At 47.1% G+C, this 72089-nt stretch overlaps 1 protein-coding gene across 2 annotated transcripts; it reads left to right on the top strand.

Moving 5' to 3' along the window:
• The first annotated feature begins 28032 nt into the window (after positions 1 to 28032).
• KIF3B (kinesin family member 3B) lies at positions 28033 to 70010 on the top strand. 2 transcript variants are annotated; one of them, XM_056548278.1, is made up of 9 exons: positions 28033 to 28188; positions 45738 to 47186; positions 60681 to 60782; positions 60866 to 60988; positions 61070 to 61188; positions 63727 to 63840; positions 63929 to 64034; positions 67019 to 67197; positions 69033 to 70010. In XM_056548278.1, the coding sequence occupies exons 2-9, from the start codon at positions 45786 to 45788 to the stop codon at positions 69118 to 69120; spliced, it is 2232 nt and encodes a 743-aa protein (XP_056404253.1). In that variant the 5' UTR covers positions 28033 to 28188; positions 45738 to 45785; the 3' UTR covers positions 69121 to 70010. The 2 variants fall into 2 exon arrangements, with proteins under 2 accessions (XP_056404253.1, XP_056404254.1); XM_056548279.1 differs by lacking the exon at positions 28033 to 28188 and adding an exon at positions 28216 to 28462.
• The last annotated feature ends 2079 nt before the right edge of the window (positions 70011 to 72089 follow it).

The following is a 72089-nucleotide window of genomic DNA, read 5'->3' as shown; positions in this document are numbered from 1 at the left end:
CAATTTTTCATGTCTGCCGTTTTCTCCTGTTGCATTTTCTTGATCGCAGTAGTGGGGCATATTCTTTATATTCCATTTGGTGCACCCCTTACTTACCTCCATTACAGGTGGGCCAGAGACGTGTGCGAGTACTTGATGGACACTTCTGGCGTGGGCATCAAATAAAGGCCACCCTCAGTGACTAGGTTTTGGTGGGCAGGACTCCCCTATCCACATAGGGGTAGTCCCTTTCCTCCATTTGCATGTTGGGGATCCTTTCGGTAGGTCTCCCAACTCCCTAGAGAGGGTCCAGAGTGCAGTGTCCAGTATGCATGGTTCTGCTTGTGTGGCCCCGTTTACTTATTGCTGCCTGTGCAAGGCGATATATAAAAGATTTTTTTCGCCCTTACACAGTATAACTATCTTAATGTGCACCTTCATATATGACCCCGCTGCTCTGCCATTTTTTTATTTTGCCCTTTGAGTTGCCCTCAACAACAATGGCCAGACATGTTTTCTTTGCCCTTCCTAGTTCTCTGACAGACAGCGGGTTCTCTGCGCATGCGCGTGTGATATCTATCTACCGCGCGTGCGCGGCGTCCCCCCAAGTCCGAACTGGAGTTTCTTCTGTTCTCCCTCACTCATGTGACTTGGTGCGATCGCACCACTTCCGGTTGCGTTCCAACCTCATCTTCCGGTTGCGGTCCAAGTACTTCCTTGCTGTATTGAACATCGTGCGCCGCACCGCCATGTGACGGTGTGCCCGATGTACTCTTGTTACATCACGCAGGACCCGCCCAGTGATTCCGCCTCTGTAGGTTGAGTTTGTGAGTTTTTTTACTTTTCTTCACGTATATTACCACTGTACATTTGAATATGCACTTGTGGTTTACCACTGCCTGATATATAATGTTTATGATGCAATATACCGTATATTGACTGTTTGTTTTGATATGCTAATGATGTGATGTAATCGTGACGTCATGTCCTTCCACCATATATATACCGCACCATGTGCACTATGTAACTGCTTGACAAAGGCTGCCTGCGTGCAGCTGAAACGTTACCTTGATGTCTGAATTGGAATAAAGCCACATTCACTTTTCATCTTATTGGAGTGCTACAGTCTTCTCCTTTCTAGATAGATAGATAGATAGATAGATATGAGATAGATAGATAGATCAGTGTATCCCAACCAGGGGGCCTCTAGCTATTCCAAAACGACAACTCCCAGCATGTCTTTGGCTTTATGGGCATACTGGTTGGGAAACACTGCTCTATCTATCTATCAATCATCTATCTATCCATCTATCTCCTATCTATCTATCTATATCATATCTATCATCTATCTATCATCTATTAATCTATCTTTCTATCTATCTCATATGTATCTATATATCATCTATCTATCTCTCATATCTATCTATCTATCTTTCATCTATCTCTCATCTATCTGAGATAGATATGAGATAGATAGATAAATAGAAAGATAGATAGATACATAAATAGATGGATATAGATAGATGGATAGATAGATAGATAGATATGATATAGATAGATATGAGATAGATAGATATGAGATAGATAGATAGATAGATAGGAGATAGATGGATAGATAGATATGAGATAGAAAGATATGAGATAGATAGATATGAGATAGATAGATATGAGATAGATAGATAGGAGATAGATAGATAGATAGATATGAGATAGATATATATGAGATAGATAGATATGAGATAGATAGATATATAGGAGATAGATGGATGGATAGATATGAGATACATAGATATTGTTACGCCGAGCGCTCCGGGTCCCTGCTCCTCCCCGGAGCGCTCACGGCGTCTCTCTCCCTGCAGCGCCCCGGTCAGACCCGCTGACCGGGAGCGCTGCACTGACATTGCCGGCGGGGATGCGATTCGCACAGCGGGACGCGCCCGCTCGCGAATCGCATCCCAAGTCACTTACCCGTCCCGGTCCCCGGCTGTCATGTGCTGGCGCGCGCGGCTCCGCTCTCTAGGGCGTGCGCGCGCCAGCTCTCTGAGACTTAAAGGGCCAGTGCACCAATGATTGGTGCCTGGCCCAATTAGCTTAATTGGCTTCAACCTGCTCCCTGGCTATATCACATCACTTCCCCTGCACTCCCTTGCCGGATCGTGTTGCCTTGTGCCAGTGAAAGCGTTTAGTGTTGTCCAAAGCCTGTGTTACCTGAACTCCTGCTATCCATCTTGACTACGAACCTTGCCGCCTGCCCCGACCTTCTGCTACGTCTGACCTTGCCTCTGCCTAGTCCTTCTGTCCCACGCCTTCTCAGCAGTCAGCGAGGTTGAGCCGTTGCTAGTGGATACGACCTGGTTGCTACTGCCGCAGCAAGACCATCCCGCTTTGCGGCGGGCTCTGGTGAACACCAGTAGCCTCTTAGAACCGGTCCACCAGCACGGTCCACGCCAATCCCTCGCTGACACAGTGGATCCACAACCTGTAAGCCGAATCGTGACAGTAGATCCGGCCATGGATCCCGCGGAGGTGCCGCTGCCAAGTCTCGCTGACCTTACCACGGTGGTCGCTCAGCAATCGCAGCAAATTGCCCAACAAGGACAGCAGCTGTCGCAGTTGACCGCCACGTTACAGCAACTTCTGCCTCTGCTACAGCAGCAACCATCTCCTCCGCCAGCTCCTGCACCTCCTCTGCAGCGAGTGGCCGCTCCTAGCCTCTGCTTGTCCCTGCCGGACAAATTTGATGGGGACTCTAGACTCTGCCGTGGATTTCTGTCTCAATGTTCCCTGCATATGGAGATGTTGTCGGACTTGTTTACTACAGAACGGTCTAAGGTTGGCGTTCGTAGTGAGTCTTCTTTCAGGAAAGGCCTTGTCTTGGGCCACACCGCTCTGGGACCGCAATGATCCTGCCACAGCCCCAGTCCAGTCCTTCTTCGCTGAAGTCCGTAGTGTCTTCGAGGAACCAGCCCGAGCTTCTTCTGCCGAGACTGCCCTGCTGAACCTGGTCCAGGGTAATTCTTCAGTGGGCGAGTACGCCATCCAATTTCGTACTTTGCTTCCGAATTATCATGGAATAACGAGGCTCTCTGCGCGACCTTTAAAAAAGGCCTATCCAGTAGCATCAAGGATGTGCTGGCCGCACGAGAGATTCCTGCCTACCTGCAAGAACTTATCCATTTGGCCACCCGCATTGACATGCGTTTTTCTGAGAGACATCAGGAGCCCCGCCAGGAAAAAGACTTAGATCTCTGGGCACCTCTCCCACAGTATCCTTTGCCATCTACGCCTGGGCCTCCCGCCGAGGAGGCCATGCAAGTGGATCGGTCTCGCCTGACCCAGGAAGAGAGGAATCGCCGTAGGGAAGAAAATCTTTGTCTGTACTGTGCCAGTACCGAGCATTTCTTGGTGGATTGCCCTATTCGTCCTCCACGTCTAGGAAACGCACGCACGCACCCAGCTCACGTGGGTGTGGGGTCTCTTGGTTCAAAGTCTGCTTCTCCACGTCTCACGGTGCCCGTGCGGATTTCTCCTTCACCCAACTCCTCCCTCTCAGCCGTGGCCTGCTTGGACTCTGGTGCCTCTGGGAATTTTATTTTGGAGTCTTTGGTGAATAAATTCTGCATCCCGGTGACCCGTCTCGTCAAGCCGCTCTACATTTCCGCGGTCAACGGAGTTAGATTGGATTGCACCGTGCGTTACCGCACAAAACCCCTCTTAATGTGCATTGGACCCCATCACGAAATGATTGAATTCTTCGTCCTTCCCAACTGCACCTCTGAGGTCCTCCTCGGTCTGCCATGGCTCCAGCTTCATTCTCCCACCCTTGACTGGACCACCGGGGAGATCAAGAACTGGGACTTTCTTGCCATAAGAAATGCCTCTCCCCCCCTCCCAGTCCCGTCAGGCAAGCCTCAGTGCCTCCTCGTACACCTGGTCCCCCCAAGGCTTACCTGGACTGTGCCTTGCCTCCTCATGGCCCCCGTCCTGGTGACACCCTGTCCCGTGCCATGCTTCACCCCCTGCCCTCCCTCCTCATTCCCACTCCTGCTGTACGGCCTGCCTTTGAGGAAACCCTTCAATCACTCCCGGTGTCCTCATCCCATGGGAAGCAGTTGCCGGACAAAGAAAGGGGGAGACCTAAGGGGGGGGGTACTGTTACGCCGAGCGCTCCGGGTCCCTGCTCCTCCCCGGAGCGCTCACGGCGTCTCTCTCCCTGCAGCGCCCCGGTCAGACCCGCTGACCGGGAGCGCTGCACTGACATTGCCGGCGGGGATGCGATTCGCACAGCGGGACGCGCCCGCTCGCGAATCGCATCCCAAGTCACTTACCCGTCCCGGTCCCCGGCTGTCATGTGCTGGCGCACGCGGCTCCGCTCTCTAGGGCGCGCGCGCGCGCCAGCTCTCTGAGACTTAAAGGGCCAGTGCACCAATGATTGGTGCCTGGCCCAAATAGCTTAATTGGCTTCCACCTGCTCCCTGGCTATATCACATCACTTCCCCTGCACTCCCTTGCCGGATCGTGTTGCCTTGTGCCAGTGAAAGCGTTTAGTGTTGTCCAAAGCCTGTGTTACCTGAACTCCTGCTATCCATCTTGACTACGAACCTTGCCGCCTGCCCCGACCTTCTGCTACGTCTGACCTTGCCTCTGCCTAGTCCTTCTGTCCCACGCCTTCTCAGCAGTCAGCGAGGTTGAGCCGTTGCTAGTGGATACGACCTGGTTGCTACTGCCGCAGCAAGACCATCCCGCTTTGCGGCGGGCTCTGGTGAACACCAGTAGCCTCTTAGAACCGGTCCACCAGCACGGTCCACGCCAATCCCTCGCTGACACAGTGGATCCACAACCTGTAAGCCGAATCGTGACAGTTATGAGATAGATAGATAGATAGATAGATAGGAGATAGATGGATGGATAGATATGAGATAGATAGATATGAGATAGATAGATATGAGATAGATAGATAGGAGATAGATAGATAGATAGATAGATAGATATGAGATAGATAGATAGGAGATAGATAGATAGATAGATAGATAGATAGATATGAGATAGATAGATAGATATGAGATAGATAGATAGATAGATAGATAGATAGATAGGAGATAGATAGATATGATATAGATAGATAGATATGAGATAGATAGATATGAGATAGATAGATATGAGATAGATAGATAGATAGATAGATAGATAGATAGGAGATAGATGGATAGATAGATATGAGATAGATAGATATGAGATAGATAGATATGAGATAGATAGATAGATAGATAGGTAGATGGATAGATTAAAAAAAAACTCCAGAAGAGCAGCACAACAAAATTAAGAAAACCAATGCAATGGTGCACGCTGGGTGTGGACCTTGGTGAGAGGTTCACTTGTACTAGAAAAAAGCAAGAGACCAGCAGCACACAGAAAAATTAGTGCAAAAAAGGTGGAGATGTATTGCATTATCCCAGTGTACAAAAGAAGCGACGTTTCAGCCACCTCTTCAAACTCAAGAACGGCGACGAGAGGTCGCTGAAACGTCGCTTCTTTTGTACACTGGGATAATGCAATACATCTCCACCTTTTTTGCACTAATTTTTCTGTGTGCTGCTGGTCTCTTGCTTTTTTTTTTTTGATAGATAGATAGATAGATGATTGATATAGATCAGTGTTTCCCAACTAGGGGGGCCTCCAGCTGTTGCAAAACTACAACTCCCAGTATGCTCATAAAGCCAAAGGAATGCTGGGAGTTGTAGTTTTGCAACAGCTGGAGGCCCCCTGGTTGGGAAACTGATCTATATATCTATATCATATACATTTATCTATATCATATCTATGTATCTATCATCTATCTATCGATCTGTCTATCATCTATCTATCCATCTATTTATGTATCTTTCTATATATCATCTCTCTATCTATATATCATCTATTTATCTATCTTTCTATCTATCTCATATCTATATATATATATATATATATATATATATATTTATGTATCTATCTATATATCATCGATCTACCTATCTATCTCTCATATCTATCACTCATCTATCTGAGTTAGATAGATAGATATGAGATAGATAGATAGATATGAGATAGATAGATATGAGATAGATAGATAGATATGAGATAGATAGATATGAGATAGATATGAGGATAGATAGATAGATATGAGAAAGATAGATAGATTCATAAATAGATGGATATAGATAGATGGATAGATATGAGATAGATAGATAGGAGATAGATATATAATAGATTGATAGATAGATAGATCAGTGTTTCCCAACCTGGGGGCCTCCAGCTGTTGCAAAACTACAACTCCCAGTATGCTCATAAAGCCAAAGGAATGCTGGGAGTTGTAGTTTTGCAACAGCTGGAGGCCCCCTGGTTGGGAAACACTGAACTACCTCCCACTGTCTCCTACAACTTTCCCCCTCTCCCCCAAGCAAGTTACTTACTTTAAAAGGGCAGCATGAGCAGTGGGCACTGGGCAGGTAAGTCTTCCATACTGGTGGTGTCCGGGCCTGTATACACACAGCGGGCCTGCTCCACAAGTTCCAGTATACAGGGGAGTGAGAGAGGGGGAGGAGCTTCCTGTCTGCTCTTCCCAGTCTGCATAGTGCGGCCCCTGCATGGTGACAGGGCTGCAGGCTGAAGAGTTATTTAAAAAAAGGATGTCGGAGTAGATGGCTCTGGGGGGCGGGGGTGCAGAGGGGGCTCGGGCCTCTTACTGGTACCTACCTATGCCAACATTACGATAACAATCCTAAGGGGGACTGAAACCTATGTGTCCCAACACTTCAACAATGTTCTGAGCTGGTGGAGATACATAGATTATTTGGTGTGGCAATACAACTAAACTAAGATTTTTTTTTTCAACTTTCTGAATAATGTGGACAAGGATATCACTCTCACCATGACTTGTCGGTATAGATTTGAACCGGCTGCACAGGCGATATATCCGCCCGAGTAGTAGTAACATCCAGGTTTTAGACTGGATGCTAAATCTTGGAGTGGCCGAGGAAGAAAAAAAAGGTTGTGATTAGAGATTAAGGTGTTGGGGCTAGTGAGTATTGTTTTGAAGAACCTGAATTTATTAATTTAGAGTGATTTTATGCTGCCATTTAACTCTTCAGCCATGGACACACACATTGCCCTTGTTAAAAAAGATATTCAGACTTTCAAATCTATTTATTCATCCATCAGGGAGGGGGGAACGTGTCAATTTGTCTAAGAAGTAACGTGAGACGTTGCAATCGCTTGTCTATAATGGCAATATGGTTATTAGACCTGCCAGTGAGGAGGGATCTATCGCTGTTATGGACAGGCAAGCATATATTACAGAAATATAAATAGTCATGTGACTGATAGTGAGGTATATAAGTGTATTCCATATGATCTTATATTTAAAAATAAATACCGGTAAATAAAGTCTGACAAAGATTCACGCAAATTTTTATTACCAGAATTTACACATTGCCCAAATTCATAAACGTCTTGAAGCCCCTCTGGGCAGACATTGGCCCAGATTCATCAAACTGTGTGAGAGAAAAATTAGAGCGATTTTAGCAGAGCGACCAATCACAGCTCAGCTAACAAGCTCTGGTAAAGTACAACATGAGCTGTGATTGGTTGCTGTGGGAAAATCACTATTTTTTCCCTCACACAGTTTGATAAATTCGAGCCATTGTGTCTGTGTCAATCAATACTCCTGTAGCTTTATTTGTTGGAAAAAAATTGCATAGACATGCCATGGAGGCTAAACCCTACTTACGGGATACCTCGAATATTCTGGTAAAAAAAAAAAAAAAAAAAAAGCATTGACATTCCTTTATGTAGTTCTTTTTGTGACGTAAAAAGCCTATCTATACGTCTAATGATCATGAAAGAGAAATGTATACTGTAGTTTCAAAGGTTTTGCATGACAGTGATTAGAGATGAGCGAACTTACAGTAAATTCGATTCGTCACGAACTTCTCAGCTCGGCAGTTGATGCCTTTTCCTGCGTAAATTAGTTCAGCCTTCAGGTGCTCCGGTGGGCTGGAAAAGGTGGATACATTCCTAGGAAAGAGTCTCCTAGGACTATATCCACCTTTTCCAGCCCACTGGAGCACCGGAAAGCTGAACTAATTTATGTCATCAACTGCCGAGCCGAGAAGTTTGTGACGAATCGAATTTACTGTAAGTTCGCTCATCTCTAACAGTGATTTTTCCAAGGACTGTAGGGAATTTATTCTAGGACTGGTGGAGATCATACTTTCTTGTAACTATTTTTTATTTGAGGACATGTTTTATAAACAATGAAAGGAGGCTGCTATGGTGTGAAACATGGTACCTACCTATGCCAACATTACGATAACAATCCTAAGGGGGACTGAAACCTATGTGTCCCAACACTTCAACAATGTTCTGAGCTGGTGGAGATACATAGATTATTTGGTGTGGCAATACAACTAAACTAAGATTTTTTTTTTCAACTTTCTGAATAATGTGGACAAGGATATCACCCTCACCATGACTTGTCGGTATAGATTTTCTTGACACATGGGTCCTTGTGGACAATGGTAGACTAAAGATAGAGGTCTTTGTGAAACCCACTGATAGGAACAACTTCAGGTTTGAAAGTGCACATCCCAAAAATATGTTGTATTCACTCCCATATAGTCAACTAATGAGGGTGAAAAGAATTGTTTAGGACCCTGAAACCATAAAGTTGTGTTTAAATGAAATGCAGCACAAATTCTTTAGCAGGGGTTATTACACAAATTTGGTTAAACAACAAAAAAAAACAGGATGAGGTCTCTCAACAGGGAGACGTTACAGTGGTCCCTCAAGTTACAGTAATAATTGGTTCCAGGACGACCATTGTATGTTGAAACCATTGTATGTTGAGACCAGAACTCTATGGAAACTTGGTAATTGGTTCTAAAGCCACCAAAATGTCATCCAAAAATAGGAAAAAGTGAGAATTAAACAAAATTAAGTAGATAACTAATATAGATAAAGCAAATTCTTACATATAAAAGTAAGAAAGATCTGCTGGAAGCTGTAAATTACTGTCTATGTCAGTGTTCCCCATCCAGGGTGCCTCCACCTGTTGCAAAACTACAACTCCCAGCATGCTGGGAGTTGTAGTTTTGCAACAGCTGGCAGCACCCTGGTTGGGAAAGACTGGTCTATATAGAGGACAGGAGCTTCTTCAGGGTCCTGTACAAAACACGCAAAATGTGGCCGCCTTTACCTGTGTCCAAAGGAGCAGCTAACCGTGGCACAGTTAAAGAGTAATACGGTACATGTAATACCTCCCTGTACTGTAGGGAGGCGTTACCAGACAGTCAGTGCACGCACTTCAGTAGTACAGGTGTAAATGTCCATTATAATTGGTCAGTTCTTCCAGCCATTGACAAGTTTCACTGATCTGGACAGTCTGTACATTGTATGTTGAGTCTGGTTTCAAGTTACAATGGTCCAGAAAAGACCATTGTATGTTGAAACTATTGTATGAATTCGGGTAGAAAAACAGACATGGTGCACATCTACAATCTTGTATAATGATCTGATTGCTTCTCAGCATAATATCAAAAACTAACAGGTTGTTAGTATACATTTTTGATCAAAAAGTACAAGCCCACTCGCCACGTCAAGGCCACCTATCCAGAGTGGGTCCCTAACGTCCCTAGCATAAAATGGCGCAGCACCGGGCGGCGACCACCACCGCCGCGACGCCAATGCCCACAGGGGGGGAACGACCCACCGGCAGAGCGGCCCCAATGCCACTCAAACCAGTCTATGGGCCGCACCCCCCCGCAGACACGGCGCCACGGCAGCAACGGACACCGCACAGCACCACACCAGTGTGAACAAGGTGTAATGGCTCACTTACCATGCTCTCCCAGTCAGACTGGGAGGCTGCTAGGAAAGAAATGGCCCATGTGCAGCTAACTACTACTTATATAGGGTTGGGCTGAGGGGGTGGGGAAGAGTGCAGCACATGTTAAAACAAAGAAAAAGGAGGGGATAGAAATCACAGTGTGAATTCGGGTAGAAAAACAGACATGGTGCACATCTACAATCTTGTATAATGATCTGATTGCTTCTCAGCATAATATCAAAAACTAACAGGTTGTTAGTATACATTTTTGATCAAAAAGTACAAGCCCACTCGCCACGTCAAGGCCACCTATCCAGAGTGGGTCCCTAACGTCCCTAGCATAAAATGGCGCAGCACCGGGCTACCCGAATTGAAACTATTGTATGTTGAGGCCATTGTAAGTTGAGGGATCACTGTACTATGACCAAGTGTAAAGATGTATAGAGCAGATCAGGCACTGCTGTCCATGAGTATCCACTTATAGGACACCACTGCACAGTATAGGATTCGACTGCACTGGGGAGGGAGGTGCTAACTTCAAAAACAGTGCAAAGATAATCCAACAAAGCAGTAGAGGAAAAAGTAGCACCCAGTACAGTAGATGTCTTGAAAAGAAAGTCCTTAAAGGGGTTCTCCGGTGCTTACACATCTTATCCCTTATCCAAAGGATAGGGGATAAGATGCCTGATCGCGGGAGTCCCGCCGCTGGGGATGCCTGTGATCATGCAAGCGGCACCCCGTTTGTAATGAGTCCCCGGAGCGTGTTCGCTCTGGGTCTGATTACGGGCAACCACTGGGCCGGCGGCGTGTGACGTCACGCCTCCGCACCTCAATGCAAGCCTATGGGAGGGGGCGTGACAGCTATCACGCCCCCTCCCGTAGGCTTGCATTGAGGGGCGGAGCGTGACGTCACACGGGGGCGGAGGCATGACGTCACACACCGCCGGCCCAGTGGTCGTCCGTAATCAGACCCAGAGCGAACACGCTCCGGGGACTGATTACAAACGGGGTGCCGCGTGCATGATCACGGGCGTCCCCAGTGGCGGGACTCCCGCGATCAGGCATCTTATAAGATGTGTAAGCACCGGAGAACCCCTTTAATTTCGGCATCACAAGGAATAAACAGGGACAACTTCCAAGTGGGAAGTAAAAGCTGCCATACACAGCTCTCAGGTGTGGGGGCATACCACAAGAGGCAATTAGTTTTACGTCCTATCTATGTTCTATTGGTCTATGTTCGATTCTGTCCTTGTGATAAAATGTATGTGGGTGAAACAACCACAGAGGTCATATGATTATTTATTTTTTTATATATATATATATAAATATATTTGATAGTTTTCATATATGATTTCAATTTTTTTATATCCATAGAGACTCCCTGGGGATGGACTTTGACACACCAAGAACATCCTTCGTTCTTGATTTTTGAAGTTTATAGAAACCTGACTTGAAGCCATGGAAATCTAACTGTCTACAAATAGATTAACTGTCTGTGCCCCAGTTAGTATTACTGTGCCAGTGGACTTTAGAGCGAAAAAATTTTTGGGACCCTGTTATGTTTTCTATATGAATTAGTGTAGCGGATATACTAGCCCAGTATGAATGACAATGGCCCTGATTTACTAAGAGTGGAGTGTAGTTTCCTTTGTGGGTTTGAATTTCCTACAAGTATTTTTCCACGGTATTAACTAATGTTTCCCTACGTTTTGCACTTTTCCCTTTTTTTACACATGCTCTGAACTGTGGGGTTTTCCTCAGTTCAAATCCTCCACATTTTCTAGTAAATATGTTGGGATTTTTTTGAAAAATGTGGGGGACACTTCCCCCTTTTCGGCAGCCACGCCCCTTTTTCGGGTTTTCTGAGTAAAATGGAGAGTTGTTGGGTTTTTACATTTTAGAAAGTTAAAATTTCTTATCTAGACGGTTAACATTGGGGTAGTTATTTGGGCTGGGGTCTATGGAGTACACACCTCGTGACATCTATCCTACACCCTATAAACATGCCTCTGGGCACTGGCAAATTGAATGTTGTCATGCCAAGATGTGGGCTGCAATTGGTCATATGATAATACGCCCCATAAAATACTGACGCTCTTCTAAGTTTTAATAGTCATACTATGTATTCATGCATTACTGAATGTTTTTTTTTGTTTTTTTTCTCCGGCTTAACACTTAAACTTATGAAACTCTTTGAAAGCTATCTTTAGCTATATTAGTGTTTGCTATCATCATGGCAGCTGTAGTATTACTTACGCTGACATGGTGACTGTGTCCACAGAATATTCTTCTGCCTACGTGCGCTAACAAACGTCAGTGCTGTGGTTTGACCTTTACTAAGATGGCCACTGTAGTGTAGAAATCTTCTGTGCTCATGTGTGCTCTCTCTCCTCCTCCTGCATGATGCACTGTGAATGTCAGGACTGACGGAGCTTTTATGGCTTTCGGTCTTGCGCAGTTCATTTACTTACAAACAGACTTCTTATGAGTATGTTCTAAGTGTGTTGACCACCAGCCCATTGCTCATCAGTGTATCTAATGTCCATTTTGATATGTGCTTTTTTTATATATGTATATTTATTAAACAAATTTTCAATAAATAAAACAGAACAAGTGGTCATAATGAGGAAAATAGAAGGTAAAAAAAGTGACATTCCACAAGACACATCAGGGATCCTGACCAGGAACACAAAATCAATCCGACACAGTCAACAAAGAAAAAGAAACAATAGCCCAGGAGACGGTACTGTTGGTCACCACAAAACAGTCAGTCCGAGGTAAGTAAGCGGAATCAACTAGGGCAGGGGTTGGCATCCCGCGGCTCCGGAGCCGCATGCGGCTCTTTTACTCCTTTGCCGTGGCTTCACGAGTCTGTCCCGGGTCCCGGTCACCCTCATTCCGGGACGATGCAGTGTCCCGGAATGATCTGAGCCCGTGAGCCGCCGTCACGGCGTCGTCAGTTTACTTACCTGCCCTGGTGCCATCGGAGCAGAGTCTCTTCTTCCAGGGCCGCGCGGATCCTCACTGTCATGTGACAACGTAACGTCACATGACAGTGACGTTGCCGGCCTGCGCCTCAGTCGAGGAGCGCCGCCGGGAGAGGAAGACGCCACGCGAGGAGCTGGTGAGTATGTAAAGTACATTACTCACTTGACAGCGGGGCGTTAACGCCTGACCCCGCGGCAGCGTTAATGCTGCCGTGGGGTGAGGGGTTAACGCTACCGCTGCCATGGGGTGAGGGCTAACTTAACCCCTCGCCCCATGGCAGCGGCAGCGTTATCGCTGCCGCGGGGTGAGAGGTTAACGCTGCCGCTGCCATGGGGTGAGGGGTTAAGTTACCCCTCACCCCATGGCAGCGGTAGCGTTAACCCCTCACCCCGCGGTAGCATTAACCCCCCTCTCCCCAGTGCATTAACCCCCCTATCCCCAGCCCACCCCAGGCCTGGGCCTAAAAAAAAAGCCCACCCCAGGCCTGGGCCTAAAAAAAAAGCCCACCCCAGGCCTGGGCGCAAAAAAAGCCCACCCCAGGCCTGGGCCCAAAAAAAGCCCACCCCAGGCCTCGGCCCAAAAAAAGCCCACCCCAGCAAAAATATATTTTACATTGTTAAGTGAAAGTCCTTTTTTTCTTCAGATTGACAGCTGACTGCACGATCCTGTATATATAGCATTAAGGTAAGAAACAATATATGCAGTGTTATATTTGTTTTAAATGTCGCAATGGTTTGGCGGCTCCCAGTTTTCTTTTTCTTCGGAAACAGGTCCAAGTGGCTCTTTTTGTCTTAAAGGTTGCAGACCCCTGAACTAGGGGAAGGAATCCCAACACAAGTTCTTATCCCCCATAAATGACAAATGCGCGCCCCATGCCAAGGGAACTGCACTCAAGCCCAGCAATAGCTCCTGGGACTCCCAGGGGATCAAAACAGAAGCAAAAGCGCCAACGTAGAGTGGGTAGATAAAATCAAGCATCAGGTAAGCGTAGCACTCCTAAAGAACCTCTCAGAGATTCCACACTATACCAGGTGGTGAATCTAAACGGCCGTACAATCTCAGCGATTCCCTGAGAGTCAGAAGTGAGTAACAATGAAAGATTTCCACTTCTGGAAAAAACATTTGGCTCCCGTGTCAGAGTGCCGTTCAGCATCCAATCGGGCCACAGCTAGAAAAGACCTCAGTTGGGCTATCAGCATGGGGAAATCTGGAGTAATAGGGTCTAACCATTTGGCGAAAAGGCACCATAGTACCACTAAAAGAACAATATGAAGAAATTGTGGTAGCCTCTCCTCCCCCTCCCCTCCCCCCTTTGCGGGGCGTAACTGATGAAACATTAATGACTGTGGTGTAAACAAGGTTTGCACCCTCCAATGGTCCCAAATATATGACTCTATTAAACACCAGTAATCAGCTGTGTGAGAACACTCCCAGACCCCATGGTACATGTTAGTGAGCGGGCCTTGCACTGGACAGTGAGTGATCCTATCCGGGAAGGAAGTAGAGGGCAAGATATTTAAGCCATATAAGGCGGCATGAGCAACCTGGAAATAAGTCTCCCTCCATCTTTCATTAAAGAGTACCTGTCATCAACAAAAACTTTTAATATGTTGTTCATAATCATTAATGAAGACAAATTGTAATATATCTTCATTAAAAATATTAATATTTATACCAGTTTTTTCATTTTATACTTTTGGCCACTAGGGGTCTCCCTTCTATGCCTGGTCATAGTAAGTGTACAGCTTTTAGGACTAATGCTGAAAGGGCGCTAGTCCTTCCACAGGAAGTTCAGTACTCTCAGCTCACTGTGAGCTACAAGCCTGCACATGCCTCTCATATAACAGAGGCCAGTCACCTCCCCCTCCCCCCTGCTCTGTGTTCTCCCTGCTCCTCACCACACGTTATCTTATACATTGTATTATCTCACTGCACTCCCTGCTCTGTTGGCTGTCTGGGCATGTTGGGAGTTGTAGTTTTGCAACAGCTGGAGGTTCCCTGGTTGGGAAACACTGCTGCAGAGGGAGAGCAGCATACAGGAAGACTGGCAGAAGCAGAGTCTCGGCCAGGCTTCATGTGACATCATGCCTGCCGGGACCCGCCTCCTTCCACCCCTCAGAAAGACAGTGCTCCTGAGCTAATGAAGAGGGTAATACACTGTTATCACTATGCTTGAGAAAGAACTCTTGGTAAGGTCAAACTGTTGCATCCTTGTATTTCATGCCTGAATAAAACTACAAGTTCACTGGATATCCTTCTCAAAGTGACGCCTTCCATTTTGTTTCTTCCTTCTACGTACTAAAACCTATATCGCACATTCAGCAATAGCAGACATACTGTGCATTAAGAAATCATTTAAGCGGATTTATTTACAGACGACCAGTTTTTGTTAATGATAAATTACACTTTAATTCTTTTGCAATTTTTTGCTTTTGCTGATGCCACTTCTGCAGACAAGAATTATAACCTTGGCCAGGTAAATACAGTATCTCGTATAAGTGAGTCCACCCCTCAAATTTTTTAAAATATTTAATTCTATCTTTTCAAGTGACAACACTAAAGGCTTTAGTTTATGAATAATATAGGAGAGTCCAGTTATGCCCCAGTGACACAGGCAGATTCTAAAATGACCACCTTCCAACGTGTTAGCTGAAGTGGTAAATGTTCATCATTCTCATCATGTACATCATGTGTTAGGTCAATGAAAGTATTTTTCAAGGGGGAGAATGTTACACCTGGGATTATTGTTGTGTATCCAGCAATCACATGATGTGTCCAGAAGATGGCAGACTGCACAAACAAATAAAGTGAGCAGTGACTAAAGAGGAGAACATATGCTTGTGGCCATCTTAGATTTTTCAGTACCAGCAGAGCCAGAAAAGAGAGAGACGACACAGTTGAAGCACAGTACTAGGATCTGACCCCAAGAGTGCTGCAGCAGCTGAAAAGAATCTGCTAGCAAGTTGGAGAGATTCAGAGGTGGTTACAGGAAAGCTCTCTTAGCAGTAAAGTGAAACTAAAGTTGGACTGATCTAATCACAGCCTGCGTAAGAGTAAACCTGAAGCCCGCTCCATAATAGGTCATCTTTAATTCACATACCGATAAAATAAGATCATACTCCAAGTAACAAGTCCAAATTCTAGTACAAGAAGAGGGTTAAGCTGGCAGCACCACCTATTGTCTCAGGGGTTGGCTCTGTGACCAAGGGTCTTTTAAAGTATGTAGATTGGCTTATCCGTCCATTATTAAAACATCTTCCCACGTACCTGCAGGACACCAGGGATTTTTGAGAACCTTGTATAACATTTCGTGGTAGGAGGGCTGTCATTTGGCTTCTGTGGACATGGATGATCTCTACACCCGGATCCCACAAGACGAGTGGGTCCGGGTGTTGAGGGATTTCCTCCACGACATTGGAAAGCCAAAGGAAGTAGTGGTTTTTGTAGGAGAGGCTACAAAGTTTATTTTGTCACACAATGCCTTCAAGTTCCAGGATAAATGGTATCGCCAGGACTCTGGAACTGCAATGGGGACCCCAGTAGCATGTTCAATTGCTAATATATTTTTAGCAGCATCTGAAAAGAGGTATATTTTTTCAGCTATTAACCCATTTCCAGCTTACATTGTCACATTTCTTCATTATATTGATGACATTTTTATAATTTGAATAATAAAGAACAGAAATAAAGCTGCACTCACTAACTCTTCTTTGCATTGCTTTTTTATTTTTCGTCTCTGAACGATGCAGGGTAACAGGTAAAGGTGCAGGTGCGTGTAAGAGCAACACATGTTTCACGCTAGTTGCGCATCTTCTGGCTCTCAGTTTTCGCTTGCAGCTTCCATCCTATATACAGACCTCCCCCCTACTCATATGAACTATGATTAATTACCTGCCATAGCTAACCTGTTCAATCGGAGCACCATACGTTTGCAATTGTGAATAGCGTTCCTTCTCAGCCACTCCTCCACATCACATGGGACAGCCCAACCCACGGATCAGAAAGAAGCATTCCGAGTAATGGGCAGCACCGGCGTCACTAAGGTGCTGTCCACGTGATCAGGAGTCATGGTAACCAGGACACCATCCCTCTTGCTAGGTTACGGTAATGCTTCCGCGTCAGAATACAGGAGCACACAGGTGAAAGGGGCTGTTTTAAGGGATACAAAAAATAGAAGGGTAGAAGAAAGGGTAATTTAGACCCGCTATTAATCTATCTATCTACTACCATTAAGGACGGTGACTGCGAGACAAAAAAGAGGCAAAACATTTTTAAATATAAAAAACTGCTAAAAGCTACAGTTACACTTGAGTAAATAAAAGGCAGAACATAATGGAAAATTAATACAATTCATAAGAAGACAGACATGTCAGTTTTTTCATTCAGACCTAGTGGGCCTTCTGCGTTTGTCCACAGTATCCATTTGGCCTCTTGCTGTAATAACATTATAGGGACTTTACACTAGTTCTAAACCAGAGAATCTTAGTACTTTAGGGTCACTATTATGCCGGGTTTTCACATGCTCTATTAACCGCGGTGATCCAATGCCCGTGCGGATAGAGCGAAAATGTTCGCGTATTCTAATATATAAGCAACGAATCGTTTTACCGATATAAAAATATCCACAGGGGCATTGGATCATATAAACAATGAATTTGCTCTTACGTGTGATTCAACTATTTACTCTGCACTCTATGTCTCCTACTTTTAAGTATTTTTCTTGCATATTGAACTCGCAAAAAGAACATTGTCCACAACGAAAATGACCTTTTAAAGATGTTTTTGTGAGCCAATTACTTTTTATTTTTCCTCTGTATTGATTGGAGCCTAGTTCACTAGCTAAAGTTTTATTTCGTCTGTAAGAGAATAATGGACCATTTTTTGCTGTCTCTGCTAGGTCTGGGTCGGCTTCCATAATTCCCCAATATTTTCGGATGGCATTTTGAATCTTATGATCCATATCAGAATGCTTGAAAGAGAAGACAAATCTTTTCTTTGACTGTTTTTGTCTATTTTTCTTGAACAGATCAAATCTATTTATGTTTTTGGCTCTTTCATAGGCAGTGAGTATGGATGTTTTGGGGTACCCCCTTGCTTCCAATCTAGATTTTAAATCATCGGCTTGTTGAACGAATTTCTCCTCTATATTATTAATCCTGCATAGCCTAATAAATTGGCCATAAGGTATTGCGTTCTTGACGTGCTGGGGGGGGGGGGGGGGGGGACTTTTCTGAAATTCGATGTAATGATTTCTCAATTTTTTACCTCCACCCGTACGTCAAGAACATTTAGTTCAGTGCCTCCATAAATAGAAGTGAATAGCATGTTGAACTTGTTGTCATTTAAATATGTAACAAAGGACTCAAACTGTTGGAGATCTCCTCCCCAGACTATGAATATGTCATCCATATACCTTCGAATATTGTTGGTAAATTTAATGAAAGGATTTTTTGCAGAAAAAATGTGTACCTTTTCAAATGCTGTGAGAAACAGGTTTGCAAAAGTACATGCAACGGGCGTGCCCATTGCAGTACTGGATATTTGCTGATACCATTTATTATTAAATCTGAATGCGTTTTTATAATTTGGTCAGGGTCCCCATTGCAGTTCACACAGTTTGTGGAATACTTAAATAAAGATCTCAAAATGAACATGAGGTTTACATCAGTGTTTGGTGGCCAAGTTCTGGACTTTCTTGACATGAGGGTGGAGATTGGAGATGGTAACTTAGTCACAACTGGATTTAGAAAAAAAAACAGCAACTAATGAGTTACTTCATCACAACAGTTACCATCCCCCTCACGTCAAAAAGGCCATCCCATATGGCCAGTTCTCACAATGATGATGGGAATTTTGAAAACCAGGCAGAAAAGTTAACTGTCCGTTTGATTGAGAAAGGCTATCCATTGGGAGAAGTAAGGACAGCATTAGAAAAAGCGAGAATTAAACAATAATACCAGCTTCTCACAGAAAAAAAAAAAAGATGTCACTAATGAAAAGCGGTTTATTTTTTCTTTCCAACATTCTTCCACTGGCACTTGTTGGAGAATGATGATGACTTAAAGGAGGTGGCACTCAGGCAACCGTTGTTCTCCTATAGACGCACATGCACATTGGGCAACCAGTTGAGCTGCACAAGATTAGTTGAGGACAATGAGAATTGGTTAGAGAAAATGCCTCCCAGAGGTCATTTTAATTGCAGGCATTGTTCGATGTGCAAGTTTAATGGCAAACTTAAGTACTTGTTACGCCGAGCGCTCCGGGTCCCCGCTCCTCCCCGGAGTGCTCGCTTCACTCTCGCTACCGCAGCGCTCCGAGCAGCTCCACTGACCCGGTGCGCTGCGATACCGTCTCCAGCCGGGATGCGATTCGCGATGCGGGTGGCGCCCGCTCGCGATGCGCATCCCGGCTCCCGTACCTGACTCGCTCTCCGTCTGTCCTGTCCCGGCGCGCGCGGCCCCGCTCCCTAGGGCGCGCGCGCGCCGGGTCTCTGCGATTTAAAGGGCCACTGCGCCGCTGATTGGCGCAGTGGTTCCAATTAGTGTGTTCACCTGTGCACTCCCTATTTATACCTCACTTCCCCTTCACTCCCTCGCCGGATCTTGTTGCCATTGTGCCAGTGAAAGCGTTCCCTTGTGTGTTCCTAGCCTGTGTTCCAGACCTTCTGCCGTTGCCCCTGACTACGATCCTTGCTGCCTGCCCCGACCTTCTGCTACGTCCGACCTTGCTTCTGTCTACTCCCTTGTACCGCGCCTATCTTCAGCAGCCAGAGAGGTTGAGCCGTTGCTAGTGGATACGACCTGGTCACTACCGCCGCAGCAAGACCATCCCGCTTTGCGGCGGGCTCTGGTGAAAACCAGTAGTGACTTAGAACCGGTCCACTAGCACGGTCCACGCCAATCCCTCTCTGGCACAGAGGATCCACCTTCTGCCAGCCGGCATCGTGACAGTAGATCCGGCCATGGATCCCGCTGAAGTACCTCTGCCAGATGTCGCTGACCTCACTACGGTGGTCGCCCAGCACTCACAACAGATAGCGCAACAAGGCCACGAGCTGTCTCAACTGACCGTGATGCTACAGCAGCTACTACCACAGCTTCAGCAATCATCTCCTCCGCCAGCTCCTGCACCTCCTCCGCAGCTGTTACGCCGAGCGCTCCGGGTTCCCGCTCCTCCCCGGAGCGCTCGCTTCACCTCCTCCGCTGCAGCGCCCCGGTCACGTCCTCTGACCCGGGGCGCTGCGATCCTGCTGCTAGCCGGGATGCGATTCGCGATGCGGGTAGCGCCCGCTCGCGATGCGCACCCCGGCTCTCCTACCTGACTCGCTCCCCGTCTGTTCTGTCCCGGCGCGCGCGGCCCCGCTCCCTAGGGCGCGCGCGCGCCGGGTCTCTGCGATTTAAAGGGCCACTGCGCCGCTGATTGGCGCAGTGGTTCCAATTAGAGTTATCACCTGTGCACTCCCTATATTACCTCACTTCCCTTGCACTCCCTTGCCGGATCTTGTTGCCTTAGTGCCAGTGAAAGCGTTCCTTGTGTGTCCCTTGCCAGTGTTTCCAGACCTTCTGCCGTTGCCCCTGACTACGATCCTTGCTGCCTGCCCCGACCTTCTGCTACGTCCGACCTTGCTTCTGCCTACTCCCTTGTACCGCGCCTATCTTCAGCAGCCAGAGAGGTGAGCCGTTGCTAGTGGATACGACCTGGTCACTACCGCCGCAGCAAGACCATCCCGCTTTGCGGCGGGCTCTGGTGAAAACCAGTAGTGGCTTAGAACCGGTCCACTAGCACGGTCCACGCCAATCCCTCTCTGGCACAGAGGGTCCACTACCTGCCAGCCGGCATCGTGACAGCAGCGAGTGGCCGCCTCAGTCCTACGACTATCCTTGCTGGATAAATTTGATGGGGACTCTAAGTTTTGCCGTGGCTTTCTTTCACAATGTTCCCTGCACTTGGAGATGATGTCGGACCAGTTTCCTACTGAAAGGTCTAAGGTGGCTTTCGTAGTCAGCCTTCTGTCTGGAAAAGCTCTGTCATGGGCCACACCGCTCTGGGACCGCAATGACCCTGTCACTGCCTCTGTACACTCCTTCTTCTCGGAATTTCGTAGTGTCTTTGAGGAACCTGCCCGAGCCTCTTCTGCTGAGACTGCCCTGTTGAACCTGGTCCAGGGTAATTCTTCCGTTGGCGAGTACGCCGTACAATTCCGTACTCTTGCTTCAGAACTATCCTGGAATAATGAGGCCCTCTGCGCGACCTTTAAAAAAGGCCTATCCAGCAACATTAAAGATGTTCTGGCCGCACGAGAAATCCCTGCTAATCTACATGAACTCATTCATCTTGCCACTCGCATTGACATGCGTTTTTCCGAAAGGCGTCAGGAGCTCCGCCAGGATATGGACTTTGTTCGCACGAGGCGTTTTTTCTCCCCGGCTCCTCTCTCCTCTGGTCCTCTGCAATCCGTTCCTGGGCCTCCCGCCGTGGAGGCTATGCAAGTTGACCGGTCTCGCCTGACACCTCAAGAGAGGACACGACGCCGCATGGAGAATCTCTGCCTGTACTGTGCCAGTACCGAACACTTCCTGAAGGATTGTCCTATCCATCCTCCCCGCCTGGAAAGACGTACGCTGACTCCGCACAAAGGTGAAACAGTCCTTGAAGTCAACTCCGCTTCTCCACGTCTTACTGTACCTGTGCGGATATCTGCCTCTACCTTCTCCTTCTCCACTAAGGCCTTCTTGGACTCCGGATCTGCAGGAAACTTTATTTTGGCCTCTCTCATCAACAGGTTCAACATCCCAGTGACCAGTCTCGCCAGACCTCTCTACATCAATTGCGTTAACAATGAAAGATTGGACTGTGCCGTGCGTTACCGCACGGAACCCCTCCTAATGTGCATTGGACCTCACCACGAAAAAATTGAGTTTTTGGTCCTCTCCAATTGCACTTCCGAAATTCTCCTTGGACTACCCTGGCTTCAACACCACTCCCCTACCCTGGATTGGTCCACTGGGGAGATCAAGAGTTGGGGTCCCTCTTGTTCCAAGGACTGTCTTAAACCGGTTCCCAGTACTCCCTGCCGTGACCCTGTGGTGCCTCCTGTAACCGGTCTCCCTAAGGCCTATATGGACTTTGCGGATGTTTTTTGCAAAAAACAAGCTGAGACTTTACCTCCTCACAGGCCTTATGACTGTCCCATTGACCTCCTCCCGGGTACTACTCCACCCCGGGGCAGAATTTATCCTCTCTCTGTCCCAGAGACTCTTGCTATGTCTGAGTATATCCAGGAAAATTTAAAGAAGGGCTTTATCCGCAAATCTTCCTCTCCTGCCGGAACCGGATTTTTCTTTGTGTCCAAAAAAGATGGCTCTCTACGTCCTTGCATTGACTACCGCGGTCTTAATAAAATCACTGTAAAAAACCGCTACCCTCTACCTCTCATCTCTGAACTCTTTGATCGCCTCCAAGGTGCCCACATCTTTACCAAACTGGACTTAAGAGGTGCCTATAATCTCATTCGCATCAGAGAGGGGGATGAATGGAAAACGGCATTTAACACTAGAGATGGACACTTTGAGTATCTGGTCATGCCCTTTGGCCTGTGCAACGCCCCTGCCGTCTTCCAAGACTTTGTTAATGAAATCTTTCGTGATCTCTTATATTCCTGTGTTGTTGTATATCTGGACGATATCCTGATTTTTTCTGCCAACCTAGAAGAACACCGCCAGCATGTCCGCATGGTTCTTCAGAAACTTCGTGACAATCAACTGTATGCCAAAATGGAGAAATGTCTGTTTGAATGTCAATCTCTTCCTTTCCTAGGATACTTGGTCTCTGGCCAGGGACTACAAATGGATCCAGACAAACTCTCTGCCGTCTTAGATTGGCCACGCCCCTCCGGACTTCGTGCTATCCAACGTTTTTTGGGGTTCGCCAATTATTACAGACAATTCATTCCACATTTTTCCACCATTGTGGCTCCTATCGTGGCTTTAACCAAAAAGAATGCCAATCCTAAGTCATGGCCTCCTCAAGCGGAAGACGCCTTTAAACAGCTCAAGTCTGCCTTTTCTTCGGCTCCCGTGCTCTCCAGACCTGACCATCTAAACCCTTCCTATTGGAGGTTGATGCCTCCTCTGTAGGAGCTGGAGCGGTCCTTCTACAGAAAAATTCTTCCGGGCATGCTGTTACTTGTGTTTTTTTTTCTAGGACCTTCTCTCCGGCTGAGAGGAACTACTCCATCGGGGACCGAGAGCTTCTAGCCATTAAATTAGCACTTGAGGAATGGAGGCATCTGTTGGAGGGATCAAGATTTCCAGTTATTATTTACACCGATCACAAGAACCTCTCCTATCTCCAGTCTGCCCAACGGCTGAATCCTCGCCAGGCCAGGTGGTCTCTGTTCTTTGCCCGATTTAATTTTGAAATTCACTTTCGGCCTGCCGATAAGAACATTAGGGCCGATGCTCTCTCTCGTTCCTCGGATGCCTCGGAAGTAGAGCTCTCTCCGCAACACATCATCCCCCCTGACTGCCTGATCTCCACTTCTCCAGCCTCCATCAGGCTAACTCCTCCAGGGAAGACCTTCGTTTCTCCACGCCAACGCCTCGGAATCCTCAAATGGGGTCACTCCTCCCATCTCGCAGGTCATGCGGGTATCAAGAAATCCGTGCAACTCATCTCTCGTTTCTATTGGTGGCCGACTCTGGAGACGGATGTTGTGGATTTTGTACGAGCCTGCACTGTTTGTGCCCGGGATAAGACTCCTCGCCAGAAGCCCGCTGGTCTTCTTCATCCTCTGCCTGTCCCCGAACAGCCTTGGTCTCTGATTGGTATGGACTTTATTACAGACTTACCCCCATCCCGTGGCAACACTGTTGTTTGGGTGGTCGTTGATCGATTCTCCAAGATGGCACATTTCATCCCTCTTCCTGGTCTTCCTTCAGCGCCTCAGTTGGCAAAACAATTTTTTGTACACATTTTTCGTCTTCACGGGTTGCCCACGCAGATCGTCTCGGATAGAGGCGTCCAATTCGTGTCAAAATTCTGGAGGGCTCTCTGTAAACAACTCAAGATTAAATTAAACTTTTCCTCTGCATATCATCCTCAATCCAATGGGCAAGTAGAAAGAATTAACCAGGTCCTGGGTGATTATTTACGCCATTTTGTTTCCTCCCGCCAGGATGACTGGGCAGATCTTCTACCATGGGCCGAATTTTCGTATAACTTCAGAGTCTCTGAATCCTCCTCCAAATCCCCATTTTTTGTGGTGTACGGCCGTCACCCTCTTCCCCCCCTCCCTACTCCCTTGCCCTCTGGTTTGCCCGCTGTGGATGAAATATCTCGTGATCTTTCCACCATATGGAAAGAGACCCAAAATTCTCTTTTACAGGCCTCATCACGCATGAAGAAGTTTGCTGATAGAAAAAGAAGAGCTCCTCCCATTTTTTCTCCTGGAGACAAGGTATGGCTCTCCGCTAAATATGTCCGCTTCCGTGTCCCTAGCTACAAATTGGGACCACGCTATCTTGGTCCTTTCAAAATCTTGTGCCAGATTAATCCTGTCTCTTACAAACTTCTTCTTCCTCCTTCTCTTCGAATTCCTAATGCCTTTCACGTTTCTCTTCTTAAACCACTTATCATCAACCGTTTCTCTCCTAAGTTTGTTTCTCCCACTCCTGTTTCCGGCTCCTCGGACATCTTCTCCGTTAAAGAGATACTGGCCTCCAAGAAGGTCAGAGGGAAAACCTTTTTCCTGGTCGATTGGGAGGGTTGTGGTCCTGAAGAGAGATCCTGGGAACCTGAGGACAATATCCTAGACAAAAGTCTGCTCCTCAGGTTCTCAGGCTCTAAGAAGAGGGGGAGACCCAAGGGGGGGGGTTCTGTTACGCCGAGCGCTCCGGGTCCCCGCTCCTCCCCGGAGCGCTCGCTTCACTCTCGCTACCGCAGCGCTCCGAGCAGCTCCACTGACCCGGTGCGCTGCGATACCGTCTCCAGCCGGGATGCGATTCGCGATGCGGGTGGCGCCCGCTCGCTCTCCGTCTGTCCTGACTCGCTCTCCGTCTGTCCTGTCCCGGCGCGCGCGGCCCCGCTCCCTAGGGCGCGCGCGCGCCGGGTCTCTGCGATTTAAAGGGCCACTGCGCCGCTGATTGGCGCAGTGGTTCCAATTAGTGTGTTCACCTGTGCACTCCCTATTTATACCTCACTTCCCCTTCACTCCCTCGCCGGATCTTGTTGCCATTGTGCCAGTGAAAGCGTTCCCTTGTGTGTTCCTAGCCTGTGTTCCAGACCTTCTGCCGTTGCCCCTGACTACGATCCTTGCTGCCTGCCCCGACCTTCTGCTACGTCCGACCTTGCTTCTGTCTACTCCCTTGTACCGCGCCTATCTTCAGCAGCCAGAGAGGTTGAGCCGTTGCTAGTGGATACGACCTGGTCACTACCGCCGCAGCAAGACCATCCCGCTTTGCGGCGGGCTCTGGTGAAAACCAGTAGTGACTTAGAACCGGTCCACTAGCACGGTCCACGCCAATCCCTCTCTGGCACAGAGGATCCACCTTCTGCCAGCCGGCATCGTGACAGTACTGTAATATAGGAGGAGTAAACTGGAAGATACCTCATTTCATTACCTGCAAAACGAAATATGTAGGCTATGTGTATACTGGATGCCGCGGTGACGACGCTGTGCTGACGTATTTTAGCTGCGCCGGCACCGTGTCACAACCAGTGAGCCGGAAGAAGAGTATAACGCGAAACGTCGCTCTGTACATTGTGCCTGTTTGTTATTGCACCAATCCTTGCTAAATAAAGAAGCCGTGGATCTAAATGAGTTGCCGTCCATTCTATTTCTACTGGTTGGACATACTCCAAGTAACACTGTGAAGCAGGACTTTGTATGGGCCCCATCTATTCAATGTGCACCAACTGAAGAAACCCAACAGCCGCTAGGGCCTTGATTAGGGTTGTTCAAAGGTGTGCTTTGGGGTGGGTGAGACCTAATTTTGTGCTATGCTATACCTTACTGTTTTGTTATGTTATGCATGGATGTTTTCCTTTATTAAATACAAAGTGAGTTCCAAGTTAGTTTTTTGTCATTTTCATTAATCTCTAAGGGTGGGTTCTCACTACGATTTCACTGTACGGCTGCCGAATCCGGTTGGGGGGAGGGAAAACCGGGTGCTCCCGTATCCCAGCCGGACCCGGCCCATATCTAATGCCTTTCAATGAGCCAATCGGAGTGAAAGGGTGACTCCGGTTGGCTCTTTTTTGCCCTGTATCCGGTTTTCTGAGCGGACCTAAAACCGTGGTATGCTGCGGTTTTAGGTCCGGTCACAAAACTGGATATGGGGCAAAAAAAGCCCACCCTTAGAGATGTTCCCTGGATGCTATATTGGGTGGAGGAACTGCCGCAGATAAGTACCCCAGCTTCCAGATAGCAGAGGCTCAGGATTGGCCTTCCAAGTGCAAACAAGGGAAGTGACCACAGGGATATAGGTGGACACCCACAAAATCCTATTGATATATATATATATATATATATATATATATACACACACACACCTACATACACTGCTCAAAAAAATAAAGGGAACACATAAACAACATAATGTAACTCCAAGTCAATGACACTTCTGTGAAATCACACTGTCCACTCAGGAAGCAACACTGATTGACAATCAATTTCACATGCTGTTGTGCAAATGGTACAGACAACAGGTGGAAATTATAGGCATTTAGCAATACACCCCCAATAAAGGAGTGGTTCTGCAGGTGGTGACCACAGACCACTTCTCAGTTCCTATGCTTCCTGGCTGATGTTTTGGTCACTTTTGAATGCTGGCAGTGCTTTCACTCTAGTGGTAGCATGAGACGGAGTTTCCAACCCACACAAGTGGCTCAGGTAAAGCAGCTCATCCAGGATGGCACATCAATGCGAGCTGTGGCACGAAGGTTTGCTGTGTCTGTCAGCGTAGTGTCCAGAACATGGAGGTGCTACCAGGAGACAGGCCAGTACATGAGGAGACGTGGAGGAGGGCTTAGGAGGGCAACAACCCAGCAGCAGGACTGCTACCTTGGCCTTTGTGCAAGGAAGAGCAGGAGGAGCACTGCCAGAGTCCTGCAAAATGACCTCCAGCAGGCCACTGATGCGTATGTGTCCACTCAAACGGTCAGAATCAGACTACATGAGGGTGGTATGAGGGCCCATTGTCCAAAGGTGGGGGTTGTGCTTACAGCCCAACACTGTGCAGGACGTTTGGCATTTGCCAGAGAACACCAAGATTGGCAAATTCGCCACTGGTGCCATGTGCTCTTCAGAGCAGGTTCACACTGAGCACATGTGACAGAGTCTGGAGATGCCGTGGTGAACGTTCTGCTGCCTGCAACATCCTCCAGCATGACCTGTTTGGCAGTGGGTCAGTAATGGTGTGGGGTGGCATTCCTTTGGGGGGGGGGGGGGGCCGCACAGCCCTCCATGTACTTGCCAGAGGTTGCACCACAGACTGTCCAGGAGTTGGCGGATGCTTTAGTCCAGGTCTGGGAGGACATCCCTCAGGAGACCATCCGCCACCTCATCAGGAGCATGCCCAGGCATTGTAGGGAGGTCATACGGGCACGTGGAGGCCACACACACTACTGAGCCTCATTGTGACTTGTTTTAAGGACATTACATCAAAGTTGGATCAGCCTGTAGTGTGGTTTTGCACTTTGATTTTGAGTGTGACTCCATATCCAGACCTCCATGGGTTGATTTGATTTTCATTGATAATTTTTGTGTGATTTTGTGGTCAGTACATTCAACTATGTAAAGACGAAAGTATTTCATACGATTAGTTCATTCATTCAGATCTAGGATGTGTTATCTTAGTGTTCCCTTTATATATACCCATCCCATAGAGATAACATCAGCAGTGTACAGATAGAGCTGGGGGGGGGGGGGGGGTGTATAACCGTATACCGCAGCCCATAACCAAAACACACCACTGGAACCACAGGTTAGTATACACTGCCCTAGCATCTCATAGGAACTTTCTGTGATGTTCTGTAGAAGCTGGAATTACATTGTATTTATAAGCACAGACAGGGAACTACAACTCCCAGCATGCAAAAAGCTCAGCAGGGCAACTCTGGGACTAGTTACTACAAGTGGTCCCCAGTCTAAACGACTGCAGTGTGTAGGCGTGGTTCTAGTCTATGGGCGTGGTCACCCTGCGGTTGCCAAGGAAGTACAAGCCAAGGCCTGTTGACCGTTGCTAAGGAAGTGAGCGCGTCGTCGCCGGGCCTGTTGCTAAGGAAGTGAGAGCCGGCGGTCAGTCGGTATCCGGCGCCTGGACAGAGGGACGGAGTGACCGGCCGCGGGGACATGGCAGGTGAGGGGCATCACCTGGGATCACAGGGGTCACTGGAGGGGAGGATCCTAACCCAACGGGGCGGCGCCCGGACACAGAGCGGGCCCAGCGGGCTGCAGTATGGCCTCGGTGCCGGGAGGCGGCCGGAGGCGTGGGGCTAGTGAATAGCGGCTTAGGCTCAGCTATGTGATCTCCGGGACACGAACAGTAATCGTGAAGGACCCTGGGTGTGGCCCGGAATACCCACCCATATGTGCCAGCCTAAGCTTTGCCTGACATGGTGATGCCATACCGGGTAACGGAACAGATGATAACTGATACCTTCCTAATGACATCTAGTTCCTGATGTCATGTCTGGTACCTGTCTCTGTAGTTCCTGATGTCATGTCTGGTACCTGTCTCTGTAGTTCCTGATGTCATGTCTGGTACCTGTCCCTGTAGTTCCTGATGTCATGTCTGGTACCTGTCTCTGTAGTTCCTGATGTCATGTCTGGTACCTGTCTCTGTAGTTCCTGATGTCATGTCGGGTACCTGTCCCTGTAGTTCCTGATGTCATGTCTGGTACCTGTCTCTGTAGTTCCTGATGTCATGTCTGGTACCTGTCTCTGTAGTTCCTGATGTCATGTCGGGTACCTGTCCCTGTAGTTCCTGATGTCATGTCTGGTACCTGTCCCTGTAGTTCCTGATGTCATGTCTGGTACCTGTCCCTGTAGTTCCTGATGTCATGTCTGGTACCTGTCTCTGTAGTTCCTGATGTCATGTCTGGTACCTGTCTCTGTAGTTCCTGATGTCATGTCTGGTACCTGTCTCTGTAGTTCCTGATGTCATGTCTGGTACCTGTCCCTGTAGTTCCTGATGTCATGTCGGGTACCTGTCCCTGTAGTTCCTGATGTCATGTCTGGTACCTGTCCCTGTAGTTCCTGATGTCATGTCTGGTACCTGTCTCTGTAGTTCCTGATGTCATGTCTGGTACCTGTCTCTGTAGTTCCTGATGTCATGTCGGGTACCTGTCTCTGTAGTTCCTGATGTCATGTCTGGTACCTGTCCCTGTAGTTCCTGATGTAATGTCTGGTACCTGTCCCTGTAGTTCCTGATGTAATGTCTGGTACCTGTCTCTGTAGTTCCTGATGTCATGTCTGGTACCTGTCTCTGTAGTTCCTGATGTCATGTCTGGTACCTGTCCCTGTAGTTCCTGATGTCATGTCGGGTACCTGTCCCTGTAGTTCCTGATGTCATGTCTGGTACCTGTCCCTGTAGTTCCTGATGTCATGTCTGGTACCTGTCTCTGTAGTTCCTGATGTCATGTCTGGTACCTGTCTCTGTAGTTCCTGATGTCATGTCGGGTACCTGTCTCTGTAGTTCCTGATGTCATGTCTGGTACCTGTCCCTGTAGTTCCTGATGTAATGTCTGGTACCTGTCCCTGTAGTTCCTGATGTCATGTCTGGTACCTGTCCCTGTAGTTCCTGATGTAATGTCTGGTACCTGTCTCTGTAGTTCCTGATGTCATGTCGGGTACCTGTCTCTGTAGTTCCTGATGTAATGTCTGGTACCTGTCCCTGTAGTTCCTGATGTCATGTCTGGTACCTGTCCCTGTAGTTCCTGATGTCATGTCTGGTACCTGTCCCTGTAGTTCCTGATGTCATGTCTGGTACCTGTCTCTGTAGTTCCTGATGTCATGTCGGGTACCTGTCTCTGTAGTTCCTGATGTCATGTCGGGTACCTGTCTCTGTAGTTCCTGATGTCATGTCGGGTACCTGTCTCTGTAGTTCCTGATGTCATGTCGGGTACCTGTCTCTGTAGTTCCTGATGTCATGTCTGGTACCTGTCCCTGTAGTTCCTGATGTCATGTCTGGTACCTGTCTCTGTAGTTCCTGATGTAATGTCGGGTACCTGTCTCTGTAGTTCCTGATGTCATGTCTGGTACCTGTCTCTGTAGTTCCTGATGTCATGTCTGGTACCTGTCTCTGTAGTTCCTGATGTCATGTCTGGTACCTGTCTCTGTAGTTCCTGATGTCATGTCTGGTACCTGTCTCTGTAGTTCCTGATGTCATGTCGGGTACCTGTCTCTGTAGTTCCTGATGTCATGTCGGGTACCTGTCTCTGTAGTTCCTGATGTCATGTCGGGTACCTGTCTCTGTAGTTCCTGATGTCATGTCTGGTACCTGTCTCTGTAGTTCCTGATGTCATGTCTGGTACCTGTCTCTGTAGTTCCTGATGTCATGTCTGGTACCTGTCTCTGTAGTTCCTGATGTCATGTCTGGTACCTGTCTCTGTAGTTCCTGATGTCATGTCGGGTACCTGTCTCTGTAGTTCCTGATGTCATGTCGGGTACCTGTCTCTGTAGTTCCTGATGTCATGTCTGGTACCTGTCTCTGTAGTTCCTGATGTCATGTCGGGTACCTGTCTCTGTAGTTCCTGATGTCATGTCGGGTACCTGTCCCTGTAGTTCCTGATGTCATGTCTGGTACCTGTCCCTGTAGTTCCTGATGTCATGTCTGGTACCTGTCCCTGTAGTTCCTGATGTCATGTCTGGTACCTGTCTCTGTAGTTCCTGATGTCATGTCGGGTACCTGTCTCTGTAGTTCCTGATGTCATGTCGGGTACCTGTCTCTGTAGTTCCTGATGTCATGTCTGGTACCTGTCCCTGTAGTTCCTGATGTCATGTCTGGTACCTGTCTCTGTAGTTCCTGATGTAATGTCTGGTACCTGTCTCTGTAGTTCCTGATGTCATGTCGGGTACCTGTCTCTGTAGTTCCTGATGTCATGTCGGGTACCTGTCTCTGTAGTTCCTGATGTCATGTCTGGTACCTGTCCCTGTAGTTCCTGATGTCATGTCTGGTACCTGTCTCTGTAGTTCCTGATGTAATGTCTGGTACCTGTCCCTGTAGTTCCTGATGTCATGTCTGGTACCTGTCTCTGTAGTTCCTGATGTCATGTCGGGTACCTGTCTCTGTAGTTCCTGATGTCATGTCGGGTACCTGTCTCTGTAGTTCCTGATGTCATGTCTGGTACCTGTCTCTGTAGTTCCTGATGTAATGTCTGGTACCTGTCCCTGTAGTTCCTGATGTCATGTCTGGTACCTGTCTCTGTAGTTCCTGATGTAATGTCTGGTACCTGTCTCTGTAGTTCCTGATGTCATGTCGGGTACCTGTCTCTGTAGTTCCTGATGTCATGTCGGGTACCTGTCTCTGTAGTTCCTGATGTCATGTCGGGTACCTGTCTCTGTAGTTCCTGATGTCATGTCTAGTACCTAGTACCCGAGGCAGTGAGGCCGTACCTAGTACCCGAGGCAGTGAGGCCGTACCTAGTACCCGAGGCAGTGAGGCCGTACCTAGTACCCGAGGCAGTGAGGCCGTACCTAGTACCCGAGGCAGTGAGGCCGTACCTAGTACCCGAGGCAGTGAGGCCGTACCTAGTACCCGAGGCAGTGAGGCCGTACCTAGTACCCAAGATCTTGGGTAGTTCGTGCATCAGTGGTGTCGTGCCTAGTGCCTGTCTTGGTGATATATCTTCTAGCTCCTAATGGATAATGCAATGATGTCTTGTATAGTACCTGAACTAATGATGTCATATCTAGCTGACTTAGTTATACGATCTCTGGGACATGTACAATAATTATGAATGACCCTCCATGTAGCCCCAATATAACAGCCCATATCTGCCAGTCCTGCTTGATGTAATAAATTCATAACTTGGACCACATGAAATATAAATGCTTGGTGACCTCTTACCTAGTGCCTGATGTGACTTGGTGCCTTCTCTAATACTTGACACAGTGACAGCTTATCTACACTGCTCAAAAAAATTAAGGGAAAAATTAACACACCCTAGATCTGAATGAATGAACTAATTGTATGAAATACTTTCATCTTTACATAGCTGAATGTGTTGACAACAAAATCACACAAATTATCAATGGAAATCACATGTATCAACCCATGGAGGTCTGGATATGGAGTCACACTCAAAATCAAAGTGGAAAACCACACTACAGGCTGATCCAACTTTATGTAATGTCCTTAAAACAAGTCACAATGAGGCTCAGTAGTGTGTGGCCTCCACGTGCCCGTATGACCTCCCTACAATGCCTGGGCATGCTCCTGATGAGGTGGTGGATGGTCTCCTGAGGGATGTCCTCCCAGACCTGGACTAAAGCATCCGCCAACTCCTGGACAGTCTGTGGTGCAACGTGGCGTTTGTGGATGGAGCGAGACATGATGTCCCAGATGTGCTCAATCGGATTCAGGTCTGGGGAACGGGTGGGCCAGTCCATAGCATCAATGCCTTCCTCTTGCAGGAACTGCTGACACACTACAGCCACATGATGTCTAGCATTGTCTTGCATTAGGAGGAACCCAGGGCCAACTGTACCAGCATATGGTCTCACAAGGGGTCTGAGGATCTCATCTCGGTACCTAATTGCAGTCAGGCTACCTCTGGCAAGCACGTGGAGGGCTGTGCGGCCCCCCAAAGAAATGCCACCCCACACCATTACTGACCCACTGCCAAACCGTTCATGTTGCAGGCAGTAGAACGTTCTTCACTGCGTCTCCAGACTCTGTCACATGTGCTCAGTGTGAACTAGGGCTGTACAATATATCGCAAAAGCAATGGAATCGCGATTTTTCCTTTTTGTGATATGGCGATACGGCCCCCGGGAAAACATGCGATTATCTGCTCGGGCTGGCTCCCGTGGCGGGGGCCGGCCAGAGCAGGTAAAAACTAATTTAAATACTAAAAGTCAGTATTTCTCAACCAGGGTAACTCCAGTTGTTGCAAAACTACAACTCTTAGCATGCCCGGATCGGCAAAGGCTGTCCGGGCATGCTGGGAATAGTAGTTTCACAACAGCTGGAGGCACCCTGCTAGAAAAACACTGAGCTAAGGGCGCAGGGAGAAAAATAAAAAACCTTATGCTCACATGTCCCGGTCCCTGCAGATTCGTCTCCGTGCACTACGGAGTTTCCTCTCTTCTTAGTACAGTAGGACCTTTCCCATTTCAGCCAATCACTGGCCGCAGTGGTGTCACCTGTCAAGCCAGTGATTGACTGATGGGGAAAGGTCTTGTACTGCAGTAATACACTTGGTTTCCCGGGTCCCGCGGAAGATTTGAAATCCGCCTGGGAAACGAAACGGAGGGGAGGGGAGGGTGGGGATTTGGGGTGGAGAGAATGTGACAAGGGGGGAGGAGAATGTGACAGGGGGGGTTGTGACAAGAGGGAGGAAAATGTGACAAGGGGGGGAGAATGTGAAATAGGCGGTGGGCGTAAAATGGGTAGGTAGATGTGAAATGGAGGCGATTGGACATGAAATGGGGGGGATTTTACCTTTTTTTTATTTTTTTATTATATCGCATCGCATATCGCAATATTTAGGCCCAAAATCGCAATCGCACATTTTTCCCATATCGTGCAGCCCTAGTTTGAACCTGCTTTCATCTGTGAAGAGCACAGGGCGCCCGTGGCGAATTTGCCAATCTTGGTGTTCTCTGGCAAATGCCAAACGTCCTGCACGGTGTTGGGCTGTAAGCACAACCCCCACCTGTTGAAGTCAGGGCCTCGTACCACCCTCATGGAGTCTGTTTATCACCGTTTGAGTGGACACATGCACATTTGTGGCCTGCTGGAGGTCATTTTGCGGATCTCTGGCAGTGCTCCTCCTGCTCCTCCTTGCACAAAGACGGAGGTAGTGGTCCTGCTGCTGGGTTGTTGGCCTCCTCCACATCTCCTGACGTACTGGTCTGTCTCCTGGTAGCGCCTCCATGCTCTGGACACTATGCTGACAGACACAGCAAACCTTGTTACAGCTCCCATTGATGTGCCATCCTGGATGAGCTGCACTACCTGAGCCACTTGTGTGGGTTGTAGACTCCATCTCATGCTACCACTAGAGTGAAAGCACCGCCAGCATTCAAAAGTAACCAAAACATCAGCCAGGAAGCATAGGAACTGAGAAGTGGTCTGTGGTCACCACCTGGAGAACCACTCCTTTATTGGGGGTGTTTTGCTAATTACCCATAATTTCCACCTGTTGACATCTTTGCTATGTGATCTGAGACATGTAAAGTATTCATGAGTGAACCTGGATATGGCTCCAATATACCAGCCCATGTTCTCCAGCCCGAGCTTTGCCTGACGTGATTGACATATTTAACCCCTTAAAGGGGTACTCTGCCCCTAGACATCTTATCCCCTATCCAAAGGATAGGGGATAAGATGTCAGATCGCCGCGGTCCCGCTGCTGGGGAGCCCCGGGATCCCCGCTGCGGCACTGCACTATCATTAAAGCACAGAGCGAGTTCGCTCTGCACGTAATGACGCGCAATACAGGGGGCAGAGCATCATTACGTCATGGCCCTGCCCCTCGTGACGTCACGGCCCGCCCCTTTCAATACATGTCTATGGGAGGGGGCACGGCGGTCGTCACGCCCCGTGCCATAGACTTGCATTAAGAGGACGGGCCGTGATGTCACGAGGGGCGGAGCCATGACATCACGCGGCTCCGTCCCCTGTATCGCCCGTCATTACGCACAGAGCAAACTCGCTCTTTGCTGTAATGATAGCGCAGTGCCGCAGCGGGGATCCCGGGGATCCCCAGCAGCGGCACCACGGCGATCTGACATCTTATCCCCTATCCTTTTGGATAGGGGATAAGATGTCTAGGGGCGGAGTAGTACCCCTTTAAGGACCAAGGACGTACCGGTACCTCCTGAGTCCTCTCCCTTTCGATAACAAAGGGGCCAAGGCGTGCCCCCGCGCCATAGCGGGTTGGGCCCGACACCTAGCAACGGCCGGGACCCATGGCTAATAGCGCACGGCACTGATCGCGGTACTGTGCGCTATTAACCCTTTAGACGTGGTGTTCAAAGTTGATCGCCATGTCTAAAGTGAAACGAAACTGCTGCCGGTTAGCTCAGGGGGTTGTTCGGCATCACTGTGGCGAAATCGTGGCATCCTGAACAGCTGTAGGACACGAGGAGGGTCCCCATACCTGCCTCCTGGTGTCTGATCGCCGAATGACTGCTCAGTGCCTGAGATCCAGGCATGAGCAGTAAAGCGGCAGAATCATCGATCAATGTTTCCTATTGATCAATGTGCAGTGTTATAGGTCCCTATGGGAGCTATAACACTGCAAAAAAAAGTGAAAAAAAGATAATTTAACCCCTTCCCTAATAATACTAGTTTAAAAATAGTTTTCCCATAAAAAAAATAAAAAAATTGTAAATAAAAATAAACATGTGATATCGCTGCATGCAGAAATGTCCGAATGATAAAAAATATATAATTAATTAAACCGCACGGTCAATGGGGTATGCGCAAAAAAATTCCAAAGTCCTAAATAGTGTATTTTTGGTCACTTTTTAGATCATGAAAAAATGAATAAAAAGCAATCAAAAGTCCGATCAATACAAAAATGGTACCACTAAAAACCGCTCATACTGCCCCATACGCGGAAAAATTAAAAAGTTATATGGGTCAGAATTGGACAATTTTAAACATATAAATTTTCCTGCATGTAATTATGATTTTTTTCCAGAAGTGCGACAAACTCAAACCTATATAAGTAGGGTATCATTTTAACCATATGGACCTACAGAATAATAAGGAGTCATTTTTACCGAAAAATGTACTTTGTAGAAACGAGAGCCCCCAAAATTAACAAAATGGCGTTTTTTCTTCAATTTTGTCGCACAATTATTTTTTTTTCCATTTCACCGTAGATTTTTTGGATAAAATGACTGATGTCATTACAAAGTAGAATTGATGGCGCAAAAAATAAGCAATCATATGGATTTTTTGGTGCAAAATTGAAAGGGTTATGATTTTTAAAAGGTAGGGAGGAAAAAACGGAAGTGGAAAAACGATTGGTCCTTAAGGGGTTAATACCTTACCTGGTTCCTTGTGTGATGTCATACCTAATATAAAGAAATCTTATCTAGTTTCTGACCTCATATCTGATGCAATGTCATCATGTCTAGTGCCTGATGATGTAATGTGATCTAGCTAAGGGTGCGTTCACACGGCCGTCTGTCCACGGTTTGTTATCCCCGTTTCGGTTCCGTTCTTGCAGGCTGTAAACGGATTAAAAACTGTTTTGAAAAAAATCCCATTCATGTCAATTGGATTTTTTTACTATCCGTTTACATCCGTTTGTACCCATCTGCACTCCTTTCCGCTTACATCAAAGAAAGTAAGAAAAAACAGAATAAAAAACGGATACAGTAAATTTATCATTGAAGTCTATGGAAAACGGATGAGCTTTTAATGTCATCCGTTTCCATCTGTTTTTTCAATCGGTTTTTTGAACCGTTTTTATTTCGGATCGTGCTCAGAAGCCAAAACATTTTTTTTATTAACTGATCAATAATGAATCCAAACAGATAACATCCTTTTGCATCCGTTATTGTCCATTTTATCTGTTTTTTTTTTTATTATTTATTTTTAAAGTCCGTTTTTAGTTTTGACGGGAGAAGAACGGGACGGGTCTAGCCGGCCGTGTGAATGCAGCCTAACTGAATGACATGTCTGTTGCCAAGTTTGGTGAGGTCATATCTAGTACGTGACATGGTGAAGTCATCTCTTAGCTGCCAGGGGTAAAACGTCTGGTATCTGACCTGTATACCTGGTGGTGACTTGCTATAAAATTTCCCTCTACCTGATGATGTCATATCATCATTATGTCACTTCTCCTATACACATCCTGACCAATATTCTAGGATAATCTCTTGGTGTATCTCTAATCTGCCTGTTTTTTTAAATTATTGGAGCATTTGGCATTTCTGTGATTGAACTATAGAATTGTTTTTAACTCCTCGTACAAGCGATATCTGTCCAGTAGTGGAACAAATCTTGGGAATTATAGGGCTGCCAATGTTATGTTAATAGTTGTGTTAATGCAATGGGACGTTTCCATTCCAAGCCTGTAAATAATATTTGTATAATCGTCATAATCTGATGTCAGAAGCTGACAATTTAGAGATGAGCGGCACTCCAAACACCACTTTGTATCTCTTCCTGCAGAAACATCTGTCATAGTTCCTTCTGCTATGTTAAAGGGGTATTCCAGGAATTTTTTTTTTCAATATCTGCTCCATTGGGGGACACAGACCGTGGGTGTATGCTGCTGTCTCTAGGAGGTGTGACACTGTGGTAATAAAAAAAAGTCTGCTCCTCCCAGCAGGATATACCCGCCTTCAGGCTCTGAGCTAATCCGTTTAAGCTTAGTGTCTGAAGGAGGTGGACATGGTCTGGAATTCTCCAGACCAGGTCTTCTGATTTTTTTATTTTCCTAGTATAGGGACGTGTTATTTTTTTTAAATTCCCTTTTCTTTTCTGTTTTCAGGTGAGGACTCAGGGACTCCGGTTCCCTGTTTCCCCATTGCGAGTAAGGGGGCACAGACATTGCGTATATGCGCTGTTCACCCCCCCTCACCAACGGTCAGCGCCTGGGTTGGTACCTCCTGGGTCCGGGTCCCCCTATTTCTCTGCTCGCCTCGTTCGCACACAGCAGCCAGGCGTGATGCAGGCAACTAAGCTGACTGAAGACTTCACTGAAGACTTAATTTGGTAAGTTCTTCTGACTGAGGTAAGTACTTTCCCCCTTTTCTCCTCAGGTGTGGACTTGCAACTTCTGGAGACCCCCTGTTTTGGCCCACCTTTTAAGGTTATGAGGCTGGCTTACTGGGGATGGGCTTTTATTGTGGTCCTTTGGGCATATGTTTTTCACTGGGTGTGTGTGTGGCACGGTGTTTAAACTGCAGCGCCTTATATGCGGCTGACAGCCGCGGCGCTGGTACGGGCCGGGCGCTCTCCGTGCCGGCTTACTTTCGTTTTCTCCGCCAGCGTCTTATATGCGGCTGACAGCCGCGGCGCTGCCTCGGGCCGGGCGCTCTCAGCGCCGGCTCACTTTCGCTTTCGCCGACAGAGACTGTATCGGCCGCCTGCTCTGTTCTCCCGAGCGCATATGCGGCTGTCGGGTGCGCTCGGGACAAGGAGCGGGCGCCATTACTGTTTCTTCTCGGCCTCCCTTAGCTCCGCTCACAGGGCTGTCGGAGCTCTTCTGAGGCGCCAAATAGCCTCCAATCAGCGCCGTGGCCGTGATTTTTTGTCAGAAGTAGGCCAATTAGTTAGTGCTTCTGCTTCAGGCACGCCCCCCACTGCTATTGGCTGACCTGTTTTCTCACACTAGCTGCACGGAGCCATTCTCCTCACTGCAGCTGCCAGGGGACACAGACTAGGGTGAGAAAGTTCCTGTCCTTTTTTCTCATGATGTCCGTACCCAGAGCCCCCCCCCCCCCCCCCTAAACAGAAACCTGGAACCTCAGTGACTTATTTTGTCTGTAAGCACTGTAGTACAAAAATGCCTGGCTCTACCGAGCCCACTTGCCCTGCCTGCTCCACTGCTCCCCCTGGTACCCCCTGATGCCCTTTCGGTTCCGGTGGGTTCAGCCGCTCCGCCAGCCTGGGTTTCTTCCCTGACCCAATATATAGCTGACTTGACCCAAGTCTCCCGTTCGGTGGCTGAGGCCTCCCGGGAAGTGGTGTCCGCCTTGAAGGGGTCTTCCCTGCTCAGGGCCTCTGAGAGGGCCCGCTCCTCATCTCCACATACTTTACACTCTCACAAGCGTACTAGGGGTGCCTCGTCTGACTCTTCCATTGAGTCTTCAGATAGACGTGAGCGTTCCCCTCGTGGGTCCCGCCCTCCCCCTGTCATCTGGGCACAAACGTCGCTCCTCCAGAGGACGTTCTCGGAGTCGCCGCTCTGCTACGCCAGAGCCGCGTACCCGGTCAGGATCGCACCCCTCCAGGACTGCCTCTACTCATTCACATTCTCCTGGTGAACTGGTGGACGAGGCTTCCGAGCCGGGATCTGACTCAGAGGACCGCTCGGACTCAATTGCAACGGTGAACTCATTGGTAACAGCCATAAGAGACACATTTCACTTAGAGGACCCAGGATCTTCGGATGTCAATCCAGGAGTATCCTTTCATCGTGCTAAGCCAGCAACTCAAAGTTTCAGCTCTCACGCTGACTTTGATGACATTCTGGAATCTGCATGGAAACATCCAGACAAGATTACCGGGAAATTCCCGGGACAATTCAAGAACGTTATCCATTTGACAAGGACTTTGTCACTAAGGTGGTTTCCCCTCCCTCAGTGGATCCACCAATCTCCCGGATCTCTAAGGCGACTACACTGTCTCTGGCAGATGCCGCTGCCTTCAAGGATCCCACGAACAAGAAGTTAGAATCCTTAGCGAAGTTTGCCTCTGAAGCAGCTGGCTCTTCTCTTCTTCCCATCTTCGCCTCGACATGGGTGTCCAAGGTTCTGTCGGAGTGGTGCCAAAAGCTCCATCAGGATATCTTAGCGGGATCCCCCCCAGAGGATCTATCTGCTCTGGCTCTCAAATGCTCTAAAGCTGGGGACTTCCTGTGCGCAGCTTCCATGCAGTCAGCCGTTGTTCTGCCTTTGCTGTGGGTCACCTAGCGGCTCTCTGCCGCTCTATGTGGCTTAAAGCTTGGAATGCGGATGCCGCTTCCAAAAGATCTCTCACTGAGCTTCCCTTTATGGGTGGCCGTCTTTTTGGCAAACGCCTTGATGAGATTATCTCTGAGGCAACGGGAGGTAAGAGTTCCTTGTTACCTCAAAATAAGGCACGCCCTACTTCCCAAAGGAAGTCCTTTTCCTTTCGGACCTCTGGCTCCAGCAAAGGGTCCGGGCAGGCGCCCTCGCGGGACAAGAGGGCTCCCTGGTTCCGGGCACGCCTGTCTTGGAAGTCAGACTCCAATCGGTCCGGCCGTTTTGCGCCCAAATCAGGCAATCGCAAACCCACTTCTGCATGAAGTGAGGCCCTCACCCGCGGTTTCTTCTCGGGTGGGAGGTCGTCTCTTGCTTTTTCGAGACATCTGGACCTCACACATTCAGGACTCTTGGGTCAGGGACGTGGTGTCCAACGGTTAACGTATTGAATTCGCCTCCCTTCTGAGGGATCGCTTTTTTCGATCCCGGGCCCCCCCCGGTCTCCTCCTCCTGGCGAAGCAATTTCGAGCGGCTCTCCGGTCTCTGCTTCTCCAGGGGGTTATCGTTCCCGTTCCTCCAGGGGAACGGTTTCAGGGTTTCTATTAAAATCTTTTTGTGGTCCCCAAGAAGGACGGTTTTGTGCGACCAATCTTAGACCTCAAGCATCTAAACCGTCACCTTCTTATCCGCCACTTCCGAATGGAATCTCTCCGTTCGGTGGTGGCATCCCTGGAACAAGGGGAGTTCCCTTAATCGGTGGACATCAAGGATGCCTACCTCCATGTGCCAATATTTCCAGGCCATCATCGGTACCTCCGCTTTGCGGTTCCGGAGGGGCACTTTCAATTCATAGCCCTCCCCTTTGGTCTAGCCACGGCTCCTTGGGTCTTTACAAAGATCCTTGCGCCAGTGATGGGCCTGTTACGGTCGAGGGGAATCTCGGTTACACCCTATCTGGATGACCTTCTCATCAAGGCTCCAACCAGAGCCCAGACTCTGGAGGATCGGGATGTCACTCTCCACACTCTGGATTGCTTCGGGTGGATGGTCAACCGGGACAAGTCAGTCCTCCGTCCTATTCAGTCTATAACCTTCCTGGGACTTCAATTCGACACGGCCTCTGCCCAAATTTGTCTCCCGCCGGACAATCGTCTGGCGCTTCGGTCGGGGGTCCGCTCCCTTCGGACCCAGGTCTCAGTCCCCATCCGCACTTGTATGGAAGTCCTTGGTCGGATGGTGGCAACTATGGAGGCCTTACCCTTTGCCCAGTTTCATTACCGCCCCCTTCAACTGGCGATTCTCTCTCGATGGAACAGGTCTCCTCTGTCCCTCGATCGTCAGATTGTTCTCCCTCGCAGGGTCCGTCAGTCTCTGCTCTGGTGGCTCCGCTCCCCCCTTTTTCTCCAAGGGCGGTCGTTTCTTCCCCTTCACTTGCAGGTTGTTACAACGGACGCCAACCTGTCGGGCTGGGGCGGTGTGTTCAGGGATTGGACGGTTCAGGGACTCTGGCCTCCCCAGGAGACCCTTCTTCCGATAAAAATATTGGAGTTACGGGCGATTCTTCTTTGTCTTCTTCATTGGGAGTCCCGTCTTCAGTCCCGTCCTGTCCGCGTTCAGTTGGACAACGCCACGGCCGTGGTGTACATAAATCGACAGGGCTGCACTTGCAGCTCGGCAGCCATGGCCGAGGTGACCAAGATTCTCGCCTGGGCGGAGAGCAAGGTTCCGTCCATTTCGGCGATTCACATTCCGGGAGTTCTCAACTGGGAAGCGGACTTCCTCAGTCGGTCCTCACCCGACCCTGGCGAGTGGTCTCTACATCCAGAGGTCTTTGCGCAGCTCTGCGACCTCTGGGGCATTCCGGGCGTGGACCTCTTCGCGTCCCGGCACAATCGGAAGATCCTTACTTTTGTGTCCAAGTTCCGGGACCCTCAGGCTCTGGCTGTGGACGCCCTAGTGATTCCTTGGGCAGGGTTTGTCCTACCATATCTGTTCCCTCCTCTTCCGCTCCTTCCCAGGGTGCTAAGGAAGCTCAAGGCAGAGGACTTCCCCGCCATTCAGGTAGCTCCAGATTGGCACTGAAGGTCGTGGTACGCCGACGTAGTCAGGCTCCTGGACGACGCTCCACTGTGCCTTCCGCTCCGTCCGGACCTGCTCTCTCAGGGTCCTCTTTGCCATCCCAATTTACAGTCGCTGCATTTGACGGCTTGGCGGTTGAGACCGCGGTTTTGAGGGCCCGTGGGTTCTCTTCCCAAGTCATTCACACCATGCTCAAGGCTCGTAAGCCCTCCTCCGCAAGAATTTACCACCGTATTTTGCGGTCTTATTTTTGTTGGTGTGAAGCTCAGGACTTCTCCCCTGTAACCTTCTCAGTTCCCCGTCTTCTCTCCTTTTTACAGTCGGGGTTGGAACTGGGGTTGTCTCTTAGTTCACTTAAAGGTCAGGTTTCGGCCCTTGCTGTTCTTTTCCAGCGGCCCCAGGCTTCTAATTCTCATGTCCGGACCTTCTTTCAAGGAGTGGCGCACGCTGTTCCTCATCGGTCACCATCTCCTCCTTGGGACTTGAATTTGGTTCTGAGTGCTCTCCAGGGTGCACCCTTTGAGCCCCTTAGAGAGGTGTCTCTCCGCCTCCTTTCTTGGAAAGTGGCGTTTCTTGTTGCTATCGCCTCCATCCGAAGGGTGTCTAAATTGGCAGCTCTTTCCGGACGTTCTCCGTTTCTGGTGATCCACCAGGGCAAGGTTGTTTTCCGGCCAGATCCTTCCTTTTTGCCTAAGGTGGTCTTGGCCTTTCATCTCAATGAGGACATTGTCCTCCCGTCATTTTGTCCTGCTCCTTCTCATCCTAAGGAGCGCTTACTACACAAGCTGGATGTAGTTCGGGCTGTTCGGTTTTATCTCTCCATCAGTTCTTCGTTTCGTCAGTGTGATTCCTTTTTCGTCCTCACGGAAGGTCGTCGCAAGGGACAACCTGCTTCCAAGGCCACCATTTCTCGGTGGATTCGGTTCGCCATTTCGGAAGCCTGTCGCTGTAAGGGGAAGATTCCTCCTTTCAGGGTTGTGGCTCATTCTACCCATTCTGCTGGGGCATCTTGGGCTCTCCAGAATAGAGCCTCGGCCTCACAGATTTGCAAGGCGGCTACCTAGTCGTCTTTGCACACTTTCTCGAGGTTTTACAGAGTTTTTACTTTCGCATCGGCTGATGCTAGTCTGGGTCGTAAAGTGTTGCAGGCGGCAGTGGATCGGCCGTCTGCCTGACTGCTTATCTGCCCACCCAAGGGACAGCTTTGGTACGTCCCACGGTCTGTGTCCCCCAATGGAGCCGATAGAGAAAAGGACATTTTTGTTTACTTACCATAAAATCTCTTTCTCGAAGGATCCATTGGGGGACACAGCTCCCGCCCATTTTGGGATTTTCCTTTGGTTCTCTGTCCGAGGGCGTGTTCAGTTATGTTTTTTTCTTCTGTTTCTCGGACAGTTTGGGGTTTTTCTTTGACCTGTTGGTCTCCTCCTATTGCTCTGGAACTTAAACTGATTAGCTCAGAGCCTGAAGGGGGGTATATCCTGCTGGGAGGAGCCAACTTTTTTTCTTACCATAGTGTCACACCTCCTAGAGACATCAGCATACACCCACGGTCTGTGTCCCCCAATGGATCCTCCGAGAAAGAGATTTTACGGTAAGTAAACAAAAATCTCATTTTTTTGACTATGCTACAGGGGCTGTAAAGTTAGTGTAGTTCATAATATAGTGTCTGTACCTGTGTGTGACAGTTTTCTTACAATTCTGATTTTCACACAAATATTTTTTTTTTTATATTTTATTATTTATTATATTTATTTTTTACCAGCATACAAAATTAGTGTTTTCTAAGATTTTTCCCAAGTTGCAATGCGGTCGAGACCTGACTCACTAGTCAGCTGATGACAGGGAGCTTGTCTGCTTCAATGGGGGGAGGGATCGATCTGCAACTAATGCAACAGCTGTAGGCACCCTGATTGAAAACCACAGGTCTTTTGAATGGATGCAGCTCATTTATGTGTCAATGGGTGTGGTGGCTGATGTGTGGGAGGGAGGAACATGGAATTATGGGATTTGTAGACAAAAGAAGAAAACTAAAACGGGAAATACCAGTTCACAAAAAGCTAGCCACAGTGTTATGGTAATATCACAACTTAGCCATTTAGCCCCAAGACAAGCGCAGATCCTTCCTAAGCATGTCCATTACTGTCTGCCAGGTACGTACTAAAATCCCCTTATGGTGGATAACCCTTTTAACCATTAATTTGTTTCTGAGTACTGTGCCCAAGGCCATGAAAGACATTAAAATGAACGCTTCATTTGCTGCAGGACCTCATAATGCTCCCCAGCTGTGGTAGAACCTCATATTGCACATGACTGCTGCTACAGAACCTCATATTGCACATGACTGCTGCTGCAGAACCTCATAATGCACACCCCTGCTTCTACAGAACCTCATAGTGCTCACCCTATGCTGCTATACATGATCATAACTCACACCCCTGCTGTTTCACATGCTCATAATTTACACCTCAGTGCACAACCAATACACCTGTCAGCTGCTGCAGAACCACAGATCTTCTGTACAATTAGCCTAGACTTTTGCATGTTTTGTCCACATCTGTTAATTACTGGCAGTTTTGGCTATTACAGTGTGTTGGACAGATAGTTTTTCCTTAACAAATCCTAAAAAACAAGTTGCACTGCACTTAAAAAATAAGTAGAAATAGCCAAAAGGGAATGTCATTATATTATAAAGATGCTGAGGGAAGACATTAACCAAATGAGGAGCGATCATATGTGTTTTGCACTACCAGCTCTTTAAGAGCCCTGAAAGGGAAGTGGTCCTGTGATGAGCAGATGAGGATTCTAGTGATGCAGTCACCGTCCCATCACTAGGCATCTTTGCTCCCTCATCATGGGCGCAGATCTCGTGTCCGGCTGCTGCTGAGCACATCACACACACACTGTAGAGCTTTGTATTCTGAGCTCCCAAAAGGAACTTACTACAAGCAGCAGCTTAAAGGTACAGTACGTCCTGCCTGATGACTGCTGTAAGGCTGAGTGGCGAGACCTCTTGTAACCTAAGAAAGAACCTATCACAATAATGCAGAATGCTTATTGATCAATGCTTTAGTCATCTGCTGCTCTGATCATAACAGTGTCAGCGCCATTATTCTGCAATATGCAAGACCTGGGGGGAGGCGTATGACATCGGCTCATTAGCACCTGGGAAATAATAGAAGTGATAGAGAAAAGGTGGAGAGAGAGAGTGGGGGCAGAGGTTCTTGTCATGTTAGCTGCCAGCGACAAAGGGGGAGAGTTATCAAAACCTGTCCAAAGATTGCTTCTTTCATTTTTCATTGGCCTTGTTAAAAATGAAAGAAGCAATCTGGTTGCTATGGGCAACTAACCAATTTTCCTTTGGACAGGTTTTGATAAATCTCCCCCAAAATGCCTATCTATTAATAAGCAATGTCTGCGTACAAACATAACATATCCTTTATTAAACTTAAAGCTGCACTCGCTATTCTGCTGGTGAGGTCACTTTGCACATACATTACATTACTTATCCTGTACTGATTCTGAGTTATATCCTGTATTCTACTCCAGAGCTGTACTCGCTATTCTGCTGGTGGGGTCACTGTGTACATTACATTACTGATCCTGTACTGATCCTGAGTTATATCTTGTATAATTCTCCAGAGCTGCACAATTATAAGCTGCTGATTTTTAGGTACTGGTCCTTTAAGTATAATACACCTGTATGTAGCTGCATTTGATAGGCTTTAAGCATAGTGAGAGCAGATAGCATGTCTCTTCCTTTTAATGTGACCCAATTTGATGGCCCACTGACCTTGTGCAGACTCCAGGGCGGGCGTTCTCCACAGAGATGACAGATGTTCTGCAGAGCCACTATGTATTACATTACATGCCAGAATACACAAGAAATCTGTCTACATGTAGGTTGATTTTAAGTTAAACTAACATTTTAACCCACACATTATATATTTATTCTCTTTCTCTCTTTAGGGTGGTGATTGGAAGACTTGATAAGTGCCCCCCACAAATCCATACAAAATGTCTAAGTTGAAGAGCTCTGAGACTGTGCGAGTTGTGGTGCGATGTCGGCCAATGAACAGCAAGGAGACATCTGCTGGCTTTGATAAAGTGGTAGCTGTGGATGTAAAGCTTGGCCAGGTGTCAGTAAGGATTCAGAAAGGAGCCTCCAGTGAGATGCCGAAAACGTTCACCTTTGATGCAGTCTACGACTGTAACTCCAAGCAGGTGGAGCTTTACGATGAGACGTTCAGGCCTCTGGTGGATTCCGTCTTGCTCGGCTTCAATGGAACAATTTTTGCATATGGCCAAACGGGCACCGGGAAAACGTATACAATGGAAGGGATAAGGAATGACCCGGAGAAGAGGGGGGTCATACCTAACTCATTTGAACATATCTTCACACACATTTCAAGGTCCCAGAACCAGCAGTACCTAGTGAGAGCATCGTATCTGGAAATCTATCAAGAGGAAATACGAGACCTTCTGTCTAAAGACCAGGCAAAGCGCCTGGAGCTAAAAGAAAGACCTGACACTGGCGTGTATGTCAAGGACCTGTCGTCTTTTGTCACCAAGAGTGTGAAAGAGATTGAACACGTAATGAATGTTGGGAACCAAAACCGCTCTGTTGGAGCAACCAATATGAATGAGCACAGCTCACGCTCGCACGCTATCTTCATGATCACTATCGAGTGTAGTGAGCTTGGCTTGGATGGTGAAAACCACATCCGCGTGGGCAAGTTAAATCTAGTAGACTTGGCTGGAAGCGAGCGGCAAACAAAGACTGGAGCTCAAGGGGAGAGGCTAAAAGAGGCGACAAAGATCAATCTGTCCCTCTCTGCATTAGGAAATGTGATATCGGCTCTCGTAGATGGCAGGAGCACCCACATACCTTACAGGGATTCAAAACTCACTAGATTGTTACAAGACTCTTTGGGTGGCAATGCAAAAACAGTCATGGTGGCCAATATTGGCCCTGCCTCTTATAACGTTGAGGAGACCCTGACCACCCTCCGTTACTCCAACCGTGCCAAAAACATCAAGAACAAACCTAGAGTAAATGAAGACCCCAAGGATGCGTTACTAAGGGAGTTCCAAGAAGAAATTGCAAGGCTGAAGGCGCAACTGGAGAAGAGGGTTGTGGGTAAAAGACGTAGGAGGGGGAAAAGAAGAACGGGCGTAGATGGGGCGGGAGAAGATGATGAAGATGGAGACTCTTGTGAGGGAGAAGATGAAGTAGAGGATAAGGAAGACTACTGGCAGGAGCAGCAGGAGAAACTGGAGATAGAAAAGAAAGCTATCGTAGAAGACCACAGTCTGGTGGCAGAGGAGAAACTGAAACTCTTACAAGAGAAAGAAAAGAAGATGAATGACTTAAGAAGAGAGAAGGAAGCTATGGAAATGTTGACCGCCAAAGTTAAGGTAAAATAGATGCTTTTCTTTAAAATGTACCTGTGATTAGTCTAAAAGAGTTTTTATATCCCTTTGTAGCCTCAGGTGCTTGAATCCAATTATGTTTTTAGATTTGGTTGATCAAATAAAATTTTATTGCCCTGTCCTGCATTACAAGACAATCCATTGATATGATTGGACACCGTGTAATGCTTCCTTTCACCTGTTGTGGCACAACAGGGAAATTAAAGCATCACTGTGATTTACGGTAACTTGATATGTCGCACTGACATATTAAAAGTTATGATGGGTGGGGTCTTAGTATGAAGATCCTCTCTGATTGTAAGTTATAACAGAGTGAAGTGCATTGTAGCACGCTTCACCCTCAGACTCGGCGTGCAGTCCAATTTATTACAGCAGACAGGTTCCATTATAGTCTATTGAGCCCATCTCCTGAAGCATGCTGACGGCTATAACTTAACCTGTTAAGGACCAAGGGAGTAAACTTACGCCCCTAGTCCCGCTCCCGTGATATAACGCGGGGTTACACGGTAACCCCACATCATATCACGGCGGGCCCAGCGTCATAGTGAAGCCGGGACCCGCCGCTAATAGCGCGCGGCACTGATCGCGGTGCCGCGCGCTATTAACCCTTTAGCCGCGCTCAAAGCTGAACCTCGCGGCTAAAAGTGAAAGTAAAATGTGCCGGTTAGCTCAGGGAGCTGTTCGGGATCGCCGCGGTATAAAATATATATATAAAAATATATATATATACAGCGGCATCCCGAACAGCTGTTCTTCAGGAGGAAGGTCTCTTACCTTCCTTCCTGCAGTCCGATCACTGAATGAATGCTTCAAGCCTGAGATCCAGGCTTGAGCATTCAATCGCCGAAAACACTGATTGATGCATTCCTATGGAGATGCATCAATCAGTGGTAAAGATCAGTACATGCAATGCTATAGCCCCCCTGGGGGCTATAATATGGCATAAGAAAAGTGTAAAAAAAATCATTAAGCCTTTCAATGATCCCTTCCCCTAATAAAAGTTTGAATCACCTGGCATTTCCAAGAATAAAAAAAAACTGTGTAAATAAAAATAAACATACGTGGTAACGCCGCGTGTGGAAATGTCCGAATTATAAAAATATACCACTTTTTAAACCACACATTCAATGGCGTACGCACAAAAAAATTCCAAGTCCAAAATAGCGTATTTTTGGCCACTTTCTATATCCTGAAAAGATTAATAAAAGGCGATCAAAAAGTCCGATCAATGCAAAAATGGTACCGACAAAAACTTCAGATCACGGCGCAAAAAATGAGCTCTCATAGCTCCCTGAACATGGAAAAATAAGAGTTATAGGGCTCAGAAAATGACAATTTTAAACGTATAAATTTTCCTGCATGTATTTATGATTTTTTTTCAGTAGTGATACAAAATCAAACCTATACAAGTAGGGTATCATTTTAACCGTATGGACCTAGAGAATAAAGAAAAGGTGTCATTTTTAACGAAAAATGTACTACGTAGAAACGGAAGCCCCCCCCCCCCAAAGTTACAAAATGGCATTTTTTTTTTTTCAATTTTGTCGCACAATGATTTTTTTTTCCGTTTCGCTGTAGATTTTTGGGTACAATGACTGATGTCATTACAAAGTAGAATTGGTGGCGCCAAAAATACGCCATAATACAGATTTTTAGGTGCAAAATTGAAAGAGTTATGATTTTTTAAAGGTAAGGAGGAAAAAACGAAAGTACAAGAAACGCCTGGTCCTTAAGGGGTTAACCCCTTCACTCTGTCTGTGGCCATTTTTTCATTTTTGCACTTTTAGTTTTTTTCCTCCTCACCTTCTAGAAATCATAACACTTTCCATTTTCCACCTACAGACCCATATGAGGGCTTGTTCTTTGATTGAACAATTTTACTTTGTAATACCATTAATGATTTCACCACAAAATCTACGGTGAAACCAACAAATAATTTTGTGTGGCAAAAAATTTTTTGCGCCGTGATCTGAAGTTTTTATCGGTACCATTTTTTTTTTTGGATCGCTTTTTATAATTTTATTAGGGTATAAAAAAATTACCAAAAATACGCAATTTCTGACTTTTGAAGTTTTTTACGTATGCGCCATTGACCGTGCAGTTTAATTAACATTATATTTTTATAATATGCACTAGGGATCGACCGATATCGTTTTTTTAGGGACGATACCGATAATCGTTGCAGGTTAGATATTCCGGTAGAAGTTATCGGCTATTTAACCCCCTGCGACACCGCTGCAGATCATTGATTTAAAGCGGGCGCTTTAAATCAATGATCTGCAGTGGCTTTTGCGGGGCCATAGGCCGCAGCTGCCACCCGCTTCTCTCCCCCTACCTGTCAGGGTGGTCCGGGCCATCCATCCTTCCTTCCTGTAGTGTCCGGCGGCATTCCGGGTGAAGAGTGAACCGGTCCGGGCTGTCCTTCTTCTCCGGCGGTCATCTTCTCCACTCCGGGCAGGCTCCGGCCTAGTACGCTGCATAGACGCCGCTGCGCAGTGACGCCCGTGCGCAGCGACGCACCTGACGTCACGGCGTAGCGGCGTCTATGCAGTGTACTAGGCCGGAGCCTGCCCGGAGTGGAGAAGATGACCACCCGAGAAGAAGGACAGCCCGGACCGGTTCACCCTTCACCCGGATCGCCCCCGGACACTACAGGAAGGATGGATGGCCCGGACCACCCCCATTACGGGTAAGTTTAATTTTTTTATTGACTGGGAGGGTGGGGGAGGGGCCCGACCGGTATAGCAGTATGGGCAAAAATCTATACCGGTATACCTCCCAGCATCACGGTGGGGGGTGCGAGGCGGTGCGGTGGGTCGGGGGTGCGGCAGGTCGGGGGGTGGCGGTCACGGTGTGGTGGGGGCGGGGCATTATCGGCTTATCGGCAAGGTAATTGCTGATACCGATAATGCCCAAAATCGTGATTATTGGCCGATAATATCGGCCATACCGATAATCGGTCGATCCCTAATATGCACGCAACAATACTTCATCTGTTTGTTTATTTTTTACATATTTTTTAAATGGGAAAACGGGGGTGATTCAAACTTTTATTAGGGAAGCGGTTAAATCACATTTATTACCTTTTTTTTTTACACTTTTTTTTTTTTTTGTTTGTTTTTTGCAGTGTTATAGCCCCCATAGGGGACTATAACATGCAATACCTTGATTGCAGACACTGATCAATGCTATGCCATAGCATAGCATTGATGAGTGTTATCGTCGCTCCACTGCTCCTGCCTTGATCTCAGGCATGGAGCAATAGAGTGATGATCAGACGGCAAGGAAGAAGGTAAGAAACCTTGTCCTCTCAGCTGTTCGGGATGCCACGGTTTTGCTGCAGCAGTCCTGATAAGACCACTGAGCTAACCGGCAAGGGAATTAATCACTTTTAGACGCTGCGATCAACTTTGATCCGAACATCAGCTCGATTGGCAATGTCCACCATTAGCTGTGGGTCCCGGTTGCTGATAGCAACCGGGACCCACCGGGTATGATGCATGCTCACCTGCTGAGCACGCTTCATACCTCGGGAGCCCACAGTGGACGTCCATTTGTGGAAAGGGGTTAACGATTAAAGGTGTGTCTGCACTAAGGCTCTGATTAATATTATCTTTTGATATGTATGTGTGACATGTCAAAAGTTAATTAAAATAATAGTAACACTTAAAGGGGTACTCCTCTGGAAAACATTTTTTTTTAATCAACTGGTGCCAGAAAGTTAAACAGATTTGTAAATTTCTTCTACTTAAGAATCTTAATCCTTCCAGTACTTATCAGCTGCTGTATACTCCACAGGAAGTTCTTTTCTTTTTGAATTTCCTTTCTGTCTGACCACAGTGCTCTCTGCTGACACCTCTGTCCATTTTAAGAACTGTCCAGAGCAGGATAGGTTTGCAATGGGGACAGTTCCTTAAATGGACAGAGGTGTCAGCAGAGAGCACTGTGGTCAGACAGAAAGGAAATTCAAAAAGAAAGTAACTTCATGTGGAGTATACAGCAGCTGATAAGTACTGGAAGGATTAAGATTTTATAATAGAAGTAAATACAGATCTGTTTAACTTTCTGGCACCAGTTGATAAAAAAAAAAAAATGTGTCTCTATCAGCTCCATTGGGGGGACACAGACCGTGTGTGTATGCTGCTGTCTCTAGGAGGTGTGACACTATGGTAATAAAAAAAAGGTCTGCTCCTCCCAGCAGGATATACCCGCCTCCAGGCCCTGAGCTAATCAGTTTAAGCTTAGTGTCTGAAGGAGGTGGACATGGTCTGGAATTCTCCAGACCAGTTCTTCTATTTTTATTGTTTTTCCTAGTATAGGGACGTGTTTGTTTTTTATTCCCTTTTTCTTTCATGTTTTCAGGTGGGGACTCAGGGACTCCGGTTCCCTATTTCCCCATTGCAAGTAAGGGGGCACAGACATTGCGTATATGCGCTGTTCACCCCCCCTCGCCAAAGGTCAGCGCCTGGGTTGGTACCTCATGGGTCCTGGTCCCCCTATTTCTCTGCTCGCCTCGCTCGCGCATAGCAGCCAGGCGTGATGCAGGTGACAAAAAGCTGACTGAAGACTTCACAGAAGACTCCATTAGGTAAGTTCTTCTGACTGAGGTGAGTACATTCCTTTCTCCTTAGGTGCGGACTTGCAACCTCTGGAGACCCTCTTTTTTGGTCCACCTTTTTTCTTTTTTTCTTTTAGGTTTATGGGGGTGGCTGTACTGAGGCTTTATTCTTTCTGGGGCGAGCAGTGGCATCTTTAGGGGGCATGAGTGATTGCACTGTGTGTGTGTGTTTTTTTTACTATGCGGCTATGAGTCGCAGCGCCTTATATGCGGCTGACAGCTGCGGCGCTTTCTCTGGCCGGGCGCACGGAGTGCCGGCTTACTTTCACTTTCTCCAGCAGCTTCTGCCGGCGTGTTTGCCGCTCGCTCTCTTCCCCCCCGAGCGCATATGCGGCTGACATATGTGCTCGGGACTAGGAGCGGGCGCCATGACAGCTTCTTCCCCGTCCTCCATTAGTTCCGCCCACAGGGCCGTCGGAGCTCCCTGGAGGCGCTAAGGGTCCTCCAATCAGCACCGTGGGCGCGAATTTCACTGTGAGAGGCCAATCCTTTAGTGCCTCTGCCTCAGGCACGCCCCTCTCTGACTATTGGCTGGCCTTTTTTTTCACTAGCTTCTCCTCTCTGCCAGCTGCCAGGGGACACAGACTAGGGTGAGAAAGTTTCCTGTCTTTTCTCATTATGTCCGTACCCGGAGCTGTTCCTCCCTCTAAACAGAAAATCGGAGCGTTGGTGATTTATTTTGTCTGTAAGCACTGTAATGCTAAGATGCCTAGCTCTACGGAGCCTACTTGCTCTGCCTGCTCCACTGCTCCCTCAGACCCCCAGGTACCCCCGGATGCCCTTTCGGTCCCGGTGGATTCAGCTGCCCCTCCAACCTGGGTTTCTTCCCTGACCCAGTATATGGCTGACTTGACCCAAGTCTCCCGTTCGGTGGCTGAGGCATCCCGGGAAGTGGTGTCCGCCTTGAAGGTGTCTGCCCTGCACCGGCCCTCTGTGGGGGCTCGCTCCGCTTCCCCACATACTTCACGCTCTCACAAGCGTACTAGGGGTGCCTCGTCCGACTCTTCCATTGAGTCCTCAGATAGGCGTGGGCGCTCCCCCCGTGGGTCCCGCCCCCCCTGTCATCTGGTCACAAACGTCGCTCCTCCAGAGGACGTTCCCGGAGTCTCTACCACGCCAGAGCCGCGTACCCGGTCAGGGTCGCCGCCCCCCCCCCCCCCCCCCCCCCTCCAGGACTGCCTTCACTCGTTCACATTCTCCTGGTGAGCTGGCTGACGAGGCTTCCGAATCGGCATCTGACTCAGAGGACCGCTCGGATACAGTTCAAACGGTGAACTCATTGGTTGCGGCCATTAGAGACACCTTTCACTTAGAGGTCCCAGGAACTTCGGACATAACTCCTGAAGTATCCTTTCATCGTGCTCAGCCAATACCTCAAAAGTTCAGCTCTCACGCTGACTTTGACGCCATTCTGGAATCTGCATGGAAACATCCAGATAAGAGGTTCCCGGGAATTAAGACGATTTAAGAACGTTATCCATTTGACAAGGATCTTTTCACTAAGGTGGTTTCCCCTCCCTCAGTTGATCCACCAATCTCCCGGATCTCTAAGGCCACTACACTGCCACTGGCAGATGCAGCCGCTTTCAAGGATTCCACGGACAAGAAGGTGAAGTCCTTAGCGAAGTTTGCCTCCAAGGCCCTATCTGAGTGGTGCCCAAAACTCCGTCTGGGTATCCTAGCGGGATCCCCCTCAGAGGATCTGTCTGCTCTGGCTCTCCAATGCTCTAAAGCTGGGGAATTTCTGTGCACAGCTTCCATGCAGTCAGCCCGTTGTTCTGCCTTTGCTGTGGGTCACTTAGCTGCTCTCCGCCGTTCTATGTGGTTTAAAGCTTGGAATGCGGATGCCGCTTCCAAAAGGTCTCTCACTGAGCTTCCTTTTACGGGTGGCCATCTTTTTGGCAAGCGCCTTGACGAGATTATCTCTGAGACGACGGGAGATAAGAGTTTCTTGTTGCCTCAAAATAAGGCTCGCTCTACTTCCCAAAGGAAGTCCTCTTCCTTTCAGTCCTTTCGGACTTTGGCCCCAGCAAGGCTCCCTCGTTCCGGCCGCGCCCATCTTGGAAGTCTGACACCAACCGGGACAAGTCAGTCCTCTCTCCCACCCAGTCCCTGATATTCTTGGGACTTCACTTCAACACGACCTCGGCCCGAATTTGCCTTCCGCCGGACAAACGTTTGACTCTTCTGTCAGTAGTCCGCTCCCTTCGGCTCCAGGTCCCAGTCTCCATCCGCACTTGCATGGAAGTCCTGGCTCGGATGGTGGCGACCATAGAGGCCGTGCCCTTACCCAGTTTCCTTACCGACCTCTTCAACTGGTGATTCTCTCTCGGTGGGACAGATATCCGCTGTCCCTCGATCGCAAGATTTTTCTCCCTCACAGGATCCGTCAGTCTCTTCTCTGGTGGCTCCACTCCTCGCTTCTTCTCCAGGGGCGCTCATTTCTTCCCCTGCACTGGCAGGTGGTTACGACGGACGCCAGTCTGTCGGGCTGGGGCGGTGTGTTCTGGGATTGGACAGTCCAGGGACTCTGGTCTCCCCGAGAAGCCCTTCTTTCGATAAACATATTGGAACTACGGGCGATCCTGCTTTGTCTTCTTCTTTGGGAGTTCCGGCTTCAGACCGACCTGTCCGCGTCCAGTCGGACAACGCCACAGCCGTGGCATACATAAATCATCAAGGCGGCACTCGTAGCTCGACAGCCATGGCCGAGGTGACAAAGATTCTCATCTGGGCGGAAAGCATGGTTCAGGCCATCTCGGTGATTCACATTCCGGGGGTGCTCAACTGGGAAGCGGACTTCCTCAGTCGGTCCTCACCTGACCCCGGCGAGTGGTCCCTACATCCAGAGGTCTTCGCGCAGATCTGCGACCTCTAAACAACAAAACCCCAAAAGGAGATACTAGGGTCAATTTATTCACAACAATTTTAGGGGAACCCCCCTAGGGGAACCCTAAACTAAGTACCCCCCAAATTAAAATGTACCTTTTATTATTCCATTTAAAATATAGACTGTGATGCACATAATTCTGTGATTCTGCAAGTGGATGTAATGACACCACCACTAACTTTTAAAACCACAGTTGCCACCGAACTCCTTGACTCCTGTACTTGTCTTTTATAAGCTCCTGAATGCTACAGAGTGAGAGTTTGGATAGCTCAATCTCCTACCTATTGGGAGCCGGTTACTGCTTATTAAAATCACCAAAAATTAGCCCTCCCTTCTAACGTTTCACTGGCTCCCCAGCTTCGTCAGGAAAGTATGGTGGCTAATAAATCATCTGCGACCTCTGGGGCATTCCAGACGTGGCCCTCTTCGCGTTCCGGCACAATCGGAAGATCCTTCCATTTGTGTCCAAGTCCCTGGACCCTCTGGCTTTAGCCGTAGATGCCCTAGTGATTCCTTGGGCGGGGTTTGCCCTACCCTATCTGTTTCCTCCCCTTCCGCTCCTTCCCAGGGTGCTGAGGAAGCTCAAAGCGGAGGATGTTCCCGCCTTTCTGGTTGCTCCAGATTGGCCCCGAAGGTCGTGGTACGCCGACGTGGTCAGGCTCCTGGACGACGCTCCGCTGCGCCTTCCACTTCGTCTGGACCTGCTCTCACAGGGTCCTCTTTGCGACCCCAATTTACAGTCGCTGCATTTGACGGCGTGGCGGTTGAGACCGCGGTTTTGAGGGCCAGCGGGTTCTCTTCCCAAGTCATTCACACCATGCTCAGGGCTCGTAAGCCCTCCTCGGCAAGAATTTACCACCGTACCTGGCGGTCTTATTTTCGCTGGTGTGAAGCTCAGGTCCTGTCTCCTGTGACCTTCTCGGTTCCCTGTCTTCTCTCCTTTTTGCAGTCGGGGTTGGAACTAGGGTTGTCTCTCAGTTCCCTTAAAAGTCAGGTTTCGGCCCTTTCTATTCTTTTCCAGCGTCCTCTGGCTTCTAATTCTCATGCCCGGACTTTCCTTCAAGGAGTGGCGCATTCTGTCCCTCCTTATTGGTTCCCCTCTCCCCCTTGGGACTTGAATCTGGTTCTGAGTGCCCTCCAGGCTGAACCTTTTGAGCCCCTTAGAGAGGTGTCTCTACGCCTCCTTTCTTGGAAAGTGGCGTTTCTTGTTGCTATCACCTCCATCTGGAGGGTGTCTGAATTGGCAGCTCTCTCCTGCCGTTTTCCGTTTCTGGTGCTCCACCAGGACATGGTTGTTTTCCGGCCAGATCCTTCCTTTTTGCCTAAGGTGGTTTTGGCTTTTCATCTCAATGAGGACATTGTCCTCCCGTCTTTTTGTCCTGCTCCTTCTCATCCTAAGGAGCGCTAACTCCACAAGCTGGATGTGGTTTGGGCTGTTCGGTCTAATCTCTCTATCACTTCTGCGTTTCGTCAGTGTGATTCCTTTTTCGTCCTTACGGAAGGTCGTCGTAAAGGACAGCCTGCTTCCAAGGCCAACATTTTTCGGTTGATTCTGTCTGCCATTTCGGAAGCCTATCGCTGTAAGGGGAAGATTCTCCTTTCAGGGTTGTGGCTCGTTCTCCCCTTTCTGTTGGGGCATCCTGGGCTCTCCAGAACAGAGCCTCGGCCTCCCAAATTTGCAAGGCGGCTACCCGGTCTTCTTTGCACACTTTCTCGAGGTTCTACCAGGTTCATACCTTCGCATCGGCTGATGCTAGTCTGGGCCGTAAAGTGTTGCAGGTGGCAGTGGAAAGGCCGTCTGCCTGACTGCTTATCTGCCCACCCAAGGGACGGCTTTGGTACGTCCCACGGTCTGTGTCCCCCAATGGAGCCGATAGAGAAAAGGAGATTTTTGTTTACTTACCGTAAAATCTCTTTCTCAAAGGATCCATTGGGGGACACAGCTCCCGCCCTTTTTGGGTTTTTCTTTGATTCTCTGTCCGAGGGTGTGTTTAGTTATGTTTTCTCTTCTGGTTCTCGGACAGTTTGTGTCTTCTTTGACCTGTCTGTCCTCTCCTATTGCTCTGGAACTAAAACTGATTAGCTCAGGGCCTGGAGGCGGGTATATCCTGCTGGGAGGAGCTGACCTTTTTTTATTACCATAGTGTCACACCTCCTAGAGATTGCAGCATACACCCACGGTCTGTGTCCCCCAATGGATCCTTCGAGAAAGAGTATTTACAGTAAGTAAACAAAAATCTCCTTTTTCCAGTGGAGTACCCCTTTAAAGAACTTACTGCCAGATTTTCCTGCAATTCAGCTAATTGTTGGGGGGTCCCAGCAGAGGAACACCTTGGGAACTGCTTATTGTCAAGGAATGCTTCTAACAAATAGGGAATGTCCAAAGCAGAGAAACCCTTTAAGGAGGGTGGTAGGTAGCGGGGCATAATAAAAGACTACATGGTGGTGGATCCTTCTGTTAGTATCACAGTAATGGGAGTATTGATCATGATCGATCAGATGCCAAATACTTTACTGTGGGTCTTCCTGCCTTACGTGTCCTTCTAGTTCACTGTTGAGATTTTGTGGAGTCAACATAGAGAAAGGGTCACAAAGCCAACCCCCAGGTCAGAAATCCATTACCAGGGAAGAATTAAAGGGGTACTCGGGTGCTAAGACATCTTATCCCCTATCCAAAGGATAGGGGATAAGATGCCTGATCGCGGGGGTCCCGCTGCTGGGGACCCCCGTGATCTTGAACGCAGCACCCCGTTAGAATCAGTCCCCGGAGCATGTTTGCTCCGGGTCTTATTACTGCCGATCACGGGGGCCGGAGCATTGTGACGTCACGGCTACGCCCCCGTGTGACGTCGCGCTCCGCCCCCTCAATGCAAGCCTATGGAGGGGGGGCGTGACAGCTGTCACACAGCCTCATACAATGTTCCTGGCAGTACATGCATGCAAAATTTGGGAAGACGTTCACAAGGAATCTGTCAGTTGGTGTTCACTCTAGAAACTGCTGACACTGTTAGGACAAGGAGACGCATGCCCCATTCACATGTCAGAATTTCCATCAGGACATTCCGCCACTCTGAACAAGTCTGCACTAGGACCACTCATGACGGCAATGCATCTCTGAGTGGATTCTGCAGAAATAATTGTGAGGGGGCGGGGCTATGACATCACAAGCTCCCGGCTCCAGCACAGATGGTAAATGTAGAGCTCCTTAAAGCGGTTTTACCATAAAGTAGAGAATTGGTCTAAACTGATGTATTATGCGAAATGAAACATATTTGTGAATACAAGTAATATCAGAAATCACAACCACTTTTTAAAAGGTGACCCTACCAATATTGGCGGGGTGCTCTCTTGTTTTCTACTTGTTGCCCTGGCATGCGTCCTGTAGGCCGTTTTCTCCTCTGGTCAGACATACTCAGTTGTTCAGTTCTCCTCACCCACAGTGAATATACAGCCACATAGACTGCAGCATGCAGCTGCTACACAGCATACAGTTCACTTACGTACTTATGTATTCAGTCATAATTTGTATGTATTCACTTGGCAGGAGGGAAGGATATTATTCACTATAATAGTGCTGTGTGAGGCATTAAAGAGAAGAGATGACTTAAAGGGGTACTCCACTGGAAAAAAAAATATTCTTAAATCAACTGATGCCAGAAAGTTAAACAGATTTGTAAATTACTTCTATTAAAAAATCTTAATCCTTCTAGTAATCAGCTGCCGTATGATCCACAGGAAGTTGTTTTCTTTATGAATTTCCTTTCTGCCTGACCACATTGCTCTCTGCTGACACCTCTGTCTATTTTAGGAACTGTCCAGAGTAGGAGAAAATCCCCATAGAAAACCTCTCCTGCTCTGGACAGTTCCTAAAATGGACAGAGGTGTCAGCAGAGAGCACTGTGGTCAGGCAGAAAGGAAATTCTAAAAGAAAAGAACTTCCTGTGGATCATAACAGCAGCTGATAAATACTGGAAGGATTAAGATTTTTTAATAGAAGTAATTTACAAATCTGTTCAACTTTCTGGCACCAGTTGATTGAAAAAAAAAAAAAAATGTTTTCCAGTGGAGTACCCCTTTAACCCCTTAAGGACGCAGGACGTAAATGTACGTCCTGGTGAGGTGGTACTTAACGCACCAGGACGTACATTTACGTCCTAAGCATAACCGCGGGCATCGGAGCGATGCCCGTGTCATGCGCGGCTGATCCCGGCTGCTGATCGCAGCCAGGGACCCGCCTGCAATGGCCGACGCCCGCGATCTCGCGGGCGTCCGCCATTAACCCCTCAGGTGCCGGGATCAATACAGATCCCGGCATCTGCGGCAGTTCGCGATTTAAATGAACGATCGGAACGCCCGCAGCGCTGCTGCGGGGATCCGATCATTCATAACGCCGCACGGAGGTCCCCTCTCCTTCCTCCGTGCGGCTCCCGGCGTCTCCTGCTCTGGTCTGTGATCGAGCAGACCAGAGCAGGAGATGACCGATAATACTGATCTGTTCTATGTCCTATACATAGAACAGATCAGTATTAGCAATCATGGTATTGCTATGAATAGTCCCCTATGGGGACTATTCAAGTGTAAAAAAAAAAGTAAAAAAAATGTAAAAGTAAAAAAAAAAATCCCCTCCCCCAATAAAAAAGTAAAACGTCCGTTTTTTCCTATTTTACCCCCAAAAAGCGTAAAAAACATTTTTTATAGACATATTTGGTATCGCCGCGTGCGTAAATGTCCGAACTATTAAAATAAAATGTTAACGATCCCGTACGGTGAACGGCGTGAACGAAAAAAAAATTAAAAAGTCCAAAATTCCTTTTTTAATACATTTTATTTTAAAAAAAATTATAAAAAATGTATTAAGTTTTTTATATGCAAATGTGGTATCAAAAAAAAGTACAGATCATGGCGCAAAAAATGAGCCCCCATACCGCCACTTATACGGAAAAATAAAAAAGTTAGAGGTCATCAAAATAAAGGGATCATAAACGTACTAATTTGGTTAAAAAGTTTGTGATTTTTTTTAAGCGCAACAATAATATAAAAGTATATAATAATGGGTATCATTTTAATCGTATTGACCCTCAGAATAAAGAACACACGTAATTTTTACCATAAATTGTACGGCGTGAAAACAAAACCTTCCAAAATTAGCAAAATTGCGTTTTTCGTTTTAATTTTCCCACAAAAATAGTGTTTTTTTTGGTTGCGCCATACATTTTATAATATAATGAGTGATGTCATTACAAAGGACAACTGGTCGCGCAAAAAACAAGCCCTCATACTAGTCTGTGGATGAAAATATAAAAGAGTTATGATTTTTAGAAGGCGAGGAGGAAAAAATGAAAACGTAAAAATTAAATTGTCTGAGTCCTTAAGGCCAAAATGGGCTGAGTCCTTAAGGGGTTAAAGGGGCACTCCGCTGCTGGACATTTTATCCCCTATCCAAAGAGTAGGGGATAAAATGTCTGATTGCGGGGGTCCTGCAGCACTCAGAGTTCTAAACAAAAGCCTGGTTCCTGCGTCAGTGGTCGTGGCCAGGCCCCCTCGTGATGTCATGCCGCGCCCCCTCCATTCATGTCTATGGGAGGGGGCGTGTCTTTGACACGCCCCCTCCCATAGACATGAATGAAGGGGGCATGGCCATGACGTCACGGCCTCCGGCTCCGAGCGTTTTGAACAAAATGCCTGAGCAACGGAGTTTAAACATTTGTAACAGGTCACATTATATGTATAGACCTGCCTAAGATGTAGGGGCTTTTATAAATGGTTCAGGGTGCAAGGTCTTGTCTATTTTTCCATTCATACTAATATCAGACCACCGTTTCTCTTCTTCATCAGCTAAGGCCCCATAAAAATGCTGCACCCTAACCATGCGTCCCTTCTATTGTTGCAAAGATAGTAAATATTGGGCCATTATTGCTTTACCTAATGGCTGCACTTAATTACTTACACTAATGCAAAGTGTTACCCTCAGGCCATGGAGAGTAAACTTCTTGTTGGTGGAAAGAACATTGTTGACCACACCAATGAGCAGCAGAAGATCCTTGAGCAGAAAAGACATGAAATCGCTGAGCAGGCAAGTATTAGATCTACTTGAGCAAGCCTAAACTATGAGCATTGTGAGGGTGCACAGGTCTGATTTGTATCCACGTCACCTAGAAACGTCGAGAGAGGGAGATGCAGCAAGAAATGGAGAGTCGAGATGAGGAGACGCTGGAGCTTAAGGAGACATACAGCTCCTTACAGCAAGAGGTTGACATCAAGACTAAGAAGCTTAAGAAGGTGAGGCTCATGTTATAATGGTGGCACCACCATGGTGGGTGGCAGCAGTGAAGGCTTGACTCCTGCCCATTTGTCTCCCAGCTCTTCTCTAAGCTTCAAGCGGTAAAGGCCGAGATCCACGACCTGCAGGAGGAGCACATCAAGGAGCGTCAGGAGCTGGAGCAAACGCAGAATGAGCTCACCAGAGAGCTGAAGCTAAAGTAAGTGTCTGAGTGGGCATAGGTGATGACTAGAGATGAGCGAAGTTACAGTAATTCGATTCATCACAAACTTCTCGGCTCCGCGTTTGCTGACTTTATCCTGCATAAATTAGTTCAGCTTTCAGGTGCTCCAGTGGGCTGGAAAAGGTGAATACAGTTCTAGGAGAGTCTCCAGCCCACCGGAGCACCTGAAAGCTGAACTCATTTATGCAGGATAAAGTCAGCAAACGCCGAGCCGAGAAGTTTGTGATGAATCGAATTACTATAACTTCGCTCATCCCTAGTGATGGCTCTTACTTGTCTGCAAGCGAAATAAATAAAAAAAACAATGTACAGATGCAGCTTGCATCCCTGCGTCGAATATGCAAACACACAAAACTTTCACTAGAACTCTTTGCTAGCTTCTTCTACTGCTTCATATTTCCTAGTTTTCTGATTTTCCAAAAATCAGATTTGTGATTCAGGGGTCTGGGAAAGTCTGGTGACATCCTATATTGCCATCGTCAAAGTGCTAACATGCAGACGTGAATAGGCTTATATTTAAAAGGGACAAGGTGTACGTACACCTTGGGGGAGATTTATCAAAACATGTCCAGAGGAAAAGTTGCCCATAGCAACCAATCAGATCGCTTCTTTCATTTTTCAGAGGCCTTTTAAAAAATGAAAGAAGCAATCTGATTGGCTTCTATGGACAACTGGGCAACTTTTCCTTTGCACAGGTTTTGATAAATCTCCCCCCTTGTGTGTTGGGACTCCACAAAAACAGATAAAAGGTTAAATTGACATATAACATTTATTCACACATTGGGCAGATATTTTATGTTATGAACGGGCATGGAAGGGGATTTATGGAGAACATGGGGTGTGAAACTCTATCTTATCTCTGAGTGGCTTTTTCTCTTATGGCTGTGTATCGAAGTAGTTTTCCCCTATAATACCAGCCTATCCTGGGATCCTAAATGTGGAAACACCCTAATGAAGTGAGGCACAAATGACCTTCAATGAGATTGTTTCATGAGTAACACTTAGGCTGGGTTCACATTTGTCGAGCAATCCACCATCCCTGATGGGAAACTGGTGATGTGAGATGCAAGAAACCATTGACATTTGGTTTGGCGTCCCCAGATTACAAACCCATAATGCAGGTTTTTTTATTTTTAATAAGGCTTCTGAAGAATGAAATAAGCAATTGTATTGGTTGCTATGGGCAACTCAGCAACTTTTCCTCTGGACAGGTTTTGATAAATCTCCCCCATTGTCTGGTTTTGATTGCATCTCATTGTGATCTGTTTAGGATGTGAATTATGTATTAGGCTGTTTGGGTTTATTATTGCAGCATGTCCAAAACAGACTAACCGAATGGATGCAGGGGTTGGAACGGATTTACACATCACATAGGCTCCACCTTATCCATAAATGTTACCACTCAAAATAAATCAATCCTTTGCTATCGGGGGGGGGGGGGGGGGGGGGAATTTTTCTTCAAAAGTCTAAAATCAGTATGGCCACCTTAAAAGTTTTATAGTAGTTTTTGCCTAACTTTTCCTAAACACTGAATGGCAAATATGCTAAGTTATGTAAAGGGAGGATGTAGACTTGGGTTGGGAACCTGTTAACACTTTCATGCTGCCTGAAGCTCAAGGTATTGTGGCAGACCCCAGTAGCTTCTCCCTGCCCCACCCGCCATGATTGCTTGATAGTCTTCATGTTTGGGTACCATCTTTAGTGATCAATTGCAACTTTTCATGCCCTATCAGGGTGCCCTGTGTGTGTTCAGATGCTTTGCTCTTTCAAAGCAGTGTCACTGGCTGCAGACAGGGCACCCTGATACCGGAGGCTACAAGGGAGCGAGGAAGGTGAGTTAAAGCTTTTATTTTTTATTGGGCCACCTTGGAACATTAGTTTAAATAAAAAATTTTACTAGACAAAGATAAAGAGAGTCAATCACCAGACTTGGCCCCTTTACATAGAGGGTACAATTGCACATACTAAATCGCGTCTCTGGGGGTATAGTGAAAAGCTCAGTCATGAAGGGGTTACATCTGCCCCATTGAAAAGGATCAGCCCTTTGCCCCTGTAGCAACTTATAGTGGAGGGGGGAAGGGTGCATTCACATGAATCTGTCAGCATCCTATCAAAATGGGATGCCAGTGTATCTGTGCATGGACAAGCATGAGCCCCATTTACTTCAATGGCCTAAACAGAGTCGGTTATTAACTACATTCGGTTTATTTTCTGAAAGTGTTTTTACTTGGACCCTAAAGTACAGCAAACTGTGCTTTAAATGTCCAAATAAAAACATGACGACCTACATTCCAGCTGAATACATTCAAACACTTATCTCCTATCCAAGTGTTTTCCGCTGCAGTTGTCCTTTAAAGTAAATGGGGCTCATGGCTTTACAGGGATACGTCTTCATCCTAATTTTACATGATGCTGGTCTAGCTGTGCCTCAGAAGTCACAATTAATATGTGAACACCCTCCTGTCAGGTTTCTTCCTATCTTGACTTTATGTTCTGATTCTTCTTGTGATTTAGGCATCTTATCATTGAAAATTTCATCCCAATGGAAGAAAAAAATAAGATGATGAATCGATGCTATTTCGAGGAGGAGGAAGATCAGTGGAAGCTTCACCCGATCAGCAGGCTAGAGTGAGTACCCAATGCTCCCCCCTTTTGGACCCTGTGTCAGCCCCCCCTTTCCTCGCTATGTTTGTTAACTGCGCTCTTTTCTTCATAGCAATCAGCAGATGATGAACCGTCCCACATCTGCCGTTGGCTACAAGAGACCGCTTTGCCACCATGCCAAGATGTCCATGATGGTCAGGCCTGACCCTAGATACCGGGTAAGAAGCATAAAAGATTGTCAGCAGAAAAAGACCACTTGCTCCATCGAGTCTGCCCTTCTATTCTTTTGTATTTGTATCATAAAATGGATATTTGGTTATCCCAGGCAGATTTACACACGCTTACTGTAGACTTACCAAGCACATCTTCTGCAAGTAAATGTAGGGATCTTCACTCTTTAAAGCGTTACTGTCATTTGAAAAAAAAACGTTTAAAATAGCACTAATTCTCAGTCCTGGGACGACCCCCCCCCCCCAGTGATCGCGAGTTATAAGATGGTGAAATGCGTGGCAACACTTCATCACGCTGCAGCTGTCAATCGATCCTACTCATTTACTGAATTATGGAGTGAAAGAGTCAGATTGGGCAGCCCACCATAGAGTGAAGAATTCTGCTGTGCACTTTACCAGCTTATAACTTGGATTGCAGTGGGTCTCAGGACTTGGACCTGATGCAATTTAAACGTGACATGTCTGGACGACATGCAGAAATTTTTTCCCAATGACACTAACGCTTTAAAGGGCTCATCCACTCATATATAAACAATACTGAAACGTTCTGCACCCTTTTTTATTATATTTTGTTAACGCTTCATCAAGGGGTTTTCTTGCAGTCAGTGAATGGGGACTTTCTTGTTTACATCTTAAGCCTGAAAATACTTTTTACAGCTGAGGGTTTGTGACTGTCATGGTCAATGCTAATCCTATGAACTGTTCAGTTTTGATGCTATACTGATCTATTTTACCTGCACTATTAAATTGGGACAAACTACCAGATTAGGAGGAGATTTTTTTTTTACAAACCTTAAAGGGGTTATCCAGAAATAGAAAAACAGAGCTACTTTCTTTAAAAACCACTCCCTGTCTGTCTCCAAGTTGAGTGTGGTTTTGAAGCTTAGTTCCATTGAAGTTAATAGAGCCAAGTTGTAAAACCACACCCAACCTGGAAAAAGACGGGGCACTGTTTTAGAAAGAAATTAGCTGTGTGTTTCTATTCCTGGATAACCTCTTTAAGAGGAGATGTACAGGGTGGGCCATTTATATGGATACATCTTAATAAAATAAGAATGGTTGGTGATATTAACATCCTGTTTGTGGCACATTAGTATATGTGAGGGGGGAAACTTTTCAAAAAGGGTGGTGACCATGGCGGCCATTTTGAAGTCAGCCATTTTGAATCCAACTTTTTTCAATAGGAAGAGGGTCATGTGACACCTCAAACTTATTGGGAATTTCACAAGAAAAACAATTATGTGCTTGGTTTTAACATAACTTTATTCTTTCATGAGTTATTTACAAGTTTCTGACCACTTATAAAATTTGTTCAATGTGCTGCCCATTGTGTTGGATTGTCAATGCAACCCTCTTCTCCCACTCTTCACACACTGATAGCAACACCGCAGGAGAAATGCTAGCACAGGCTTCCAGTATCCATATACACTGCTATATACTACTATATACACCGCAGGAGAAATGCTAGCACAGGCTTCCAGTATCCGTATACACTGCTTTATACTACTATATACACCACAGGAGAAATGCTAGCACAGGATTCCAGCATCCATAGTTTCAGGTGCTGCACATCTCGTATCTTCACAGCATAGACAATTGCCTTCAGATGACTCCAAAGATAAAAGTCTAAGGGGGTCAGATCGGGAGACCTTGGGGGCCATTCAACTGGCCCACGATGACCAATCCACTCCTCAGGAGAATGCTCGGACCTGACACCCATAATGCGGTGGTGCACCATCTTCCTGGAAAAACTCAGGGAACGTGCCAGCTTCAGTGCATAAAGAGGGAAACAAATCAAGTGGATTGGTCGTCGTGGGCCAGTTGAATGGCCTTCAATGTCTCCCGATCTGACCCCCTTAGACTTTTATCTTTGGGGTCATCTGAAGACAATTGTCTATGCTGTGAAGATACGAGATGTGCAGCACCTGAAGCTACGGATACTGGAAGCCTGTGCTAGCATTTCTCCTGCGGTGTTGCTATCACTGTGTGAAGAGTGGGAGAAGAGGGTTGCATTGACAATCCAACACAATGGGCAGCACATTGAACACATTTTATAAGTGGTCAGAAACTTGTAAATAACTCATGAAAGAATAAAGTTACGTTAAAACCAAGCACATAATTGTTTTTCTTGTGAAATTCCCAATAAGTTTGATGTTTCACATGACCCTCTTCCTATTGAGAAAACAAAAGTTGGATTCAAAATGGCCGACTTCAAAATGGCTGCCATGGTCACCACCCATCTTGAAAAGTTTCCCCCCTCACATATACTAATCTGCCACAAACAGGAAGTTAATATCACCAACCATTCCCATTGTATTAAGGTGTATCCATATAAATTGCCCACCCTGTATACATCTAGAGGCTAAACACAGGTAATGTTAGAGTTCTCCTCCTTAAAGGGGTTATCCAGGAATAGAAAAAAACAGCTAATTTCTTTCAAAAACAGTTCTACATCTTTCTCAAGGTTGGGTGGGGTTTTACATCTTGGCTCCATTCACTTCAATGGAACTGAGCTGTAGAACCACACCCAACCTGGAGACAGACGGGGGAGCGGTTTGTAGCACTTTCTTTTATTCCTGGATAACCCCTTTAATGAATGCAAGCAAAGATGTTGAAATGGGTGTGGAACTTTGAATACAAGGTGCATTAGAAACTTGCAGAACAGTACAAACCTTTTAAGACTAGAGACCCTCAGTAAACCATGACAAGTTGGGTTAGAAACTCCTTCCTAGAGTCATCCTCTTGTAGCAGTCAAGCATGGGCCCCAGCCATCAGTTTTTGATAGATGTATACATAGGCTGCTATGATGGTCTCTTCAGTTTCACATCACCAAAAAGTGAATCCATTAGCTTCACGGTATTGTGATTTTTCCAATATAGGTGACCTAGATTAATGACGAGGCCGTTATATGGGGGAGGGTCAATACTTTCCAGAACATGATTATGTACTGATCGCAGCTTTTCTACTCACAGGCTGAGAACATTGTACTGTTGGAGCTTGATATGCCAAGTCGTACAACCCGAGACTACGAGGGGCCAGCTGTGGCCCCCAAAGTTCAGGCTGCTTTGGAAGCTGCTTTGCAGGATGAAGATGACATCCAGGTAGATGCCTCAACATTTGAGAGCTCAGCCAGCAAAAAATCCAAAGCCAGGTGAGTTATCGTGCAATATTCAGTATAGAAGAGATGCTTGAAACCAGAGAATAATAGCATTTTTCTATGTTCTAGAAGACAGAAGTATGAAAGGTACCATGTGGCCCTATTCACATAGCGGGATTCACAATAAGATCCAGCTGCACTGTGCACAGGGCAGAATTTCCATGGTGGAAATATCTGCCTTGGAAATGTAAATTCTGGACAACACAGAAAGAAAGAACATGTCAATTATTTCTGCAGAATACACTCAGAGATGCATTGCCGTCATGAATGGTCCTAGTGCAGACTTTTTCATAGTGATGGAATGTCCTGACAGAAATTCTGACATGTGAATGGGGCATGCGTCTCCTTGTCCTAACAGCAGTTTCTAGAGTGAATACCAGCTGACAGATTCCTTGTGAACGTCTTCCCAAATTTTGCATGCATGTACTGCCAGGAACATTGTATGAGGCTGGTTCAGAAATGAATACTGGCTGTGTATTACAGCTGATCCCTCCCGCAGTGGCCGGGAACAGTGATAACTCGCATTCCGGAGTTTAGCCCTTTGGATGCCACTGTCAAAAGCAATAGCAGCATCAAAGTGGCGAGTTACCAAGTGCTGCTCACCATTAATATCTGAAATAGCCGATAACTTATACCGGAATATCGGTATAAATTATCGGCTATCGGCCTTAAATTCCACAGATTATCGGTATCGGCTCTAAAAAATCTATCGGTCGATCCCTAGTATATATACATCAGTGCAGGGGACCATAGAAGAGCGGCCGCCTGCATCTATACATTATACAGGAGGATCACAGCAGGTGTCAGGAGTGACATTCGCTGTGATATTTCCTTAACTGCAGGTACTACTACTCCCAACATGGAGCGCTCTCTGCTCCATGCTGGGAGCTGTAGTACCTGCATTAATAGGCAGATCGCAACAGGTGTCAGAAGTGACACTCACTGCGATCTGTCTATTAATGCAGGTACTACAGCTCCCATCATGGAGCAGAGCGTGCTCCATGATGGGAGTAGTAGTATCTGCAGTTAAGGACAGATCACAGTGGGTATCACTCCTGACACCCGCTACGATTGTCCTATCTATTGCAGAAATGTGGAGCGGCTCTCTACAGCGTTCGCATCTCTGCACTATACTCCGGCCAGTGATGTGAATAGAACATCACTCATTCATATTTCCCTCTGAGAGCTGTGATTGGCTGCAACCATCCGGCCAATCCCCACTCTGGGTGTAAAATATGAATGAGTGATGTTCAATTCATATCACTGGCCGGAGTACAGAGCAGAGATGTGAGCGATGTATAGAGTCGCTCCGTATCTCTGCTATATTATGGACGATCGAATCGGATGTCAGGAATGACACCCGGGGAGATATGTCTGTACAGGTACTACTACTCCCATCATGGAACAGTCTGTTCCATGCTGGGAGTAGTAGTACTACCTAAAAAATTTAAAAAAAAATAGAAAAAAAAAGTGACACACACACTTTATAAAAAATTTATTAAAAGTTAATTATAAAAAAATAATTTCCTTTAAGTTTTTTACATCCCTACTGCATCCTTTATTTATTTTTTTGGTACCAAACACATTTAAAAAAAATAAATAAATAAAAAAAAAAACACAAAGGGGCCAAAAATGCAATTTCAACTCAAATGCAAAAACGTCAGATGCAGGAAATTGCACTGGCTTTTTTTTTTCAGTGAAAAAAACGCTGGGAAAAAAACCAAGTGGAATCCTAGCCTTAGTCAGTCAATGGAGATTGTTGTTTTACTCTTACTGTATCCACTCTTGTTTTTTGTCCACACTTATTTTATTTCATCCCTTATTTGCAGACCTAAGACCGGACGTAGAACAGCTCCGCCCCCAGGCCCTTCTGGATCATCACATTTTCCACAATCGAGGGGGTTAGTTCCAAAGTAGTTTAAGAAGATGACCCCATAAACAAAACTCTGAATAGGTAGATGAAGTATTAGGATGATTAAAATACAACCTGCACGTGCCACAGGGCAGATCCCTCCACCTCCTATGGCCCAGGGAGGTGATGATGAGGGATTCATCTGTAAGCAAGCCAGTGGCGCTGGACTTGTAATATGGCAATGGACCCGCACTTGGCATGACTTCAACTGTGTGGAAAGTGTGTCTATGTAGGAGTTTGTGACGGATCTGAGGACATCCAGCTGGAGCTGACATTGAGTGGTGTCGCTGTACCGCGCACTCACCTCTGCACTGATCTCTCGACACCCCAACCTTTCTTCTTTGGTATTTATATGATTTTTTTAAACTTAGATGTAAATTTAGTCGTCATCTTTTATACTGTAAATTAGGAACTTCAACAGATGGCGACCTGTGCATCATCCCAAGTGACGTTCCCAGGTACGAAAAATTTCACACACAAAGCTTATTACTCAGTTCTCTCCATACCCAATGGAAGAGATCATATGGCAGACATCATAGAGCCCCTTGTTAGTTGATGACAGACCCGCTCCGGCCCGCTTCATGCAGTCTGCCATTTTGCTGCTTGTAACGTGACTGCACTCAGTTTTATGTTTGATGTTAAATGTTCATGGCTTCCCGAGGCATCTGCTTGCTCAGTGTTGGCCATTCATGCTTCCCTAACCCCTGAGGTGCGATGTAATAGGGAGATGCCTCAGCTCCTCGGCCTTATCTGAAGAAGCCATAGATACTGTGAATTTTATACAGTGTCACCATGCAGTGCGATGGCTCCTTCCCCGTCCAGGATCACGCAGGAGGGAGATCTGTTTAATTGTACTTTTGTCTATCGGTGAATGTATATTTAAATAAAATCTCTTTACTGCACCCTAGAGAATGCATCTTCCTTCATGTTCAATGTGGCTCCCCAGCAGTGGTGAAGCTGTAACTCCCAACATGTCCTGCCACATTATGGTTGATACTATCATGGGTAAACTAAAGGGGGGGGCGCTGTGTTTTTTTTTTTTGTGTGTGACATTATAGTTGAGACTATTGTGGCGAACTAACCTAAACTGTGTCTGGCTTTTATAATATCACTGGCTACTTACTACTCCTATAGCCACACTGTGGTTGCCCCTTATTAGAACACTTATGGGGATAGCGAGGCTCACATGGGGATCTAAAGGGCATGGTGGATGGCTATTATTGGGATGCTGGTGGGCATTTTGACAAGCTCCGACTGCAACTCATATGGGGATACTGATTGTAACTATAAATGAGAGATCATTGAGCGCAATGACTGGTATGTTTTGAGATACTGGTTGGAACAATAGGGGTTCCTTTGTTGAACTTACCCGCTTGAAACCTCTGGAGCTCCGAAGTGGGACGTCTAGCTTGCCGGCACGAGGGGAGTTTAAAACAGCTGATAGACTCCCCTCGGTAAAGTAAGTGAAAGCCTTTGTGATGTAAAATAATTTTTGTGGTGGAGTGTACAAGAAAGGAGGCGTGTTCACTATTTAGTTTTTCTTTTATTTTAGTTTTATTCCTATCTGGAGGATACCGGGAGAAAAATAGCGGATACAAGAGAGCCTCCATTTAGATACGCCTTTTCTTTGTAGTGAGTGGTCAGCGGTCCGTGGCCACTCAAAAAGTGTAAGTGCTTTTTTAAAAAAAGGACGTAAAAGAATTTTTTCTATCTGTGAACTGGAGACCGCTCCCAAAGTATTTTTTCCTTTTGTCCATATTTTTGACTGTTATTTGGACATTAAGCTGTTAGATTTTGGGGTACTGGTGTTCTAGAAGGCATTGGTGCTAGATTCTCCATGGCACTTCTATGGTGATCTAATCTGCACTATGGTTGGCTCTTCTAGGATCACTAGCTGCTACTCCTATGGAGACACTATGGTTTGCAGTGTTTTGGGTTCCTAAGCTGGATGGGATCATTCGGGCTGGCAATGACATGAGGATCTAAGGCAGTCTGGAATAATGTGAACCAAAGGCCTGGGACACATAAAAGGAGGACTGGGTTCCACTACATTTTATCCACCCCCATCACTCGCTATGGCGAGCGTCACACATCAGCCTCTTTCTGATGCCGTGATTAACCTCCGCTGATCGGGAGCCTCCAGCGCTGCCAAATGGGCAAACATATAAATTTTATACCAAACTCCATCTAATCTTAACTTTTATATATGTATATATTCTTATGCTTTTATCACCTTGTATGTTATATTTTGTAATTTAAGAGTAATGTCATTGTGACCTTTCACCCGAAACCATTTTGGGTCCCGGGAATTTTAAGTGTATGTGTTTGAACCCCTTGTCATATGCCTGAAGAAGAGTCTGGCACAAGACTCGAAACTATTGTTGCGAATAAACTCCCTTTTTATTCTATGGATCTGCCTGCATAAGATTCAGTACTCTACTAGGAGGGGAAGCGCCCGGAACCCAGTCCTCCTTTTATGTGTCCCAGGCCTTTGGTTCACATTATTCCAGACTGTATCAGAAATGCTAAGTGACTAGCTCACTCAGAGAGGACTTCAGGAGCTGCTGACCTCATCTTCACCGAGCGATACTACATGCAGATATAGGTGTTGTGCCCTGAGCATGACCACTTCTGGTAAGCCTACCTAATTATCCTAAGGGGCTCACCTGTCTGAACCATCCGCACTAGGAGCGCACCTCTTTTTGTCTTTTTCTCTACATGAGGATCTAAGGGGCATTGAAGGTGACACTGATATGGAGTTCTAGGAAGCACCGTTGCCCACTATTGTTGGGATACTAACTGGTACAGTGATCCCTCATCTTACAATGGCCTCAACATACAATAGTTTCAACATACAATAGTCTTTTCTGGACCATTGTAACTTGAAACCAGACTCAACATACAATACTACAGACAGTCCAGATCTGTGAAACATGTCAATGGCTGGAAGAACCGACCAATCAGAATGGGCATT

The sequence above is a fragment of the Hyla sarda genome, chromosome 12, assembly GCF_029499605.1.
Source record: "Hyla sarda isolate aHylSar1 chromosome 12, aHylSar1.hap1, whole genome shotgun sequence".
In the NCBI taxonomy this organism is placed as follows: domain Eukaryota; kingdom Metazoa; phylum Chordata; class Amphibia; order Anura; family Hylidae; genus Hyla; species Hyla sarda.
This window is presented reverse-complemented; position numbering and strand designations above follow the sequence as displayed.

What these genes read in the sequence shown, in the direction of transcription:
- KIF3B (XM_056548278.1), top strand. Translation starts at nt 45,786, where the DNA reads ATGTCTAAGTTGAAGAGCTCTGAGACTGTGCGAGTTGTGGTGCGATGT. An exon ending in AGACTAAGAAGCTTAAGAAG is followed by an intron (nt 60,989 to 61,069) that starts GTGAGGCTCATG and finishes TTTGTCTCCCAG; the next exon opens with CTCTTCTCTAAGCTTCAAGC. An exon ending in ACCAGAGAGCTGAAGCTAAA is followed by an intron (nt 61,189 to 63,726) that starts GTAAGTGTCTGA and finishes CTTGTGATTTAG; the next exon opens with GCATCTTATCATTGAAAATT.